This window comes from Ranitomeya variabilis, chromosome 1 (assembly GCF_051348905.1).
Source record: "Ranitomeya variabilis isolate aRanVar5 chromosome 1, aRanVar5.hap1, whole genome shotgun sequence".
NCBI lineage: Eukaryota > Metazoa > Chordata > Amphibia > Anura > Dendrobatidae > Ranitomeya > Ranitomeya variabilis.
The window spans coordinates 691,760,696-691,832,784 of record NC_135232.1 but is presented as its reverse complement, the minus strand read 5'-3'; the positions used below and the strand labels follow the sequence as shown (position 1 = coordinate 691,832,784).

Genomic DNA, 72,089 nt, shown 5'->3' with positions numbered 1-72,089 from the left:
AGGTCATTACTACATCGCCAGGCAATGCAAGTGAATGATGCTGAATAAAAAAAAAAAAAAATCCAGCTTGTTTAGACTCTGCGACTTGCTCATCGCAGTCAGTGTATCCTGGTGGCCACAAAGCGACCCGTTCACCCTCATTACACTGCGATGTTGTAGAGCGAGCCTGGGCCGCGTGACCTGTTTTGTAGCCCCAGCCTGACATTCTGGCATTGTTCCTGCCCATAGCGGAAGTAATTGGAATAGGAATTCATGTTTGAGACAACCCCCTTTTAACACCTCATAAAAGGGGTGATGTGAAACTGGGACATCCATCCATTACGTGATTTGCCTTCGATGTGAGGGGCTGACGTGTGGTCTCTAGAAGTAACTTATAGAAATGCAAATACTGTCTATACAAATGAAGGCTAGAGTTTGTAAAGAGTAACCCAACACCGTCATAGGACCGGGACCGGTCACACAACCATGTTTCGTGGCCGCAGTCCTCTCCAATGGCACCGCATGCACTGAGCAGGGGACGGGTGTAGTGGGCAACGATCAGACCAGTGCCTTTCTCTTTGTTCTTCCTCCCTTTCCATTCCATCCGGTTACCGAGGAGGAGAGGTCATTTATAAAATATATTATGATTTTGACTTCATAAGACACAAAAGGGCCTCTGTACAGAATATTGCCTGGGGCTGCGGGAGCGATGCGTTCAGCTGCACAGACAGTAGGTGATATGGAAGCCAGGATTTCCATGGCGCATATATCCCCACTGGGAGACTCTCTATTTAGCTACAGAGCTTTTCCCGAGTTGCCAAGCAATTTTCTAGCTTCTGCTGCTGCGACTTGAAATAGTGCGAGGACTTCAGGGAAATCTGTGCATGTAGTGATAGCATGTATATCAGCGGCCCTAACCCTCACTGGGGCCCAGCACCTATTTCTCATACACATGTGCATTCTGCCTCATCAGCAAATGACAATATTGCATGTATAATTGTGTATGCCTTATAATAAAGTCATAAAGGGCACCTGCCACCATTACTCTTAAAGGAGCAGAGGCGCACCATCCATGTACTGAGGTGGGGTCTTTGCTTCTAGTGGCAACTTTCCATCTTTGGGCTTTGGCTGAATTTTCACATTTCATCCGTGTTCTTTCCTGGAAATATTCTGGTCTATGCACGTTATTACTTGTCATTGGGGAATCTTACATGAATAGATATGTAAAGGGTGACAAGACAGCTAAATGAAAAAAAAAACGTTTTATAAAGTATAACTATTAAGTTTTATTAAAAAAAGAAAAACTTTAAATACCCACTATAAGGTGAAAGTGCAGTGACCAATATTGAATACAAAGATATTCCTATGGGCTAATATAACCAGAGGGTAGGCAATTACATATTGTGCCATAGCCGTCTGTTGTAAGCAGTACTATGTGTGATGGTGGGATATGGTATGTGGGGATCATTTTGTTTGTATTAATCTTTTACTGATGTTCATGGTGTTCTCTTGTAGGATGAGTTATTTGCTAATTGATGAATGGCTGTTGTTGCCATCTGACATCAGCCTCCACAGTACTGTACTGTTTGCTAATATGCTAATGACATGTTGACCTATCCTTTTGAAACAATGATCCCTTGTGACCTCCCCCCCCCCCCCCCCCCCCAACCTGTGAATGAGGAGAGGGACTTTTAAAATATCAGGGAGGTGAGACACAAGATCATAGTTCCACACAGGATCTGATGTGATCACAGCACCTAAGAGGTAGAAGAGTATATGGACTATGTTATCTTCTGTCTGCTGGATTGTTGGACTCTCATTTCTCAGAGCTTTTATCCTGTTATTGAACTGCATTCCGCTTCTGGACTATCTTATCCTTTGTGTGGTGGATTGTATATGGACCTTTCTTAATTCTGCCTAAATAAAGGTCTTGGGATTGTTCACGCTTCTCTTGCTCTATTGATTGTGTGATACTGGAGAAGGACCCCGTGACAACTGGTGGGATCAACAGAGCATAACTAAATGGAGAACCACACACAGAGTGCGTACAGAAATTGGACTGTATCAAGTTTAGAGGAGAGAGCCAGAGACCTGGGCCTGAACTACCAGGGACTGACTAAAGAGGCCTTAATTGATCTACTGGTTGGTGCTAGCCAGTCCACCTACTCCCATATGTCTGAAGGAGAAGTGCAGGAGACAAGGACCCCCTCCCCAAAAAGCCAGTCGGTGATGTGGTACGAAGAAGAGATGGCGGTTCTGGGCCAGGTGTCTCTCAGGAGTATAAGGAGGAGGCTGCTCGCCGAGCACAGCGGAGACAAGAAGCAATGGAGATCGAAAGAGGGAGTAATGTGATGTGGAGTGCAAACCCCACGATCCGGGAGCCTGTATGGATCACTCGGACAGACTTTAAGTCATTTGATAAGGCTTCTGGAGATTTGGAGGGGTTCTTCAAGGTTTTTGAGCTGCAGTGTGCTGTGATGGAGGTACCCCACTCTTGCTGGATGCGTGTATTAGTGGGACTCCTGAACGGAAGTGCAGCGGAGGCTTACCGAACCATTGACTCCCAGCGGAAATGGGATTATAACATTGTAAAGCGGAGTATCCTGGATTACCATGCTATCACCCCAGACTCGCATACGACACAGTTCCGAGACCTCTCATGCACCACAGGGGGATCATTTAGGGTGTATGCCCATGAGCTGTCCCAGGCATGTCGGAGATTGTTGGAAGCAAAATGCCTTTACTGTGGGGGATGTTATATGGGCGTTCCTTTATAGAACAATTTTTTGCCAAGTGCCCCGCAGAATTACGGGAATGGGTCCGGGACCGTGGACGAAGCTGCAGCCCTGGCCGATGAGACCCTTACTATTCAACCGCAATGGATGAGGCTTCTGGACAATAAACCACAGCCTGTACCCGCACCCTGAACTCCTAAAATTATATCTACCCAGCCACAGGCCAATGACAATCACGCCTCACAATCCTGGGCCCCAACATTTCCGACCACAACCTGGGGGTATCACCGAGAGGAGATGTTATTGGTGTGGGCAACCTGGGCATTTGCAATCCAGCTGTCCCTCAAGGATTTGGAGGGAGCCCCACACAGCCCCACCTCATCCAGTGCATCTTGTGCAGTCCATCCCGCCTGAGGAAGAGTTACCACAACCCCAACCCGAATAGACCACCAACCCAGGCACCATAGATACCCCTCCTGTAGTGTACGGACTTCGGCCTTTGTCCCTCAGAAATACAGAGCAACGACAACGCCACCTGCAGGCTGTCTTAATTGATGGATACAAAGTGTCGGGATTTAGAGACATGGGGCATTCCTATCGCTGCAAAACCCGTGTGGTTCAACTCAAGGCAATTCACCTGGGCCCAGGCATTCCGATTGTCCTGGTGGGGGGTATTCGCAAATGACATTGGGGAGTTAGTGTCATTTTGTGGGAGCAGTCACTCGACTACAGGCCCTTCAGCACCACGGCATCCGGACCTCACTGGGGAACAATCTGTTTGGCCAAAGGTCTCACTCTTCTGAAAGAACAATTGGAGGGAGATATCGCAGACATCGGAACGCCCATCATTCCCTATGTTCTAGAGTTCACAGACTCTCGCCCAGCTAGCTACTTTGGCTAATGAACATTAGCGAATGGCCCAGTCCAGTCAAAAAACCTGGTATGACCACAAAGCCAGGACCCGGGAATTTATGGAAGGACAACAAGTGCTCATGACTATTGCATAGTGGACCGGACAGGACCCATGACCCGGGAAGAGGGGGCGTGTTTAAGCTAGAAACAGAGCTGAAAGCGTGCAAAGCTTTAGGTAGTTTCCTGCCGTCGGGGAGAGTGGAGGAGGGTGAACAGTGTGCTCTGCACCCCGAGCAGCAGCACCGTGACTTACTGCGGCCGACATCTCCTGAGCACTCTAGTGGGACAGGGAGCATGGAGAGTGCTGTGCGCCCGGCTAAACGTAGGACCGTGCTCGTGTAGAGAAACGTGGGCTGCTACAGGATACTGAGTTGCGGTGCTCTGCTGGCCAGCGAGCATCAGCCCCCGCTTGGTACCGGGATTCTACAGCCCTCTTTACTTTGGCTGCAGGTGCTTATGGACTAAGGGCTCAATGGGCAAAATCGGAGACCGCCCACTGCCGCCAGAAGTTAGACCGTTAATTGTGGGACCCCATTGGAGGACACATCGGCCGTTGCCGGACTACAACCCCCAACGGATCACCTGCGTTTGAGGAACCTAAAGACACGATAAGTTTTTTATAACTGGACTATTGTTGTATTGTAATTTCTCTTCTCAAATTGGCTATCTCCCTGCTAAGAGTTCCTTTATTTTTCCAATTAAATTGTTATACTGTTAACCCTTGCTCTGACTCCCTTGCATCACTGCTTCTCATAACCTGCTTACACATGCACACAATAAACACAGCAACTGTTCTGCTCAACATAATGCGTAGAGTTTTTACACAGCAAATATAATGAAATTACCCCTGGGGTTGGACAAAATAATGGAGACGCCTAACGTTTTGGCATCATAATCTTTGAACATGTGATAAACATGCAAACCGTGACATATGGTAATGTTTTGTAGTTGATTGTGATGTGTATGTAAATTAATTGTTTGTTATGCATAATTGTAAGAACATTGATGAGAACCTGATACTAATGGCACACCTCTCAGATTTTCAAAGAGGCCAAATTGTTGGTGCTCGTATGGCAGGTGCTAGTGTAACAAAGTGCCCGAATGCTTGGCGTGTCAAGAGGTACTGTCTCCAAAGTAATGACTGCGTTTGAAAGAGAAGGAAAAACGTCCGCAGCAAAGCACAGGTCCGGCCGAAAGTCAAAGTTGACTGAGAGAGACCGTGAGAGACAAGCGAATTGTGACAGAGGATTGCAAGACCACGGCTCCGAAAATCACTGCTGAGCTCAATGAACACCTACAGAACCCAGTTTCCACGAAAACTGTTTCATCGGGAGCTGCACAAATCTGGATTCCACGAAAGAGCTGCAATTAGAAAACCGCTGCTCTCAATGACAAATGTTTCCAAGCGTTTAGAGTGGTGTAGAAACCTCCAGAATTGGTCCCTCGAGCAGTGGAAACGTGATATTCTCAGACGAATCATCGTTTACCCTATTTCTGACCTCCGGCCGAGTGTATGTTTGGAGACAGCCGAAAGAAGCATTCCACCCAGACTGCCTTCTCCCAACCGTAAAACATGGTGGAGGTTCTGTGATGATCTGGGGTGCTATTTCGTGGAGATCCGCCGGGCCAATGATATCCCTTCATGGAAGAATTAACAGCCTAGATTATTTAGGCATTTTGGGCGACCAAGTGCATCCAATGGTTCAAGCACTGTTTGCGGAGGGGGAACGCCATCTTTCAGGATAATGCACCAATTCATACAGCTAGAATCGTTAAAGCATGGCACGAGGAACATTCTAATGAAGTTGAGCATCTCATCTGGCCCCCACAATCCCCAGACCTCAACATTATTGAGCATTTATGGTCGGTTTTAGAGATTCAAGTTAGATGTCTATTTCCGCCGCCATCGTCGCTCACTGGAGGGTGTTTTAACTGCAGAATGGGCTAACATTCCTTTGGAAACAATTCACACCTTGTATGAATCCATACCTCAGAGAATAGAGGCTGTAATCGCCGAAGGGTGGACCTACGTATGTATGTACGTGTGTACACACACACACACACACACACACACACACACACACACACACACACACACACACACACACACACACACACACACACACACACACACACACACACACACACACACACACACTATATATATTAAAATCTACCAAGGCTCGTTACCTGGATTAGGCTATTTGATTACTATACATGTGAGAGCAATGTGATGCTCATGCACGTTTACCTTTCTAGCAGACTATTTATCTACCGTATGTTTTTTGTCTCTGCTTCTGTTATGGATATGGAGATATCTATCTATCTATCTTTTACATTTAATTCCATTTGTCTAACTAACAATGGCAAACTGCAAGTGTGAGCGTAGTTATGGGCATGTGCACACGGTTGGTTTTTACAGCAGAAAATTTACTGCAAATACTCAGATGTTGGCAGGGGAGAAGCTGCTTAAAATAGGCGCTTTTCACGTTTTTATTGTATTTTTACATTCATTTGAATGGGTGAAAAATGCTGAAGGAATGGATGTTCTATGATTTGAAAAACTCTTTGAAGGTTCAAATCTGCAAGGAAAAATTAAGCACAATGTGCATGAGGTTGTTTCCACAGGGCATATTGCTTAAGTTTTTGCTGCGGATTGGACGCTGTGCAGAGCCGCAGTGTCCAATCTGCAGCGTCCAGATGTTACAGCATAGTGGAGGGGATTTTATGAAATCCCATCTCCACTATGCACAGAAAGGCGCAGGTGGCAGACCTGCGTAACCGGACATGCGGTGCGTCTTTATAGACCGCAGCATGTCTATTTATCTTGCGGAAATGCTCTGTCTCCACAAAATAAATTGGAGTCTATGTATAGGATGCGGTGATTCTGGATGGTTCAATGAACACAAGCGGAATCACCTCGCATACAAAAGGCCAGCGCTTTGGGTGGAGCGGGTTATCCACTGCGTCCAAAGCGCTGCCTATATGCATATATTCACTTTGCTGGTACTGTAAAATGCTACTCGTTTATCTTCTCCAGGGGTAAAAAAAAAAATCATGTGTACAAGGCCTAAGATGGCCTAGTATGGTGCTGGATGTCATGGGGTATGTTTGATTTTTCGGCACGTCGGTGGATGCCCTGGTTGTGAATAAACATTTGAGCTTCCAGTTTCTTCTATCCAAAACTTTACTCGCGCTGCTGTAGTTTTACACTGATGGCAAGCGGAGATCTTGAAATGGGTCAGCAACGCATCCATACGAGTGGACTTTTATTTTAGCACATGGCACTGTTGTTCTATCATAGCATTGCCCTAAAGACCTAATCTGCTTTGTGTTACAGATTTCCATCTAGATGCCTCACTGGCCCAGTTTCAGGTATATTCAGGACTATTTACCTCCAAACTCTATGAAGGACAATGAAGAATGGCAGTGATGTCATTACTGGATGCAACGATAATGGAAATACCTTTTTACCTGTGCCATCTGTGTGCTCGGAGAAGGGACCTAGTGTATCACTAGATCTTCACAAAGACTGCAAGACTGATAAATTTTCACCCGAGGCCACAAATACTTGGGGAGACTTTGAGAGTTTTAATGAGTTCACACCTGGGTCTGACCAAATTATCTATGAAAATGGACCATTAGATGAGAACATACGTGATGGAGAAGGCTACCCTGACCCAACGGATGAAGAATCCCAATGGGATGCATTCAATCTAGGAAATGAGGTATGTGTCTGAGCAATCTGATGGCTGTGTTCAAATAAGTATCAGGTATTGGCTAAATATTACTTTTGTTAAAAACAGCACTCTTCTTTTGGAATCCTCAAGTCAAGTCTTGTTTAGGTATGCAGTGCTGCATCCTGACTATGTAATGTATGAACAGGTCAAGTGTAGTTTTACTACTTTTACTTCAGACTCTGCTGTGGTTTAGAAGTACCCTTCTTTTTTTTCCCAAACAATATGATGCAGTGCTGTTTTAGTGCCCAGATCATGCCTCTTTTAGAAGCTGCTTTCAACTACTGCTCGGGAAATATCAATACAGTCTGACACTTTCCCTCTTCGAACAGCTCTGCTTCCCAACCGCTTATTCAGACAGGGAAATGGGCAGTCTGTGGATTCTTTAAATACAAAGTACAGATCTATGCTGAGCAGCAGCTGGAAGCGGCTTCTAAAGGAGCCTGAACTGGCACAGAAACGCACTGCAGTGGAGGGTGAAACAAAACACACTAATAAAGTACATTAATCAAAGTCATAATTTTGTAATGGATGGAGGATAACGAATTTAAATAATTTACCATGGCTGACATTCATGGTCCAAGTATGAACTGGACATTGGTCTCTCAGCATAAACTCCTACAAGAGGCCTTCAAGTTCAGGTCAGGAGAACTGCGGCCAGACCATACATTAGTCTGTACTTGCACCATGAATATCGGATTTGTGAAGCCGACCTTTCTCTTTAATACAGGGGGCCAAAGCTGATGGGTTCTCATGAAAGGCCAGGGGAAATTTGCTACATTTTCAGCGCTTTTAGATGGCTCCTTTAGCTTAGACCTCATTCACACGCCCATGTTTAAGCACATAGGTGAAAAATGGTAGCTACCAGTGTCATCAATGCTTTGTGCTTCTTGTTGCCACCTGTTTTTTTTTTTTTCCATGGATGGGTAATGAAATAAATGATAAAGCTTCTTCTATATTTTGTAATATTAATCAGATGGACTAAGGCTACTTTCACATTTGCGTTAGAATCCGCAGCGTATCATGTGCAAAGGCATGCAAAAACGCATGCAAATGTCTGATAACGCAGCATTTTTTATCCACCTCAGCTTACGCATGATGGTAAAAAAATCGCAGCGTTTGCATGCGTTTTTACATGTGTTTGCGCTTTTTATGTGTATGCGTTTGATATTTCCAGGAGGGTGTGTCTTTAATGGGCATGCGTAGTCCGAAGTACGCAAGCGCATCAAACGCATGCGTACGCAAAGACATGTGTACGCATGCATTCCCATAGATAGTAATGCGTTTTTTTGCCGCATTCCTTGCGCTAACAACCACATACGTTTCTAGGCGGCAAATTGACGCCTCTAAAATTACTACATGTTGCGTTTACCGCGCCAAACTGCAGACGACGAAACGACGCATGCGTCGTCAAACGCGGCAAAACGCAGCCGATTGCAGACTCATGCGTCCCTAGTGTTAAATACAGGAAAACGCAACACATGCGGATAATTGCGGAAGAAACGCTGCGGACACAACTGCAAATGTGAAACCAGCCTTAGCTGTCATCCGTGTGCTGTACGTGGTTTTTCATGAACCATAGACTTGTATAGGCCCTTGTCATCCATACTACTGGAAAAAAATGAAATAACAAGCACTTCTCACCTATTGTGTCCCCCCATTTCCTTGTAGATTGTAAGCTTGCGAGCAGGGACCTCACGCCTAATGTCACTGTTTAAATTGTCTTAACTTGTATTGAATATATTGTCTGTACATGTCCCCGCTTAATTGTAAAGTGCTGCAGAATATGTTGGCGCTATATAAATAAAAATTATTATTATTATTAAAAATGACCTATCTCCGTGTGCTTTGCCCGGACATAAACTGACTGAGTGAAAACCATGAACCATACCATAGATTATTATAATGGGTACGTGTTGAATATGTGAAAAAATGGATACAACATGTACTGGAAACACGGACGTGTGAATGAGGCTTAAAAGGAATGAGAAAGTTACTAAAATATACATTTTCTGAAAAGTGTTGCAGAGACAGTAGTTAGGCTTGGTGAGTAAAGCCCCTCTGCCTAATAAAGCAGAATTATAAGTGTTCCATGGTAGGTGGGGGATGAGCTATAAGATGTTCTGTTGTGATCAGACATGGACCTGCGTGGAATATAACAATCAGCAGGATCTTTGACTGTCCCTGTGACTGTACACATGACTTGAATGTTTCTTTTGTTTGTCATCTTGGTGCAGAACAGACAGGAATGTGAGCGAATATTCAGGTTGAGCTTTCCAGCCGTTCCTGTAGAAGAAACAAGTGAAGATGTGAAAAGCCTGCAAGCCCTGCTGACGTCAGCCACTGAAGAAAACCTCTCCAAATTAATAAAGACACGACTATGGTACAACAATTCATGCAAGCTGTTTTACAGGGCTTAAGACATCGTAGGAACAGTCGAAGGATGGGTCATCAATATCGGATTGGTCTGGGTCCGACAACGGGCACCCCTGTGCTAAGCTGCTTTAATCTCTGGTGGTGGTTACATGTGAATAGAAGAGAACTGCAACACTCCTTACACAACTTCTAGGGCTCTGTTCACATCTCGCCAAAAAACAGCTGCGGTTTGCATCCCTGCTTTTTTAGGGCAGAGAAGGGCTAATACCAGTATCCATGGTAGGCTAAACCAAGGCTCCATAGTCTAAAGTAAAAAAAAAAAAAAAAAAAATTGTGACGTCTTAAAGGGAATCTATCAATACGTTTTTGCCATCTGATCTGAGAGCAGCATAATGTAGAGGTGGGGACCCAGATTCCAGCAATGTGTCAGTTACTGGGCTGCATGCTGTAGTTTCAATACAGTGTTTCATCAGCAGATTATCCTTGCAGGACTAGGTGTCATGTGCACAGCAGTCTGGCTTATCTGTGGACCCTGTCCCCATCCCTGATTGGCAGCTTCCTTTGTTGTACATTTTTAGCAAATGGCCAATCAATCAGTGGTGTGGGTGGGTTTAACAGGGCTCAGCATTCAAGAGCTCTGCTAGATCTGCAAAAGAGAAAGCTGTGATTCTAACAAAACTGCACCAAGCAGCCCAGTAAGTGACCCATGGCTGGAATTGGGGTTTCGGCTCCCACACCATGCTGCTTTCCGATTACGTAGAAAAAAACCTGGTGTTTTTAATCAGTGGCAGTCCACATGATGAAATCTGGGTGCAAAAAAGAAAATCAAAATTGACGGAGTAATTAATAAAGTAGCAGAAAAGTGAGTGTAGTAGCCCAATGTTGAGCTCCATTCCCATATCAGTTTCTATTTTTACATCCATTAAACGTCCGATTTTTCTAATTTCCATTGTTTTCTCATCATTTTTTTTTTTTTTTTTTTAAATGTGAAGGAGGAAAATAATCTGGACTTTTTCTTCAACTGAAACCTAGCAATTCATCTGCTAAAAACAGATTTAAGAGGAAAGAGGCAAAAAGCACAGAAGTTTAGCCGTTTTCATGTTTTTGATGAATCCCCATTTATTTCATTGGCAGGTTATCTATTCTGTTTATTTGTGCATCAGACTGAGTCTAAAAAAAAACCAAGCAAACCAAAAAACCCTGACATGAAGGTTTCCATTAAAGTAAATTGGTCAGTGGGCCGCGTACTTAAAAAACACTGCTGTAAAAACCCGTAGATGTAGTCTGAGGCCTCATTCAGACTGCCTTTTTGATTTTGCGCATTAGGATAAATTGTTCCCATTTTTTTTCAGCAGTGCCAAATCTGATTTTCATCCATTTTTGTTCTGTCAGATTTTACTCTGTTTGGCATTTTTTTCCGTATGCAAAAAATAACAAAAAAACTAAATTCCAAGCTTTTGCTGCCCATTAAGGCTATGTGCACACGTCAGGATTTCTTGCAGAAATTTCCTGCAGAAATTTCCTGAACAAAACCAGACATTTTCTGCAAGTAATCCGCATGCGGATTTTTTGCGTATCTCGCGTTTTTTGTGTTTTTTTTTTTTTTTTTTTTTTTGCAGATTTTTCCGGAGGTTCTGGGATGCAATAATATAGCGGAAAATGCGCAAAAAAAAGCAAAAAAATGAACATGCTGCGTTTTTTTTCGCGGAAAAAAACGCAACATATGCACAAAAATTGCATCTAAATGATGGGATGCATATGTATGCATATTTTAAGCGTTTTTATAGCGAAAAATCCGGAAGAAATCCTGACGTGTGCACATAGCCTAAAACAGTAAAAGCAGACAGGATTCTGTATGCCGTTTTTCTTTTATTTTTGGCATTGTAGTCACAGACCCATGACCTTTTGCACGATAAAAAAAATAAATAAATGTGAACAGCTCCATAAACTGTACAGCGCTTGTGTTGTATCCGTGAAAGCTACAGATGGAACAAGTTGCAGAAATGTCAATCATGTGAACGTTTGGGGTATTTTTGGGGCATGTGCAGGAAATTCCGCAGCAATGTTTCCTTCCAATGTGAATATTGCCTCAATTTGTCTTCCAGGCTGGAATGTGATCCATCGGGGCAAAGTATTGACGGCGCATGCACCAAATCTGGCTGCGAGTGGCCGAAATCTAAGGGATGCAGAGACCTCATGATGCTGCTTGGAGCGACGGCTGATAATGTAAGTCCTATCTGTGTATGTGTGTGAAAATATATATATATATATATATAGGAACAGCACAACTTTTCACTTATCTCTGGGTGCAGAGCCTCCAGGTAACCCGTAACTCTGCACAGTTGGAAAGAAAAAATGGAGTGCTGCCGCTGCCTTTTTTGAATATATATATATATATATATATATATATATATATATATATATATATATATATATATATATACACACACACACACACACACACACACACACACACACACACACACACACACACACACACACACACACACACACACACACACACACACACACACACAGTGTGTATATATATGTGTGTATATAATGTTATAATGTATAATATATAATTTTTATTTCTTTTTCTGTTCAGTCTTCTGTTGATGGAGAGAAAACCGAAACTACCTTTGCAGATACTGAACACTTACGAGTTAATGAAAGTGTGCCCCCTGCTGGCAATAAACGCTTAATACAGACCAAGGTAAGATACTGGTTAATTCCGTGTTCCATAAGGTTATGAATCCAGTTGTTACAGACAAGTAACAAAGTAACCAACTCTCAGCACAACAAATCGTATTAACACACTTCGAAAAAATATTTTAGTGCAAATTTTAAGCTACAGCATGCGATATGTTTATTTTTTTTCCCCAAAAAATTTTCACTGTGAATTTGTCCATTTCATAGGGTGAAATCTACACCCAAATCTGCAGGTATCACATGGAAAATTTTGCTAAGGTCCATTGCAAAATCTGTGATGTGTAAATCACACGTGGCCTAATTTGTGCAGCATCTAATATATAATTGCCTAGAATACTACTTCCTGCAATTTGTGCCAACTTCCGTGGCTTTGTCCGGAGCTAATGTCCGGAGCTAATGTCCGGAGATAAGTGACGTCACCAGTGTCCTACACCCAGGCAGAGCACAGGGGCCCCAGGCAGAGCACAGGGGCCCCAGGCAGAGCACAGGGGCCCCAGGCAGAGCACAGGGGCCCCAGGCAGAGCACAGGGGCCCCAGGCAGAGCACAGGGGCCCCAGGCAGCCTATGGGGCCCCAGGCAGAGCACAGTGGCCCCAGGCAGCATATGGGGCCCCAGGCAGAGCACAGGGGCCCCATGCAGCATATGGGGCCCCAGGCAGAGCAGAGTGGCCCCAGGCAGAGCAGAGTGGCCCCAGGCAGAGCACAGGGGCCCCAGGCAGAACATGGGGCCCCAGGCAGAGCACAGGGGCCCCAGGCAGCATATGGGGCCCCAGGCAGAGCACAGTGGCCCCAGGCAGAGCACAGTGGCCCCAGGCAGAGCACAGTGGCCCCAGGCAGAGCACAGGGGCCCCAGGCAGAGCACAGGGGCCCCAGGCAGCATATGGGGCCCCAGGCAGAGCACAGTGGCCCCAGGCAGCATATGGGGCCCCAGGCAGAGCACAGGGGCCCCAGGCAGCATATGGGGCCCCAGGCAGCATATGGGGCCCCAGGCAGAGCACAGTGGCCCCAGGCAGAGCACAGGGGCCCCAGGCAGAGCACAGGGGCCCCAGGCAGAGCACAGGGGCCCCAGGCAGAGCACAGGGGCCCCAGGCAGAGCACAGGGGCCCCAGGCAGAGCACAGGGGCCCCAGGCAGAGCACAGGGGCCCCAGGCAGCATATGGGGCCCCAGGCAGCATATGGGGCCCCAGGCAGAGCACAGCGATATTTTGGACCACTGTGCGGTGTTTCAGACCCCCTGTGTGATGTCTGGGGCCCTGTTCTTAAGTATATTAAAGATTAAAGTAACGTATATTAAAGTATATTATAGATCAAATTTGACACGTTTATGAGCACCATTGAGTGATATACTCAAGAATGACATAATTTTTCAACATTTTATGGTTTCAAACTGTAAACACTCAGAGTTTTTTTTACTTCAACCAGAAAACCTTAACGGTTCATAAAAAACTTGACTGTTCAGGATATGATAAAAGTCATAGTATTCTGAATCTTTAACTTATAAAGATACCTTTACATGGGGTGATTATTGGTTCCAGAGAGGCTTTCGGCCGATAATCGTACACATGGCTGGTGACAGGACAATACAATATAAACGTTCAAAGGTAAACACTGATAACATTAAAATCTAATATATAATTGCCTAGAATACTACTTCCGGCAATTTGTGCCAACTTCCGTGGCTTTGTCCGGAGATAATGTCCGGAGATAAGTGACGTCACCAGCGTCCTACACCCGCTCAGGGTGGACAAAGATATATGCCTTCGTGGTGCGCGGCACTTTTCTGATTGGTTGCCGCCTGCCGCGAGCGACCAATCAGAAATGTGCCGTACTGTCAAGAATTGTCAAGAGCTGGTGAGTGCAGCCATTTTTTGTTCTTTCTTACTATTATTTATTAATTGTATTATTCTTACATTTGAATAAATAAAGTATATATGGATTCTAGACTCCCGATTCTTTAGAATCGGGCTGCCATCTAGTATGTGATAAATGACAGGTGATGTAGTGAAGTTTGATCTTCCACTAGTGTTTCAGGCCTGAATGTTGTGCAGATTCCCACCCAGAAAAAAATAACAGTTCATACTCTGCATTTTGAAAATGTTAAATAAAAGTTAGAAACAAACTTACCTCTGGGTTAAAGTCATAAAGCAGATATTGCTGCCTACAGCCTTGGTGCCGAGCTTGAATTAGTCAAATTAAAGGGAACCTGTCAAGCGACTCATGCTGCCCTAACCATGATTGCAGCCAGGCAACTTTTTAGAGAAAATATACCTTGAAGATCCAGTGGAAGACCTTAGTCAGAGATGAGATTTTTCAGACTCTGCCCTGGCTCTGTTAGAGGTGATTTGACAGGTCCCTATGGAGAGACATGTATGTTCACTTCATGGAAGGCGTATACAGTGTGCATGATGCCCATACACCAAAGATGCCGATCCAGTGGGTGGCACGGAGAAGCTTATTTAAAAAAATGGTGCAACAACTCGCTGCCCCAGAAACTGTACCTCTAATGGAAAATATAGGTCACGTGCACACTCCTTTTTGGACTTTCATAATCTAATAACACAATGGAGGAAACTTACTAAAATCAGTATGCCAGAATTTCCGCTTAAATTTAGGGCAATTAAACAGACTATAGGTGTGTCAAATTTAGAGTGGTAAATGCCATTTGAGAAGAATGAGATGAAACCTCATTTTTAGATTTTTAGATAATATTTAGTAATTCTGCCTGATAACTTAAGTCTGAAATATGTGGAAGAACAGTGGCCCTTGTGACCATATATTTCTGCTACATTTCAAGGGGTGTTTATGGACCCCCATTACCATCCCTTTAGCATTCATGATGTATTGCTGTTTGTCAGATACTTACAAATCCACTAGCTTTCTCAAGATGAAATTAACATATTTCTGTTTTCAGTTGGATGTTGCGCCGGGTTCCAAGAGTGGACACATTTTTTCCTATCAACTGGTCTTGAAGAAGTCTCAGAGTGAACTTTCTTTGCCTTTTCTCGCTTTTACGGGGAAAAAGAGTTTTTTCAGCGCAAGCCATTTGCGCTTTAATTTTTAACACTTATATGAAGTTCTTTATTTAAAGTTGATTTTGTTTTTAGCTTTTTTTTGGATAAGAATATATTTATACTACTGACATTTTAAGCAAATGTCTAACTTATTGCACTGTATATTCTGCCTACTCACCGAAGATATTTCTGAATACACTGATGTGAGAACTGTCAGAAAGGCAATTATTCACTGTAGGCATTACCTTTATTGGAAAAGGCAGAGCGGGAGGGTAAGTAATGATGCCTTAAAGAGAACCTGTCAGAAGTGTTCAGTTTTTTGCTTTATTCCTGCCCATACCAGAGGTTGTTTTTTTGTTTTGTTTTTTAAATTAACCATATGGTTCCAGGGACATGGACAATTTTTGTGGTCTTTACAAGGAAGCACAGGTTACAGGGTAGCAATGCAAAGCCGCTTAGACACACCCCAGAGGATCTTCAGAGCAGCTAAGGGGAAAAAAAATGGCTACTTTTACCTAGTGATGGCATTAAAGAGGACCTATATTCCCTTTTTTTTAATTTTTTTTTATTTTTAAACCTTCACAAATTACACGTTTTTTCACATGAAAATCCCTAATTAAAGCAACTTCTACCAGGAGCCGCATCGATGAAGTGACAGGCATTTTTGAAATTTGAAGGGGAGAAAAACTGCTCAGTTGAAAAGCAGACATGATTAATCTTGAACTGAATAGAAAGTCTTTTCAATGCTACAGTATGTTTTTGTTTTTTTTAGCGGATGGGGGTGAGGGGTAGAGTGGAATTATATCAGGAAAACATCTGCCCGCACGTAGCCTTATCTTTTCCATACTTTTTAAAGTTTTGATTTGTTTTTCAAGATATTTAAAAAGCTGCTGATATGCCCCAAATAGTTACAGTAAATAATGTATACTTATACCATTTACTCCCTGCTGTTCCCCTATCCTTTTGTTTACCTGGCCCGCAGTGGTTGATGTCCTGTATACTACTCATGACCGCCGCAGCCAATCTATGCCCTCAGTGGTCTTGACATAGACCACTGAGGCTAGTAATTTTGCTGCAGCAATCTCATGGGATATAACCGTTTCAGCCAATGTATGTGGGGCTTGCAAAGCTGAGTAGTTCATGGATAACTTTTTTTTTCTTATCTTGGCAATACACCCTCCCCCCCCCCCCCCCCCAAAAAAAAAAAAAACAAAAAACAAAAAAACAAAAAAAAACAAAAACAAACAAAACAAATTTAACCCTTTGCATGTAAAAGATTAAAGTTAAAGTTTCCAGTGTAGCTTATGCATTGATTCTTGACTTTTTAAACTTTTTTCAGATCTCAGCTTGTCCTCCTTCAGTGTTTACCCCCTGGGAGCAGAAATCAACTCTTCTGCCTGCACAGGGACAGGTTACACACCCGTATGGATGACAGAATAAACAAACTCTTATTTTATGACCGCAAGCAGAGATCTAAACGACCATGGAAAAAAAAGTTGCTCAGAAAGGGCTCTAGAAAAAAAAAAAAAAAGTTGCTGAAACTAGAACACTCCTGTAACTCCGTTTTTGTATATATTCAGTCAGGTGCTAAACATGCCTGATTATAACTTCTCTTTTTCCTTATGACGTAGCTTGTTTATTCTGCACAATGTTCAGATGGAAACTGTAAACTCACTGTAAAGCGTCACACAAACCTTAATGAATTGATGCCGGAGGAATCTTTCTAATGGTTTATCTATGCATGTGTTATAAAGGTTTACAATCGCTTGAGATGAACTGCACTTTTTTTTTTTTTTTTTTTTTTAAGATGTGAGGATGTTCTCTTCTGTATTATCCGTACGATTAAATTAATCAGGAGTCGTGAAGACTAGACTTAAAACAAACTTCCATCAGTGTGCAATGATTACAAGGGCTTTATACGATAGTAGCTATGGCTTTTGTTTGTTTTTTGTTTTTCATAGTTGGTTTTTGTCCTCTGCCCCTCCAGAGCATTAATAATGCACTGTTATCCGGTGTCTCGCCTCTTCTTCCACATGGCACGGGATTGTGTAATCGTGGTCTGGAGAGGCGGAGAACAAAATACATCCCTGCACTCCCTACTAACTTATTTGTATTTCCTGGCATAACATTTTTTTTAACCTTAATGTTTATATGCTTTTGATGATCAATGACTTTTGCACAATGTTATATACAGATTTTTATTTATTAAACATCAAATAAATGATTTTATAATGCTTTACCGGAATAAACTGTGTAAGATAATATATCCCACTTTGTACATTTTGTGTCAGGTCCGCGAAGGCTGGGGAGGCTCATCTCAACACTGCCGTCAGTAAAAGTCTGATAATTCCCTGAACATTTAAAAGCAGAGGTATCCCCAAAAACTAATTTGTATAATTTCAAGAGTGGAAGAAAGCTGACTAACGCCACATGCACACATTGAGTATTTTACATCAGTAGTTAGAAGCCAAAACCAGGAGTGGAACAATCATAGAAACAAGTCACCAATTCTGTATTTATCATCCATAAATGTTTGCCAGTCCCCTCCTCATCTAGGACAACTGACCTTTTCTATGGCAAAACATGTAAAATTAGTGAGGTCACCTTTATGGCTAATTTTATTTTTTTTTGTTTTGTTTCTATCCATAAAGGTGACCTCACTAATTTTACATGTTTCGCCATAGAAAAGGTCAGTTGTCCTAGATGAGGAGGGGACTGGCAAACATTTATTGATGAGGGAATCTTATTGGATATTGGCGCCTTGATACGAAATTCCCCAAGGGAATGAATTATAAAAACGATTTGTTCTATAGCTGTTGATTCTATTAACCATTCAATGTCCAGTCATTTGTTTTGTTACAGCTGCTGCATTTCACTAATTATTTTTCTTTGCTCTGATTGGTGCTTGTTCCTTATTTATCTGTCTGTATGTTTACTATATCCTTTGACAAAGGGTGCACTGTTGTGCCAGAAACACGTGAGGTTGCTCTTATTTTATACGAGCTGAAGAGCCCGGCGTTGCCCGGGCATAGTAACTAACTGTGGTTAGTTATAGCACCTCACTCCTCATTTTCCCCCTCACACCTGTCATTTTGACCTCATGCCTGTCATTTTTCCCTATATATACTGTATACCTGTATGTCATCTACTGTATATAGTATATACCTGTATGTCATCTCCTCCTGTATATAGTATATACGTGTGTCATCTTCTCCTGTATTAGACCTCGTTCATGTTATTTGGTCAGTATTTTTACCTCAGTATTTGTAAGCTAAAACTGTGAGAAAAACAATTGGAAGAAAAGTATATTAGAAACGCGTCGCCACTTATGTATTTTTCTCCCACTTTTGGTTTTGGCTTATAAATACTGAGGTCAAATACTGAATGTGTCCTTATACACAGCCTCTCTATTCATGAGGCTCCTCCCTTTCCATTGACGTTATACCTTGTAGGATGCTAGCAGGTGCGCAGGATGCAGTGACACACAGGAAGCAGAGCAAGGGTTAACAGGTTCTTGATGTATAACAGTAATGGTACAAGCGGGGGGTAAGGGATGTGATTGGAGAATGGGAAAAAGTCAAAATGCGCAAGAATGTAACAGGTTAACTTATCAGTCTCTGGTGGCTGGAAGATCCCTCGGCGGCTCGAGAAGTCTCCCATCCGGTTCCGCAGATGAGCGATGCACTTTCTCCTTGTGGCGACGAATCCTCTGGGTTCTTCAGCACGCGATCTCCTGATCCGTGCGCACGGTAGGGCAGAAGTGATAGTTGGTGGCACAGAAGAAGCAGAAAGTTCAGTGAGCAAGGCTGCAGTGTTATGGAAATATCAGGGTTGGATAAATCTATCCCTGTGTGTGCTGTGGCCGCTCCCAATTAGACTGAGTATTTTGAGCGCTCATCAAGAATGGACTGTACACAACTGTGACAGAACAACATTCCATCAATACCGATACTTTATTGTACATACATAGTTTTATATTTTCACATAGAAAGGAGTGGTTAGGGGTTGTCAGGGGTGGTTAGTTAATTACCATATTGTCTAGCTCCTCTGTCATTGGTTATCTAAACATATATGGAATATTGTGACTAATGCTCATATGACAGCGGATTAAGCAACTAAACTTGAGTTCTGTGTCTAGGACAAAGTGGAGACATCTGATCAGCAGTCACCAAACATCTGACACTCTTCTGCTTTTTGGGATGGAAAATCCCATATGATCTGTCTGGGTTATATTAGTTCGTGTCAACCATTTTAAACCATTTATTATAATGTATATATTAGCTGTGAGTATAAGAGTATATATGATTATAGAGGAGTATACATGCAAGTGAGATCTACATGATATATATATTTCTATCACAAGCCCCCCTTAGATATCACTTGCCCTAATCCTAGCCTCCTGTCCCAAAGCGCTGCAACTCTTTTGTGCTGTCGGCGAACTGACACAAGCCTAACGCCGGTGCCCCACTCCGTACAGACTTTTCGCAAATGGGCGGTCAGGAGATCTGTCCCTAAAGGGGGTTCGTTGCAATCAGTCTCTTAGTCAATAGCATGTGTAGTGAGCGATGTATAGTCTTTATCAGGTAGGTCATCTGTTCGGTCAGGCCGCAACATCATTCTGGCTTGGGTGTCATCTTCTGGTAGGGGAGCTTTCTTGCGATGCGATGAGTGGATCCAAGCGGGTCTTCCCTCCAGTTTCGCAGAGTTTGGTGTCATCAGCAGCACTTGAACAGGACCATCAAATCTGGGATCGAGTGGTGTTCTCCTTACAAACTTTTTTCCACCAACTCCCAGTCTCCTGGCTTCTAGGAGTGCATACCGGACACTGAATCTGGATCTGGCAATGAAGAAAAAAACTCGAGAATGGATGTTAGCAAGTTTCTTGGTGAGTTCAATTACATAAGCAGACAAAGTATCATATCGCATAGTCAGCTGCTGAGGGAAAGGATACCCCTAACCTGGGACTAGACCCAAACAAAATTTCATATAATGACAGCTTTTCTGGGCCTCTGGGAGTGTGCCTAACACTGAGTAGTGTGATTGGGAGTGTGTAGGCCTAAGTCTGACCCTACTGCTGACTAGATCTCTCGTGTTAGGTTTGCTGTGAATGCGGGTCCCTGGTCACTCTCTATCACTTCTGGGACCCCATAGCTGCATATCTCGTCTCTGAGAGTAGCTTCTTTACAGTAGTCTTTGCTGACTGATTCTTCACTGGGAGAGCTTCTGGCTGTCATCCTGAGAACATGTCCACGACAACAAGGGCATATTCGAATCCTCCACTTGGCAGAATTTGGATGTGGTCTATCTGGATCCTCTGGGAGGGGTACGGTGGTCTGGCAAGATGATGTATGGGAACTTTCTACATTCTTCCAGGGTTGCATTGGCCACAGGTCAGACAGCTGTTTATGAACTTGGCTGTTAGGGTGGAGATTTCTGGGGCGAACCAGTAAGCACCAATCGGATCATTCATCTGTGCCTTTAATCTGTGTGTGGGTGCATGCTTCGGGGTAAACAGGGTTTGTAGTCCATTGAGTATACCCTTCATTCTTCATGTGCTGCTCTCTTCTGCATCCAGCATTCCTTCTTGTCCTTTGGGGCTTGCTCTTGCAGCTTTTTTGAGCAGATCACAGGATGTCATCTTGTCAGATTTCCTGTCTTCAGTCGTCATGTAGTAGCCGTCTGGCTCTGCGACCTCTTGCACTTTTCCATATTGTCTTCCCTTGACTGCTTCTTTGGCTGCCATATCCGCCATGTTGTTGCCTCGTGCCCCTACTGTGTTTAGTTTTCCATGCGCTTTGACTTTTAGTACTGCCACCACTTTTGAAAGTTGAAGTGTGTTCAGCAGGTCCTTAATGGCTCCATGATGCTTCACGGTTGTTCCACTTGCTGTGATGAAGTCCCTTGCAGCCCAGATGGGTCTGAAGTCGTGTGCTATGCCATGCAAGCACCTTGAATCGGTATACATTTTCTCAGTCTTGTCTTCTGCCATCTGGTAGGCCTTCATCAGCGCTATCAGTTCTGCTTCCTGGGCTGACAGACTGGGCGGCAGACTTCTGGACCACAGGATCTCTTGATTGCTGGTCACTGCACATCTTCCTTCATCATCTGCGAATCTGGAGCCATCCACATAGAGGATCAACTCTGGGTTGGTCAGTGGCCCTTCTGCCACCTTGGGTAGTCCTGCTGTTTCCTGTTGCATGATGCTGAAGCAATCATGGTCATCCGTCCGGAGCAAATTCAGATCCCTGCAGAAGGTATCATGCCGATTTTGATCAGACTTTTTATCTGAGGGTCTATATCTGTATCCCCCCTTGGGAGTGGGAGTAGAGTGGACGGGTTGAGGACTGTGCATCTGGAGATGGTGACATTGTTGGGCAGGAGTAGAGAGCACTGGAGGCGAAGATGCCTGGCGGTGGAGAGTTGTTTTAGCTGGGTTTGGTTGAGGATTGCTGAGATGTCATGCAGAGCCAGGATTTCCAATGATTTTTCCACTGATGTCAGTAGTCCTGTCCAGGAGGGCGTGTGCTGCAACTGCTGCTCTCATGCGGGAGGAAGAGGCTCCCCTTGCAACTGGATCCAGGCAAGCTGAAAAGTAGTCCGAAAGTCTCCGCTTTCCCCCCTGAAGCTGCGTCAGGACTCCAGTAGCAAGGCCTTCTTTTCTCATCAAGTAGAGACGGAATGGCTTCTCGTAGGCGGATAGGCCTAGTGCTGGCAGAGACTACAGAACCTTTTAACTTCTTGAACGAACTGAAGGCCACATCTGTCTGGAGGAACGGGGTCACACTGACTTATTCACACAGAGGCTGCATTAGGACGGAAGCATCAGGGATCCAGGCTCTGCAATTACGAAACTAGACCAAGGAAGGACTGTAGCACCTTTTGAGTTGTTGGAGGAACCATCTTCTCTACTGTGGTCTTCCGGTCATCTGTCAGGTATTTCACCTGGTGAGCAATACAGTGTCTCTGGAACGTAACTTGCTTCAGACACCACTGGACTTTGTTCTTTGAGATCTTGCAGTGCTGCTCCGCCAGGTAGAGTAGGAGATACAAGGAATGGGCTTTACACATGTCAAAGTCAACTGCACAAAGGAGTAGATTGTCCATGTATTGTAGCAGGGTTACTTCTGCTTGTTCTGTGACCCAGTTGGTGAGGACTGTGGACATGGCTTTGGTGAACTGTGGAGGGCTGTTCTGGGCCCACTGTGGCATCACTGTCCATGTGTGGTGTCCCCCCTGGTGCATTAAGGCAAACAGGAACTGGTCTTCCGGATGAAGGGGAACACTGGAGAAAACATTAGCCAGGTTGTTCACTGTGAACACTTTTGCTGTGGCAGGCACATTTGAGAGCAGAGTGTGCGGATTCGGCATAATTTCAGTTTCAAACACCGTGGCGTCATTCACAGCTCTCAGGTCATATACCATTCTGAACTTGGCTGGCTCTCCTTTTACAGTCTTTTTCTTGACGGGGAAAAGCGGGGTATTGCAAGGCGATGTGCGAGGAACAATGATTCCTATTTCCAGGTAGACCTTCAGTTGGTCAGAGGCAGCTTGACTCTAGGCCTGGCCTGGGCCTTACGAGGGTACGAGGTACATGGCTTGAGTGACACCCGTACTGGGGCAACTTGAGGTTTTCTCACGTGCTGGGGTCCCTTAGACCATAGACTTTCTGGTACTACATTCAGTACCTCCTTGGGTAGGCCTCATCGATTGTTTAATGTTCTTGTAGGGCCGCCAGCATGACTCTTCTCGGGTCAGGGATGAAGAAAGTGTCACTGTCCCATCTTCCTGGAACACTGTGGTTGCCTTCAGCTTCTGCAGTAGGTTTGCTCCCAGCAAGTTGAGTGGCAGGTCCTTTACACCACAAACTGGGACAGGATAGAGTGTCCTGGCTGAGTGCACACGCTCAGTGGCTTTGTAAGCTGAGAATGTCTGACTTGACCATCAATGCCCATGCGAGACACAGAGGATTCTGATAGGCAGGTGGGATCAGTGAGTTCCACAGGTGTCATCACACTTCTGGCTACACCACGTTGGATCTGACAATGCCATCCATTTTAAGGGTAATTTGAGGTAGTGGTCTTGCAGATGAAGTTTTACATGTCAGGAGCATAGTGTCTTGCGGGCCTGGCTTGCTTGCCTCTGTCCTATGGACGGGGTACTTCACTGCTTTCTGCACTTCCTCCTTGACCTGTTTCTCTGGACCAACTCTTGGATTGCATGGGTCCAGTCTCTTCGGGGGCGTGGGTGCTTTGCACTGGTTCTGGAAATGGCCAAACTTGCCACAGATGTAACACTTGGCACTTCTTCTGTCTTTGTAGGGTGGTTGGGCTTCCAGGTCAGTGGTCACCATGAGAGGGGCTGTCTTCTGCACCCCTGGTTGGGACTCAATCCCTTTGGCTACTATGGACAACGGCATGATGGGTACTGCAGCGGCAGCGGGGTCCGGCCTGCTGATTGAAGCTGCGGTGGTAAGACGGGGCCTGCAGGTGCATTCGTGGCGAGGCCCGGGGGTGCCATAAGACCGGCGGCTGCATCCAACCCAAGGTCTTGGGGCATTACAGGGGCTGTGGCTGCATCTGCCATGACTTCTTCCCCCTGCTCCAACATAGCTTCTCCCCTTTGCTAACCTTATTGAGGTCGGTGTCTCCTCTCTGGAGTCTGCAGCGGTTCTTCCGGTGTGTTGATCGGCACTTTGCAGCGTCTTCACCTCTGGCTTCCCTTCCGGCGTTCTCAGCAGCACGGCACCCGTTTCCTTCTTCGTGCTCTTTGTGGTGCTATAATGGTGGCAGTTTTGGCAACAATTAGCAATAAACAGTCTCCTAGGCGCACATAAAACATTTTGCTGTGTCAGTCCACTGCTATTGACCTGTTCTCAGGCCTAGCCACTATCAGTGGTTTCCTGATTGGCTGTCTCAGTCCATGCACAAAGGCCTGTGCCAACATTTGCCTGTGTATCTGGTCATGAATGGTGAAGCCCAAGTCTCGGAATACTTGCATTACTCTGCCATGAAACTTCTTTACAGACTCTGTCTTATCTTGGCTCATGTCACGGCTTGTCCTGCCAATCTGCCTTTGGCCCACTCTCTGAGCTGTTATATTAGCTGTGGCCCTGACTCCCAAGCGTGTACGTCTGATTCTGCTGGAAGTTTGAATTGTTCCTTCATGATTGGCCAGAGTGCATCACCTGCTTCTATTTTCATTCATGGCCCAGAGATCATTCCAGCTGGCTGCATATGTTTGCTGCTTCTGCTACTTTCTTCGGTAAAATGGCATGGGATGCATCCCTGGGTCTGGAAGATTGTCACCTGACTTGAAGTGCAGTGCACATAGTGTAATGGTGGTGCCTCTATCTGCCCTTGCATTCTTGGTGCCTGTGGGTTTCTTTTCTAGTACTGGACAGCATGTATGATGTTCCCTCTTCATCAGAGGAATAGTTGTGATAGCTTGTACTGGGGTCATACACTGACTGATATTGGACTTAGAAGTTGCTTTTTTATGTGAGGATGTCTCCCCCCTTGATGAAGCTGTGATGGATTAGGCTTATAGTTCTATGTTGGTGTGAATGTAGGCAGCTCTGACCGGTGCTGAAGTTGTACATTATCAATACATGGTGATATCAAAGTTCATGTAAAACCTTAAGGGTTACAATATTGTTGACTGTGAAATGAGGTAACGGAGGATCTGTCAGTGAGCTCGTTCTGATATCATTCCTCCCCCCTCTGCACCCAGGGCTGAGTTGTCTGCTGCCTGATACGTCTGGGGGTTGCCTACTGCACTGTGTGTAGTGGGACTTTCACTTTCTTTCCCCGATATCACAACTGGCAATGGCTGGTTTGTGCCAGGGGCATAGAGGGAAACCTTGTGCTGTAAGCACCATATTGTTTGAATTGGGCGTTGGCCAAGCCGGCAACAAAGAGGAAAAAAGATGAAGAAGAAGAAGGAGGAGGGGTTGAGGAGTGAGACAAAGGAATAGTAGGAGGGGAGAGAGAGGGAGGAGAAGATGGGAGGTGTGTAAAGGCCCCGTCTCACTAAGCGATTTACCAACGATCACGACCAGCGATACGACCTGGCCGTGATCGTTGGTAAGTCGCTGTGTGGTCGCTGGGGAGCTGTCACACAGACCGCTCTCCAGCGACCAACGATCAGGGGAACGACTTCGGCATCGTTGAAACTGTCTTCAACGATGCCGAAGTCCCCCTGCAGCACCCGGGTAACCAGGGTAAACATCGGGTTACTAAGCGCAGGGCCGCGCTTAGTAACCCGATGTTTACCCTGGTTACCAAAAAAACAAACACTACATACTCGCCTTTCGGTGTCCAGGTCCCTTGCCGTCTGCTTCCTGCTCTGACTGAGATCCGGCCGTACAGTGAGAGCAGATCACAGCGGTGACGTCACTGCTGCGCTCTCACTTCTCACTGTACGGCCGGCAGTCAGTGAGAGCAGGAAGCAGACGGCAAGGGACCTGGACACCGAAAGGCGAGTATGTACTGTTTGTTTTTTTTGGTAACCAGGGTAAACATCGGGTTACTAAGCGCGGCCCTGCGCTTAGTAACCCGATGTTTACCCTGGTTACCAGTGAAGACATCGCTGGATCGGTGTCACACACACCGATTCAGCGATGTCAGCGGGGCCTCAACGACCAAAAAAAGGTCCAGGCCATTCCGACACGACCAGCGATCTCGCAGCAGGGGCCTGATCGCTGGTACGTGTCACACATAGCGAGATCGCTATGGAGGTCGCTGTTGCGTCACAAAACTTGTGACTCAGCAGCGATCTCGCTAGCGATCTCGCTATGTGAGACGGGGCCTTAAGAGAGAGAGGAGAAGAGAGGGTGAGGAGAGATGGGTGTGGAGAAGGAGGGAGGAGAAGATGAAGGGTGTGGAGAAGGAGGGAGGAGAAGATGAAGGGTATGGAGGAGAGAGATGAGGAGGAGAATAGAGGAGTGGAGAGAGAGAAAAGCGGGAGAGAAGAATGAGGAGAAAAAGAGTGACAGAGGAAAAAAAAGGAGGATAGAGGAGAACAACAAGAATAATAGAGAGGAGCAATTATGCCTTCTCCCTGTAGGGAGAGACGGGGCGCGCCACATACTGTGCAAAAAATAACTACCTACTGCCCAGATTCTCCTGTCTCATACCCACAAAAATCACTTCCTGGTTTGCTCACATAACTTTCTGTACCACCTAAACGATGTAAGCTCTGCCACTTCATACCATGTATTGGCATTCAGCAATCTAACATCAGCTAACTTCCCTTATTTTCCTTTCTACGTCATGCCACTCCGCAGCTTGAAATCTGCCATTCTAATGAATTTCACGTACTTTATACCTTCCAAAAATCTTCACATACTTGCCACTATCTAGGGGCTGTTTTCTCATCAGGATGTAAAAAGACTTTCCTGTTGCTCGGCCACTTTATTCCCCATGGCAAAAGCAAAAAAATGAAAAACACACAAAAATGAAAAAAGTGCTAAATAATAAAAAAAAAACTTCTAAAAATGAGTATATAAAACTCTAAGAAAAACCCAAAACGATAAGAAAAACCGTCAAAAACTTAGTTCACAACCAAAAACTCAAAACTTTGATACAACAGAAAAATTTTTTTTTCAAAAATAAATAAATAAAAAAAATAAAAAGGTAAAGAGATTGAAGATTGAGGAAAACTTAATTAAAAATTTTAAAATGCCGCAAAAAGAAAAAGACCTTTTAAGAGAGTAAAAAAAAATTAAAAATTAAAACGGCTTTTCTTTTTTTTTTTTTTTCCTTTTAGAATCTCTGCTCTAAAATGCAGTCAGAGACACACTTCCTCCTTTTATTCCGTATGCTATTGCAATAATATCAAATGTCACTAAAATCACATATCTGAAAACATGTATGTCACATCAAAAATGATAGATACAATTTAAATTTCACTTCTTCACAAATATATGCTACACCATAGCCAGATTGCAAAAGAAAAAGAAAAACAGATGTGACAGTGTGATTTACAATGCATATATCTGCTACAGCAGAAAAAAGAGGAAGTTCGGAGAAGAGAGAGAAAAGAAAAAACTTTCTTTTACAGTTATATGCCCTTAAAGCGGCAATAGTACATGACACAAACAGAAACAGAATTTAAAAGGGAATCTCCCGGATTGTCTGTGACACGTGCAGGTTGCGCTGGGAACAGACTACTGCCAATCGCACTGGACGCACCTGCGCCCGGGCCGCCTGCGTGCCTGAGTGAGAAGCACAACAAGCGGAAAATCTACCACCCCGGTCCGGACGTCCTAACTGGATCGCCGGCACTACGGGAATCTGCAGTAGCCCTCTAAGTTATCACTACCCGTGCCTGGAACATGGGACTACCTGCCCCGGAACTCTACCTGTTCCTCCTATGCACGGGAATCCTGCAATAACTTATCGAGCGATTTGACCTCCTGCGGTCTGTTACCCAGCAACCAAAAGCAAAAGTCACTTTTCCTTCCTTCTCCCGGATCTTACACAAACATAGAACATATACACGGCTCACAGCAGACACCTCCCAGGGTGGATTCGTGGCTACGGATTTTTTACACTACCTGGGAATTTGTGACCAGACCACACCTGACCGGCAAGAGGTATAGACAAGGACTGGGCACAGGGGACTTTCAGGTAAGATGATAACATTTTCTTACCTTACTTATGGAGCTGCGCAGTCTCCTGCCCCTGTGCCAAGGCCACGGCTACAACTTCCGTATCTCCGGTTAGAAGGATCCCGTGCGTTTTATCCGTGCCTCGCTGTTGGGGGCCATTAATGTTATGGAAATATCAGGGTTGGATAAATCTATCCCTGTGTGTGCTGTGGCCGCTCCCAATTAGACTGAGTATTTTGAGCGCTCATCAAGAATGGACTGTACACAACTGTGACAGAACAACATTCCATCAATACTGATACTTTATTGTACATACATAGTTTTATATTTTCACATAGAAAGGAGTGGTTAGGGGTTGTCAGGGGTGGTTAGTTAATTACCATATTGTCTAGCTCCTCTGTCATTGGTTATCTAAACATATATGGAATATTGTGACTAATGCTCATATGACAGCGGATTAAGCAACTAAACTTGAGTTCTGTGTCTAGGACAAAGTGGAGACATCTGATCAGCAGTCACCAAACATCTGACACTCTTCTGCTTTTTGGGATGGAAAATCCCATATGATCTGTCTGGGTTATATTAGTTCGTGTCAACCATTTTAAACCATTTATTATAATGTATATATTAGCTGTGAGTATAAGAGTATATATGATTATAGAGGAGTATACATGCAAGTGAGATCTACATGATATATATTTCTATCACAGCAGTACGAGCACATAGTTCAGCGGACACAGGCATGGGCCGCTCCTCAGCAGGCACCGCAAGGATGGGACTAAGCGGTGCCTCCACGGTGGTGACAGAAACAAAGGTCCGTACACTATCCTGGTCACTACCCGGTGAGGAAGTCTCTCTAGGCTGAGGGTAGGACGTGTTGACAGTCTGGCTAGCTGGGGGTATAGGCACAGCTAGCGGGTGTGGGTCCATGAAGAGGGAGTATACAAAAACCAAGAGAAAAAGATATGCATAACACTGGGATCAACCAAAAAAGACAGCACATGGCTGATAAGCTACATGCAACCCCCCAGACGGTTGGAAATAAATGCCATTAAGCACTAAACAATGTGGAATGTGTCAATAGCAAGGAAATACGTGTACACATATTTAAACATGTACACTAATATATACTTGTCTGCTACCAGCTATACTCTATAAGCATCAAGCAATATCTAAGAGGAAAATACAAAAGTTAGGCTTGGATTGATCCGCTTCCCAGACCTATTAATTCTTGTAGAAACAATCACAATACATAAAATACTGCCTAAGAACCTGGGAATAAGAGAACCACATATTTAGTCAAGGTATGCCCCACAGAAAAAGTCACCAAGTTACGAAGAGAAATATCACCTAAGAACCGGGAGCGAGGCAGATGATAAACTCCAAGAAGCCTAAAGTGCAAGAGTGCCAAGTAGAGATGCGATAGCTAAATATAAGGTGCTAGTGCTGGGGGGGGGGAACTTGAGCCCCACGCGTATCGATGCTACAAGAGCATCTTTCTCAGGGGAACTGTAGGGTAAGCAGTCTATGCTCACTTTAATATAGCCAAATAATAAAGTATGATAAACATCACCTGTGAGTATGCAGTGGCGTGCGGTTCTCTGGTGGCATATGCAAACCGGCATACACTTCCGGTTCAACAGATTAACCCCACCGCGCTTGTGCAGTAGGTTACTGCCGCTGTGTTGCCAAAGCTATAAAGTAGTACACACGGTCCCGGCTTAAAGGTTGCCATAGGTGCAGTGACGCCGGATTAGTCAGAGGAAGCGCCTGCGCAGGTGAAGCAGGCAAAAGGGAGACTCCCAGAAGTCAGGACTCGAGGCCAATCTATGAACGCCTGCGCAGTGCAGTAAGCTTGCTGCGTGAATATATAATTCAATACAAGGGCGCATATACTCTAGGTAAAAGACCGCAGAAGGATGAGACTAAGAAACAGGCGCCAATACAGCGCTATTTACCAGCTAGAAGAACACACACACAGGGCGATATACTTGAAATATGGACAAGAGTTATTCCTGCTGTAATCCCTAGCTTGCGAGTGAGAGACGCAGTCCCGGCTTAAGGAATGCCATAGATATAACCCCAAATAAATCAGAGGTTGCGCCTGCGCAAGTGCACCAAGCAGTAAGAAACAGTTCCCCCCCAGCACTAGCACCTTATATTTAGCTATCGCATCTCTACTTGGCACTCTTGCACTTTAGGCTTCTTGGAGTTTATCATCTGCCTCGCTCCCGGTTCTTAGGTGATATTTCTCTTCGTAACTTGGTGACTTTTTCTGTGGGGCATACCTTGACTAAATATGTGGTTCTCTTATTCCCAGGTTCTTAGGCAGTATTATATGTATTGTGATTGTTTCTACAAGAATTAATAGGTCTGGGAAGCGGATCAATCCAAGCCTAACTTTTGTATTTTCCTCTTAGATATTGCTTGATGCTTATAGAGTATAGCTGGTAGCAGACAAGTATATATTAGTGTACATGTTTAAATATGTATACATGTATTTCCTTGTTATTGACACATTCCACATTGTTTAGTGCTTAATGGCATTTATGTCCAACCGTCTGGGGGGTTGCATGTAGCTTATCAGCCATGTGCTGTCTTTTTTGGTCTTTTAAATGTTTTTAAATGTATGTCTTGCTTTGATGTGCCTTTTTGTATAAATAAAGTTGTAATCCTTTGAAGGTTGATCCCAGTGTTATGCATATCTTTTTCTCTTGGTGTTCCAGGAAGAGGGAGTTAACCATCTTACTACTCACAAGCTCGGTCCCCGCCAAATGAGCCCAATTCCCGCTCAAACTGCTATTTGTCGGAGCCGCCCCCTTCAGTCAGGTGCCCTGAACTGCTCCGGGCCACAATCTCTTCCCCCTGAATCACTGGTGACAGCCCCGATGGTTCCGGCCCAGATACGCAGGAGAGCCCATTTGCTTGGCTCTCCACCCTACACTCCCCCGCTCTTTTTCCTCACCATTCCACGAGCGAGACTCTTTGAGAAGTTTGTGACAGTCTTCTCTTTTTCTGGGTGAATTGTTGCCAGATGAAATTCTCTTGGTCATAGCGATTGGGGGGCTTGCCAGCTTTTGTTTGCTCGGAGCGTCTCGGTTTAGAAAAAGTAGTGGAGTCCTCTTGTGGGGCTGAATCCGGCTGTGGGGGGCAGAGCCATGGGAGAGCTTGCATCCTCTGGTTTTAACCTCTCAGAGCTTAATCCTTCACCCCCCTTCTTTGTCCTTCGCTTCTACCAGCATATGGACCATCTCAGGAGCCTCGGGCTCCTCTTGTACTCGTACAGGGTTCCTAGACAAGCAGGGTCGGAGCATATTCCGATGAAGAATTCGAGTGGAGGCATCTTCTTTTTCTTCAGGTTGAACTTCGTAGACAGGTCCCTCTGGACTAACTCTTCTCTTCACCCGATACGGGTCTTTCTCCCACTGATTTTTCCAGCTTGTCTTGAGGGCGTTTCTCCCGTACTAAAACACGGTCGCCAGCTCAAAACTCTGTTGCTCCGGATGAGGTCCTCTCTGCATGTTCTAACTCCTGTAACCTGGTCTAGACCAACCGGTGTAAGGTCTGCAGGCGGTGTCGATGTTCTCGAACCCAGGAGGACACCCCCATCCGTGGGTAGTCCACTTCTGGGTCCAACGCCAACTCGGTGATTCCTTTTCCGTCTCGGCTGAACAGAATGGAGTAAAGCTACTTTCACACTGGTCCGTCGGTACAGGCCGTCGCAATGTGTCGGGCCGACGGACGCTGTGAAATATCTGCAAGACGTGGGCAGTGGATGCAGTTTTACAACGCATCCGCTGCCCATTCTGCAGTCCGCGGAGCGGAGTTTCGTCCGCGACGCACACAAAAAATTACATGGAACGTTTTTTTCTGCCGACGGTCCGCCAAAACACGATGCATCAGTCGCACGACGGATGTGACGTGTGGCAATGCGTCGCTAATGCAAGTCTATGGAGAAAAAACGCATCCTGCGGGCAACTTTGCAGGATGCGTTTTTTCTCCAAAACGACGCATTGCGACGTCCGTCACACAACGCAAGTGTGAAAGTAGCCCAAGGTGTATATCCTGTGGTTCGGTGTATTTGATTATTATACACCCACACCAGTTCAGAAACGTACTCTGGCCACCGGGCCTTCCGATCTTCCTCCAGAGTCCTTAACATCTGAGTCAGTGTATGGTTGAATCGTTCACATGCACCATTACCTTGAGGGTGGTACGGTGCGGGATATGTCAATCCGGTACAGAAGGTACAATTCATCCATTACTTTTCCCAAGAATCAAGCTCCATGATCGGAGTGAATTCTCTTCGGACACCCATAGGGTTGAATGAAGTTCTTATATATTGCATACGCAGCAGACTTTGCAGTCTGATGCCATGTCAGAGTCACCATGGCGAATTTCGTAAAATGATCCACCATTACCAGGCAATGTTCGTAGCCTGGTGGGCCGGGCCGATGGTTAGATATTCTATTGTCAAGAGTTCCAGAGGAGCGGAAGTTATAATGAACTGAATGGGAGCCTTCTGTTCTGGTGGCTTAGCTAGCTCACATGTCCGTCACTTTGTACAGGCCTCGTCCACTTTCGCCTTCAACTGAGGATGGAAGTTGAACCGTTGTTTCCATTGGAATGTCTTCGCTGAACCAAATTGGGCTCCTTGCTCGTGTGCAGCGAAAGCAATTTCAGATAACGTTGGAACGAGGACTTGCCAGGTCACATTCGGCTCAGTACGCAGTTGCGCTTTTCGATATAGTAAACAGTTCTTCATCCGTAGTTGTTCCCACTGTCGTAGGATCCGCAACACCCCCGGGGACAAGGTCCCACTTTCTGACGAGCTTGGTAGTCTCTTAGAAGCCACACATCGTCTTAACAAAGCCAGTTCGCCATCTTCCTAGGAAAGCTGAACCCACTCATCTTGAGTTCGTCCCAGTGTGTCGTCTTGGACTGGGGTATGTATCTGTCCCTGTGTTGTCACCACCATCCTGGTGGACCTCCAGAATCTAGGGACCTCTTCATCCTCTAGCTCAGGGCTCCCCAACTCCGGTCCTCAAGAGCCACCAACAGGTCATGTTTTCATTATTTCCTTAGTATTGCACAGGTGCTAATTGCATCACCTGTGCAACACTAAGGAAATCCTGAAAACGACCTGTTGGTGGCTCTTGAGTACCGGAGTTGGGGAACACTGCTCTAGCTCTTCATCTCTGTCCCGCTCGGGTCTGGTACTCTTCCTCTGGGACAGGGCATCGGCGTGGGTATTTTCTGCCCCCCTTCTGTAGGCGATTTTATAAAGGAATTTCACCATTCTGGCTACCCACCGCTGTTCTAAGGCCCCCAGTCTCGCATTTTCCAGGTGCGCAAGCGGGTTGTTATCACTACGCACCAACACTTCAGAGCTGGACAGATATTCCGCGAATTCTCAGTCATAGCCCACGCCACCGCTAACAGCTCCAACTTGAAAGCATTGTAATTGTCCGGATTGAGTTCAGAATCATGAAGGGACCAACTTGCATAAGCAATCACCATCTCTCTTCCGTCCTGCATCTATGACAACACAGCCCCAAGTCCCAGCAGACTCCCGTCAGTGTGGAGAATGAACGGTTGAGAGAAATCCATGTAGGCCAGGATAGGAGCTTCGGTGAGGACCCTTTTTAGATCTTGAAAGGCTTCTTCATAGGGCTCCTGCCAACAGATTTTCCAGTTCTTGTCACCAGAGGGTACCTTTTTCCAACAGTTCCTGTAAGGGCTCTGCCCGTTGAGCGAAATTCTTCATAAACCGCTTGTAATAACCAGTCAGTCCCAGGAACGCCCACACATCTTTCACGGTCTCTGGAGTGGGCCAGTCTTGAATCATGGCGACCTTCTCTCTGGAGGGTTCTACCCCTTCGGCAGAAACGACATGACCCAGGTATTCAATCTGTGTGCGGAACAAATGGCACTTCTGGGGCTTCACCTTTAGACCATGCTTCTGAAGGTGGGCCAACACTTGTTCCAGGCATTGCAGATGTTCATCAGATGAAGCTGCAAAGACTATAATGTCGTCCAGATAGAGGAGACTCGACTTAAAGTTCATGTCCCCTAGACATCTCTCCATGAGACGTTGGAAGGTTGCGGGAGCATTGGCTAGGCCGAACGGCATGCGGTTGAATTCATACAGACCGGCCAGGCTAGTAGCCGCTGGCGAGGTCCAGTGTAGAAAAGAACCTGGCTTTCCCCAGAGCAGACAGGGACTCCTCAATCTGGGGTAGCGGGTACGAGTCCCTCACAGGCGTTAAGTTTTCAGTAATCCACCCAAAATCGCAAGGTGCCATCTTTCCTTCGCACCAACACAATCGGGGCAGCCCACGGACTCTGGCTCTCCCGGATCACACTGGCCTGCAACATCTAATTCAACATGTTTTTCACAACTGTGGGGGAATTTGCCGATAACGCTCTTGTATGGGCACGGTGCTTCCAATTGGTATTTCGTGTGCAAAGGCTGTGGTGCAGCCAAAATTATCTTCGTGGAGAGCGAAGACTTCCTTATACTTTCCCAGCAGTGCTTCTACCTGTTGCACTTGAGCGGGTTCGAGTTCGGCCAATTCAGCCCGCATTTGTTCCAATATGGGTCAGCCCTCCTTGATGTAACAAGGTTCTGACACTGACCTGGATTTCACTGACAGTCCAGGGGTCTCTGGGTTGTACCTTCAATTGCACTGCTTGAGGGGGCATTACTTCTTCAGGTAGGTTCATGATTCGGGCCACCACACTTCTGGGAACGACACTAATAACAGTAATGTCCTGATCTCCTAAGTTAATGCACCGCACCGGAACAGTTCCTTCCCTTTCAATGGCCAATATATGCGCCACTAGGAGTCCTGTGGGTAGTTCTGTAGAGGATGGTTCGATTTGGACCTCAACTCCCTCCAGGGGGACAGAAGCACGAACGGGCAGAGACAGAACTGTTTGTTCTGGTGGAAGTACAATTTTGGTTGGAGGCCGGAACAATTACTTTTCCTAACACTCCTCCCTCACAGTTAGACTCCTGTACTTGTGCCACTCGTGCCAAATTCTCTGTGGTGTGTGTGGGCCCCATTGTTTCAGAGTCTCATTAGAGGGTCTCTGAGGAGAAGGCTTCCAAACTCCTTCAGCACATTCATCCCCAAGGTCACAACGGGTCCATAACTCACCTCTCCCACAGATGGACAAATAATACAAAACCCAGCACTCAACTTTGTAGTGAGAGGAAACGAAAAATGTATTATATCCCAAGACAGTAAACATTTCGGTCACACAGAGGGACCTTCATCAGTAACGTATACTGGGATAACGGATAGATACAAGTGGCTATATGGCCTGCCAAAAGTATTTCTCCAATATCACATTGGATACCGGAGGGAGAAGAAGGACTACAACCTATAGGGTAGCTGTCATCGCGGCGTCCACCGCTGAATAATGGTCACTTGCATCCATAACACCCCTGCGACTGGGATGGGTAGTTGGTTGACCACCATTAACTTTATCTCAGAGCGCCATTCGGGCCAGTATGCCTGGGAGAAATGTTGCCGTAATAAGCCTCTGGCATCGTTGTCACCTGCGAGCCCATGTCCACCAGGTATCGTACTGCAAGTCTGCCCATATCAGGGGGCATGTTGACACTTAACTTGCAAGACTTCCACTACTCTTTCTCACCTGTTCTGCCTCCGGGCAGCGTCCCCCCTGCTCAGAGCCCTCTAGTTTAACGGATGACAAAACGTCACTCTTCTGCGGCGAGTGCACTCCCGTGCAATGTGTCCGCTCTCTCCGCAGTTATAACACGTGATAAGCCTCGGCCGGTGAAATATTCTGGAGTCACGATAGGGCTCCTGACCTACCTTGCCCTCTGGAAAGTTACAGGTAGCCTCAGTTTTTCTTTTGATGTCAGCCAGTTCTACTTTCACACTCAGAAGTTCTCTCCTCAGTTCTTCCACCCATTGGGGTTCAGCAATAACATTTACAGACACTCCCATGCTCTGGACCTTCCACACTAGGACTGTCACCCCCTGCTTCTGTTCATGCATGCATCCCTCACTCCCTACTTCAGGGAAAGTCATTTGGGGGTTCACCCGTACACATTCTCGCAGGACTTGTTTTGTCAGCATATCTCTCAAGCCTGTCACTAGGAGGTCTTGTAACATTATGTCTGTGGGTTTTACTCCCCTGCCATCTTTCTGAATAATTGAGGTGTGTAGCTCTTGCAAGGCATTCATATATTGAGTCACGGTCTCCCCCTTCTTCTGCATCCTACTAAAAAGTCATGTTCTCAGTTTCCCTATGTCTGTGGGGTCCCCGTGGGTCTCCTTCAAGATCTGTAGCACCTTATTAAAGGTATCGCGTTCTCGTGGGGTCCGTAGCATTACTGAATCCCTGGCTTCTCCATCCAGGGCCATAATGGCCACTTCAGCCTCCAGCGCAGGGGTCAAGGGGTGCATTCTCATCATGCCTCTAAGGCGCTCAGTCCAGCTCCAAAGCATAGTGTTGCTCCTTGTGAACTTGGGCAAATTACTCCGCATGGCCCCCAAGGAAAGGCTAGTACTGGGGCCACCCCCAGGTCTGCTGCCTGCATGTTATTGGACTGCATCCTGACGACTATGCCCCTTGTAGGATGCTAGCAGGTGCGTAGGATGCAGTGACACAGGAGGCAGAGCAAGGGTTAACAGGTTCTTTATGTATAAGAACAGTAATGGTACAAGTATGGGGGTAAGGGATGTGATTGGAGAATGGGGAAAAAGTCAAAATGCACAAGAATATAACAGGTTACTTATCAGTTTCTGAAGGAAGGTGGCTGGAAGATCCCTCGGTGGCGCAAGAAGTCTCCCATCCGGTCCCGCAGATGAGTGATGCTCTTTCTCCTTGCGGCGACGAATCCTTCACGTTCTTCGGCACGCAATCTCCTGTTTTGTGTGCACGTTAGGGCAGAGGTGATGGTCGGCGGCACAGAAGAAGAAGCAGAAAGTTCAGTGAGTAAGGCCGCAATCAGAGCACACAGTCCACAGGCACAGGCTGGTCCTCAGCAGGCACAACAAGGATGGGACTAAGTGGTGCCTCCTCGATGGTAAGCTGAGCAAAGGTCCATACTCTACTCTATCCTGGTCACTACCCGGTAAGGAGTCTCTATGGGCTGAGGGCAGGACGCATCGACAGTCTGGCTAGCTGGAGGTATAGTGCATAGGGAGTTAACTGTCTTACTACTCACAAGCTTGGTCCCTGCCAAATGAGCCATCTTCCCGCTCAAACTGCTATTTATGTTGGAGCCGCCCCCTTCAGTCAGGTGCCCTGAACTGCTTCAGTCCACAATCTCTTCCCCCTGAAACACTGGTGACAGCCCCGATGGTTCTAGCCCAGACACACAGGAGAGACAGGTAGCTTGGCTCTCCACCCTACCTCACAGGAGCAACTCCATTCTAAACATGACAGAGCTAGATGTGGCCTGTGCCTGCTATGTGGAGTGGGCGTGGCTTGAGCTCTCCATGGATTCCAGCGGGATACCATTCACGTGGAAACTGCCTGTCCCTCTTCCCTGCCTAGACGTAAGAGCTGTACACTTGACAGATGTTACAAACGAACGCAGTGTGAAAACATTAGGTTCTGTCTCCTCTACCCAGAGCAAATACAAGTTCTCTTGATCCAATGTGCCAAAAGGGTGTCCTCTTTTTAAAATACATTAACCAATTTGCATAGTTATTATGGTAAGTTCATAAACAAGAAAAAGGCTTAGAGGTATAATCATTAGTGATGAGCAAATATACTCATTACTCGAGATTTCCCGAGCATGCTCGGGTGTCCAAGTACTTTTTAGTGCTCGGAGATTTAGTTTTCATCGCCGCAGCTGAATGATTTACATCTGCTAGCCAGCATAAGTACATGTGAGGGTTGCCTGGTTGCTAGGGAATCCCCACATGTAATCAAGCTGGCTAACAGATGTAAATCATTCAGAAGTGAATGGGGATCTGTTATGACCTGGTGGTTAAACTAGAAAACAGGACAAGCTCAGGGGAGTGGGATCTCTGCTGACCGCAAACTCTAATCCTATCGCACACACTAGAAATAGCCGTGGAGCGTACCTAACTCTCCCTAGACGCCTCTTCACAGCCTAAGAGCTAACTACCCCTAAAGATAGAAATAGAAACCCAACCTTGCCTCAGAGAAATTGCCCAAAGGAAAAGGCAGCCCCCGACAAATATTAACTGTGAGTTAAGAGGAAAGTCACAAACACAGGAATGAAACAGGTTTTCAGCAAAGGAGGCCAGACTTACTAAATAGACTGAGGATAGGAAAGGAATCTATGCGGTCAGCACAAAAAAAAAACTACAAAAAGCCACGCAGAGTGTGCAAAAAGACTCACGGTGCGGAGGTGCCACTCTGCACCCCAGAGCTTCCAGCTAGCAAGGCAATATCATGTTAGCAAGCTGGACTAGAACTTAGCAAGTACTAATAAATATATTCAGTACACAATGAACAAATGAACTAGCAGGGACTTAGCTTCTGCTGGAGTAGACAGGTCATCAGAAAGATCCGAGAGAGATCTGAACCAGTACCGATACATTGACAGCTGGCATGAAGTAACAATCTGAGTGGAGTTAAATAGAAAAGCCAGCCTAGCCGCAAACGAGGGCAGCTGAGGAAACAACCTCAGAACCAGCAGTTCCACTCACAGCCACCAGAGGGAGTCCACGGACAGAACTCACCGAAGTACCATTCATGACCACAGGAGGGAGTTTGAGAACGGAATTCACAACAGTACCCCCCCCTTGAGGAGGGGTCACCAAACCCTCACCAGGGCCCCCAGGCCGAGCCAAATGAAAGGCACGAACTAAAATCGGCAGCATGGACATCGGAGGCAACAACCCAGGAATTATCCTCCTGACCATAGCCCTTCCACTTAACCAGGTACTGGAGCTTCCGTCTCGAAATACGAGAATCCAAAATTTTTTCCACCACATACTCCAACTCCCCCTCAACCAACACCGGAGCAGGAGGATCAACGGAGGGAACCATAGGCGCCACATACCTCCGCAACAACGACCTATGGAACACATTATGGATGGCAAAGGAAGCTGGAAGGACCAAACGAAATGACACAGGGTTGAGAATTTCAGAAATCTTATAAGGACCAATGAAACGAGGCTTAAACTTAGGAGAAGAAACCTTCATAGGAACATAACGAGAAGATAACCAAACCAAATCCCCAACACGAAGTCGAGGACCAACACAACGACGGTGGTTGGCGAAACGTTGAGCCTTCTCCTGGGACAATGTCAAATTGTCCACTACATGAGTCCAAATTTGCTGCAACCTGTCCACCACAGAATCTACACCAGGACAGTCCGAAGGCTCAACCTGCCCTGAAGAAAAACGAGGATGAAAACCAGAATTACAAAAAAAAGGCGAAACCAAAGTAGCCGAACTGGCCCGATTATTAAGGGCGAACTCAGCCAATGGCAAGAAGGTCACCCAATCATCCTGATCAGCAGAAACAAAGCATCTCAGATAGGTCTCCAAAGTCTGATTAGTTCGTTCGGTTTGGCCATTTGTCTGAGGATGGAAAGCCGAAGAAAAAGACAAATCAATGCCCATCTTAGCACAAAAGGACCGCCAAAACCTTGAAACAAACTGGGAACCTCTGTCCGACACGATGTTCTCCGGAATGCCATGCAAACGAACCACATGCTGGAAAAATAATGGAACCAAATCAGAGGAGGAGGGCAATTTAGGCAAGGGTACCAAATGGACCATCTTAGAGAAGCGATCACAAACCACCCAGATGACCGACATCCTTTGAGAGACAGGGAGATCTGAAATAAAATCCATGAAAACATGCGTCCAAGGCCTCTTCGGGACTGGCAAGGGCAAAAGTAACCCACTGGCATGAGAACAGCAGGGCTTGGCCCGAGCACAAGTCCCACAGGACTGCACAAAAGAACGCACATCCCGTGACAAGGAAGGCCACCAAAAGGACCTAGCCACCAAATCTCTGGTACCAAAAATCCCAGGATGACCAGCCAACACCGAACAATGAACCTCAGAGATAACTCTACTAGTCCATCTATCAGGGACAAACAGTTTCTCCGCTGGACAACGGTCAGGTCTATCAGCCTGAAACTCCTGCAGCGCCCGCCGCAAATCAGGTGAGATGGCAGACAGAATTACCCCCTCTTTGAGAATACCTGCCGGCTCAGAAACTCCCGGAGAATCAGGCACAAAACTCCTTGAAAGGGCATCGGCCTTCACATTCTTAGAACCCGGAAGGTATGAAACCACAAAATTGAAACGGGAGAAAAACAGCGACCATCGAGCCTGTCTAGGATTCAACCGTTTGGCAGACTCGAGATAAGTCAGATTCTTGTGATCCGTTAAAACCACCACGCGATGCTTGGCTCCCTCAAGCCAATGTCGCCACTCCTCGAATGCCCACTTCATAGCCAACAACTCCCGATTGCCAACATCATAATTACGCTCAGCAGGCGAAAACTTTCTAGAAAAGAAAGCACATGGCTTCATCACAGAGCCATCAGAACTTCTTTGAGACAAAACAGCCCCTGCTCCAATCTCAGAAGCATCAACCTCGACCTGAAAAGGGAGCGAAACATCTGGCTGACGCAACACAGGGGCCGAAGAAAAACGACGTTTCAACTCCCGAAAAGCCTCAACGGCCGCAGAGGACCAATTCACCACATCAGCACCTTTCTTAGTCAAATCAGTCAACGGTTTAACACTAGAAAAATTAGCGATGAAGCGACGGTAAAAATTAGCAAAGCCCAGGAATTTCTGAAGGCTCTTCACAGATGTAGGCTGAGTCCAATCAAAAATGGCCTGAACTTTAACAGGATCCATCTCGATAGTAGAAGGGGAAAAAATGAAGCCCAAAAAGGAAACCTTCTGAACTCCGAAGAGACATTCAGACCCCTTCACAAACAAAGAATTAGCATGAAGGACCTGGAACACCATTCTGACCTGCTTTACATGAGACTCCCAATAATCCGAAAAGACCAAAATATCATCCAAATATACAATCATGATTCTATCCAGGTACTTTCGGAAGATGTCATGCATAAAGGACTGAAACACAGATGGAGCATTAGAAAGCCCGAATGGCATCACCAGGTACTCAAAATGGCCCTCGGGCGTATTAAATGCTGTTTTCCATTCATCGCCCTGTTTAATACGCACAAGATTATACGCCCCTCGAAGATCTATCTTGGTGAACCAACTAGCCCCCTTAATCCAAGCAAACAAATCAGACAGTAGAGGCAAAGGGTACTGAAATTTGACCGTGATTTTATTAAGAAGGCGGTAATCTATACAAGGTCTCAGAGAACCATCCTTCTTGGCCACAAAAAAGAACCCTGCACCCAACGGTGACGACGACGGGCGAATATGCCCTTTCTCCAAGGACTCCTTTATATAACTCCGCATAGCGGCGTGTTCCGGCACAGATAAATTGAAAACTCGTCCCTTAGGAAATTTACTACCAGGGATCAAATTAATAGCACAATCACAATCCCTATGAGGAGGTAGGGCACTGGATTTGGGCTCATCAAATACATCTCGGTAATCCGACAAAAACTCAGGGACTTCAGAAGGAGTAGAGGAAGAAATTGACAACAACGGAACATCACCATGTACCCCTTGACAACCCCAACTGGACACCGAAATTGATTTCCAATCCAATACTGGATTATGGACCTGTAGCCATGGCAAACCCAACACGACCACATCATGCAAATTATGCAACACCAAAAAGCGAATATCTTCCTGATGTGCAGGAGCCATGCACATGGTCAACTGAGTCCAATACTGAGGTTTATTCTTGGCCAAAGGCGTAGCATCAATTCCCCTTAATGGAATAGGATACTGCAAGGGCTCCAAGAAAAAACCACAGCGCCTGGCAAACTCTAAGTCCATCAAATTCAGGGCAGCGCCTGAATCCACAAATGCCATAACAGAATAGGATGACAAAGAGCAAATCAGAGTAACGGACAAAAGAAATTTAGGCTGTACAGTACCAATGGTGACAGACCTAGCGAACCGCTTAGTGCGCTTAGGACAATCAGAGATAGCATGAGTGGAGTCACCACAGTAAAAACACAGCCCATTCTGACGTCTGTTCTTGCCGTTCAGCTCTGGTCAAAGTCCTATCACATTGCATAGGCTCAGGCCTCTGCTCAGAGGATACCGCCAAATGGTGCACAACTTTGCGCTCACGCAAGCGCCGATCGATCTGAATGGCCAAGGACATTGATTCATTAAGACCAGCAGGCGTGGGGAACCCCACCATAACATCCTTAAGGGCTTCATCATAAAGCAATCCAAGCGCCAGAAAAAAACGCATCTACATTAAGCAATGCAGGATCTCCTGGCGCAAGGGAAAATGCCCAGTCTTGAGGGTCGCCACGTAACAAAGAAATAATGATTTCCACTTGCTGAATGGGGTCACCAGAGGAGCGAGGTTTCAAAGCAAGAAACAGTCTACAATTATTTTTGAAATTCAGAAATTTAGATCTATCCCCAGAAAACAAATCAGGAATTGGAATTCTAGGCTCTAACATCAGATTCTGAACTACATAATCTTGAATGCTTTGTACCCTTGCAGTGAGTTGATCAACACAAGAGGACAGACCTTGAATGTCCATATCTACACCTGAGTCCTGAACCACCCAGAGGTTAAGGGGAAAAGAAAGACAAAACACACTGCAGAGAAAAAAAAAAAGGTCTCAGAACTTCTCTTATCCCTCTATTGAGATGCATTAACACTTTGTGGGCCAGTTGTACTGTTATGACCTGGTGGTTAGGAGCACCTGGAATGACCTGATGGTTAAACTAGAAAACAGGACAAGCTCAGGGGAGGGGGATCTCTGCTGACCGCAAACTCTAATCCTATCGCACACACTAGAAATAGCCGTGGAGCGTACCTAACTCTCCCTAGACGCCTCTTCACAGCCTAAGAGCTAACTACCCCTAAAGATAGAAAATAAAGCCTTACCTTGCCTCAGAGAAATTCCCCAAAGGAAAAGGCAGCCCCCCACAAATATTAACTGTGAGTTAAGAGGAAAGTCACAAACACAGGAATGAAACAGGTTTTCAGCAAAGGAGGCCAGACTTACTAAATAGACTGAGGATAGGAAAGGAATCTATGCGGTCAGCACAAAAAACTACAAAAAGCCACGCAGAATGTGCAAAAAGACCCCCGCACCAACTCACGGTGCGGAGGTGCCACTCTGCACCCCAGAGCTTCCAGCTAGCAAGGCAATATCATGTTAGCAAGCTGGACTAGAACTTAGCAAGTACTAATAAATATATTCAGTACACAATGAACAAATGAACTAGCAGGGACTTAGCTTCTGCTGGAGTAGACAGGTCATCAGAAAGATCCGAGAGAGATCTGAACCAGTACCGATACATTGACAGCTGGCATGAAGTAACAATCTGAGTGAAGTTAAATAGAAAAGCCAGCCTAGCCGCAAACGAGGGCAGCTGAGGAAACAACCTCAGAACCAGCAGTTCCACTCACAGCCACCAGAGGGAGTCCACGGACAGAACTCGCCGAAGTACCATTCATGACCACAGGAGGCAGTTCGAGAACGGAATTCACAACAGGGATCACATTATGACCTGTAAGTTACCCCCACACAAGCAAATCCCCCCCCCAAAAAAAAAAAAAAAAAAAAAATTCAACTGGTGTTCCCCTTGTGTGACTTACGAATCACAACTCCCTGTGACCCAGCAGTGACATACAATGATTAACCCTTTCATGACATGCGCTGTACTATTACTGCGCATGTCGTGTCTCCCCCTTTGATGTGGGCTCCAGCGGGCACATCAAAGTCGCGACATGTCAGCTGTTTTGTACAGCTGACATGTGCGCGCAATAGCGGCGGGTGAAATCGCGATTCACCCGCCGCTATTAACCTGTTAAATGCCGCTGTCAAACGCAGACAGCGGCATTTAACCGGCGCTTCCGGCCAGGCGGACGGAAATGACATCATCGCCGACCCCTGTTACATGATCGGGGGTCGGCGATGCATCAGGATGGTAACCATAGAGGTCCTTGAGACCTCTATGGTTACTAATGCCGGCCTGCTGTGAGCACCCCCCTGTGGTCGGCGCTCACAGCACATCCGCATTTCTGCTACATAGCAGCAAACATCAGATCGCTGCTATGTAGCAGAGCCGATCGAGTGGTGCCAGCTTCTAGCCTCCCATGGAGGCTATTGAAGCATGGTAAAAGTAAAAAAAAAAAAATGTTTTTAAAAATATGAAAAAAATAAAAAAAAAAATATGAAAGTTTAAATCACCCCCCTTTCGCCCCATCCAAAATAAAAAAAAATAAAAAAATCAAATCTACACATATTTGGCAGCCGCGTTCAGAATCGCCCGATAAATTTAAAAAAAAAAGCATTAAACTGATCGATAAACGGCGTAGCGAGAAAAAAATTTGAAACGCCAGAATTACGTTTTTTTGGTCGCCGCGGCATTGCATTAAAATGCAATAACGGGCGATCAAAAGAACGTATCTGCACAAATGTGGTATCATTAAAAACGTCAGTTTGGCACACAAAAAATAAGCCCTCACACGACCCCAGATCACGAAAAATGGAGACGCTATGGGTATCAGAAAATGGCGCTTTTTTTTAGCAAAGTTTTTTTTTCACCACTTAGATAAAAAATAACCTAGACATGTTTGGTGTCTATGAACTCGTAATGACCTGGAGAATCATAATATCAGGTCAGTTTTAGCATTTAGTGAACCTAGCAAAAAAGCCAAACAAACAACAAGTGTGGGATTGCACTTTTTTTTGCAATTTCACCACACTTGGATTTTTTTTCCCCATTTTCTAGTACAAGACATGGCAACACCAATGATGACTTTCAAAAGTACAACTCGTCCCGCAAAAAACAAGCCCTCACATGGCCAAATTGACGGAAAAATAAAAAAGTTATGGCTCTGGGAAGGAGGGGAGCGAAAAACGAAAACACAAAAACGAAAAAGGGCCACGGCATGAAGGGGTTAACTGACAGTCCTTTGCGCTGGGCAAAGTCAAGATGTACCCCAGCCTTATACTGTTCTCCATATATGCTCACCTCTACCAGTGGGTTGCCATCAGTAAAAACGAAGGATTATAATTGAGTATGTCCATGAAGACAGATGTGAGAACACCCTCATTAGAATGAAATACTTGGCCAATCCAACAGTAGGCAAACATTCCTTCAACGTCTATGGCACCTTAAAAGGTATGTGCACAAGTTGCAGATTTCGCTCTCCGGATCCTCAGCAGTTTTCCATGCGGCGTATAGTACCATGTAAGCCTTTGGAAAACCAAATCCGCACATATTCCATTATAGGAATCCGCAGGTGTAAAAATGCAGGCGAAATCCGCAGGTAAAACATACCCTAAGGGTGAGTCCACATGATGTGGCCAAAACTCCCACCACTAAACGAGTGGCCAACAGTTGCACAATTTGTCTCAATCTTGTGGTTTAACAAGATGATCTGGAATAGATTGCCATTCTTCTCGGCAACGCAGGACAATGACTTTTCCTACAGCAAAACTAGCACTTCAAGGAATAATCGTGCAGTGTAAATGTACCCTTACATTGTAGGCTTCACAAAATCTACAGAATGGTCAGACTTTAGATGGGTTAATAATCGGCAGAAAAAAAAAAACCTCATTCCTAAATCCTCAGCTGGTGCAGATCAGCCAACAAATGAGCTAAATTTTAGTTCATTGGCTAATTGCAGGTCAGTAAATCATTGCTGTTGGCAGCACATTACCCCATGTAAATGGGATATGCTGCTGACAGTACATTAAGTATGTGAGCAGAATGATGGCACACGCCCTTATGTTACAGGACTGGGTGCTGTAATGTCCCATTGCATTCCATGTGGTGCTTTATCCCAGTGTTCTCTAAACCTATACTACATCTGGAGGAGGCAAAAGGGACAGTAAGTCACAGGATTGTGTATGACCTGCATAAACCAAGACACGGCTCCATCAGATTGAATCATATAACTTTATTGAATTAACAGTCAGCAACAATCTGTTGTAATTCTGTCCTTTAGCAGCATATTTCCATAGGAAACCTGTGATTTACAAATGTCATTGCCAGCGCATACATAGAAATGTTCCAGAATTTTGCACAAAAGAGAAAGTCATAACCTAAATTTTCTGCTGAAGTTGCCATCTAAATACTAAGAACAAAAGCAAATCTGTACAAAGCTATCGCATTAGGTAGGTTATATATATGGTATATATAGTTAGTGGGGGATGCACCTAGAGGCCCCCAGAGGTTTGGGCTGCCTTCCTTATTTTGGACTGTGCAGGCGAGCACACCATGGGTGAGAAGAGATTTTACAAAACTGTACAGAGTAGTGCAGAGAGAACACGGGGATCTTAGCAAATTCCCAACACTGGTAGTAGTTAGCATTATATGAAATTCCTGCATTGTACTTTTGTTTTTTCCTTCCACACATACACAGGTATAGGAAGTATAGCAGCAATGGCTTATAGGCAGGAGGTGACTTCCCAGCATTTACATGTCACATACACAATGGAGGCATCACAACCACGATTCAGTTGGAGGCTGCATTTATCAAGCAACACTGTTTAATTGCCTGTTTAGAAGGGTGACTGTACCGACTAAGTGCACACAGATCTGTGCTACTCCTAGATAGTTGTGCACGTAGGCTGCCATTGTCCTCGGCGTCACAGGTCCGGTTTACAAGATGGACGATGCGCTGCTGAGTGATGATTTTTAAATGGTGATAAGCGAACGTGCTCAGATAAGGCGTTATCGGTTATGCTGAGTGACTTTGGCGTGTTCGAGAAATAGGTTTTGAGTCCCCATGGCTGCATGTCTCGTGGTTGTTCCACAGCCTCAACACAAGCAAGGATTACCTGTTAGACGATCCGTGCACGTGTTGCAGCTGTGAAACAGCCACGGGACGTGCAGCCATGGGGACTCAATTTAAGCACGCCGAATACACTGTTGGCACGCGATCATGTGTGGAAAACACCTCATCAGAACACGTTCACTCATCACTAATTTTTAAGGGTAGCTTTAAAAATCATTTCACCCAAAAGCAGCATTTTGCTTGTTTCTTCAGGTGACCAGCAGCCTGTTTACTCTGCACGATTATCAGGAAGCAAGCGTTCCTAGCAACAGTCATTGGCCAGTGTAAATGCACCCTATGGATGGGTCTACACAGTGATCTAAAGATGTCTAGACACATAAAAGGTGGTCAAAGGACTATTCTGGAGGGATTGGATCCCATGCCAGGAAACGTACTGTGCCATGTGGAACCAAAGTTGTAGCCAATCTGTAATAGGTGCTCTTAAATGGGGCCGGTTTACCAAATTACATATGCCAGAACTCTGCTGAATACATTTTTTTTTCCAAAATCTATGTTTTAGACACAAGTGGCCTATTGAGAAGTGGCCAGAAAAGGGTACGGCCTAAATTGAGCCACAATTAGACATAACATAGTGCATAAAAAAAAAACCACAAACCAAGAAGTGGTACAGCTTAAGGCCCCATACAAATCAGATGCTGTCAGCCAAGTAATTGTTTGGCCAACAACTTTCTGCCCTGACCCCCACACTCCCCATACACAGGAGTACTCGGCCCGGCCATGTGTTGTCGCCACTGAACAAAAGATTTGTCCTACAAACTCCAACCTCTATCTGTTGGAGGAGAAGTCAGGAGACCCCCCCATACATATTAGTTGGCACATCCTGCAGAAATCGGTGGGTTTGGCCGACTTGTCTAATGTGCCTGGGCAGCTTTAGACCAATCGTAAAATGCCCCTGAAATGCTTGATGAGGATGATCAGTTTGGTGCATCTCTGAACAATCTAGTCTAAAGTTCTTGATTTTTGGCCCAAGGAAGAATGTTATCAAATAATCAGGAGCACAATGATCGTTCCTTGATTTCTGACCTCAAATACAAGTTATCGAAAGCACATTTGCAAGTATAAACAGGACGATAACATATACTGTTTGCTGGGACAGATCAACCATATTTGTGATTCTTTTGCCTGGATAAGCTCCAAATGGCTTGAATATAGTCAATACGTGCCCATTGCTGGCTAGAAACCAGACAGAAGTTTGAACTATAAAAAGTTAGTAAATCAGCCCCAGTGTAGAGTTACAATCTAACCTGGACTCCAAAAAACGCAACTAGACAGTGGCAAGGTGGAGCTCGGTTATGGCCGTTAACCATGTTTTAAACACTAGTTGTGGGCGCACGGTCCCCATCAATATGATAAGCCAAGCTTCACAATTACTAACCCTTTCTACATACTTTGAGGCTTTTTAGGGTCCTTTTCATGCTAAAAAGCTGCGTTTCTCAGCTTACTAATCTACTTGTCCTAACGCTTGTTTTCTCCGGGAAAGAGTAATTGAGCTTTAATTAGCCAGAAGAAAAACAAATAATAACCTGCCTCTATAGGGTGTAGGTGAGCCAACATGCAGAAGAAGATATTGCCCTATGGAAAAAAAAAAAAATAAAATTATATATATATATATATATATATATATATATATATATATATATATATATATATATATATATATATATATATATATATATATATATATATATAAAGCTGAATGTGTGTATGTGTGTGCATGTGTGTGTGTGCATGTGTGCGTGTGTGTGTATATGTACCGGATTGGCATCTGAACCGTCGCAGCTACAGCCGCAAGATTTTGCACAGTCACACGTCTGGACCCTGAGCGTCAAAGCTATGTTGTGAGGTGAAATTTTAACCCCGCGCTTTCCAATTCACCAAACAATTTTGCCCCTATCTACATAATGGGGAAAAAATGAAAGGAAAAGTGTTGGAGGCAAATTAACAGCTGCCAGATGTGAACAAGGGGGACTTAAAGAATGACAGCGATGGCGCCAAAGAGTATATACTGTACAGTTGCTAAGGTGGGGCCCCAACATGGGATAATCACCACACCACCACGGGGATATGAACACACACACACACAAAATGCGCCACACACTACCACGTGCTCGAACACATATACCACCCTCAGCCCACATTTTACCACACATACACCAACCTCGCCACATAAAAGTAGAAACACAAAAGTCGCCGCTCAAAACTCGCCACGCGCAAAACTCACCTCATGGAAAACTCGCAAAACTTGCACACGCAGAAAAATTGCCACACGCAGAAAAATTGCCACATGCACAAAAGTTGCAACACATGCAAAAGTTGCCTCACACAAAACTTGCACATACTCAAAAGGCACCACACATAAAACTCGCCACGCGCAAAACTCGCCATGCACAAAACTTGCTGCACACAACTTGCTACACTAACCTGTCACATGCAACTCGACACACAAAAAGTTGCTACACGCATGTCGCCACACAAAACTCATCTCACAAAAGTCCCTACATGCATGTCGCCACACGCAACTCAACACACACAACTTGACACACGAAACTCGCCCTAAAACACACACAAGTCTGGTATTATCCTCCAAAAATAAAAATCTGATTAATAAGCAGACAAACTACAAGAGCAACAAATGTACCATATAGGAATCTGGCAGCTGTCAGTCACATGACCAGTCTATTATGTGTATGTGTGAGCTAATATATACTGCCAGGGGGTGGGCTTACTGTTGGCTGGGGATTTATCAGGCTGCCATTTTAGCTTACAAATACTGAGGTAAAAATACTGACCAAATAACGTGTGAACGAGGGCTAATACAGGAGATGACATACAGCTATATACTATATACAGGAGGAGATGACACACAGGTATATACTATATACAGGAGATGACACACGTATATACTATATAGAGGAGATGACATACAGGTACATACTACATACAGGAGGAGATGACACACGTATATACTATATACAGGAGCAGATTACCTACAGGTATATAGTATATACAGGAGGAGATGACACAGATATATACTATATACAGGAGATTACATACAGGTAGATCTAATATATAAAGCTGAATGTGTGTATGTATGTATGTATGTGTGTATGTGTGTATGTCCGGGATTGGCATCTGCACCGTCGCAGCTACAGCCACAAAATTTTGCACAGTCACGTCTGGACCCCGAGAGCGTCATAGGCTATGTTGTGAGGTGAAATTTTAACCCCGCGCGTTCCAATTCACCAAACAATTTTGCCCCTATCTACATAATGGGGAAAAAGTAAAGGGGAAAAAGTGAAGGGAAAAGTGTTGGAGGAAAACTGACAGCTGCCAGATGTGAACAATGAGGACTTAAAGAATGAGAGCGATGGCGACAAAGAGTATATACCGTACAGTTGCTAAGGTGGGGCCCCGACATGGGATACTCACCACAAACACAAAATGCGCCACACACTACCACGTGCTTGAACACATATACCACCCTCAGCACACATTTCACCACACACACACCAACCTCGCCACATAAAAGTCGAAACACAAAAGTCACCACTCAAAACTCACAACGTGCAAAACTCGCCATATGCAAAACTCGCCATATGCAAAACTAGGCTCACGCAAAACTCGCCACACGTGCAAAACTCACCTCATGGAAAACTCACCTCATGCAAAACTTGCACACACAGAAAAATTACCACATGTACAAAAGTTGCACCACATGCAAAAGTTGCCTCACACAAAACTTGCACATACTCAAAACGCACCACACATAAAACTCGCCACGCGCAAAACTCGCCATGCACAAATCTTGCTGCACACAACTTGCTACACTAACCTGTCACATGCAACTCGACACACAAAATGTTGCTACACGCATGTCGCCACACAAAACTCAACACACACAACTTGACACATGAAACTCGCCCTAAAACACACACAAGTCTGGTATTGTCCTTCAAAAATAAAAATCTGATTAATAAGCAGACAAACTACAAGAGAAACAAATGTACCATATAGGAAATACGGCAGCTGTCAGTCACATGACCTGTCTATTATGTGTATGTGTGAGCTAATATATACTGCCAGGGGGGGAGGGCTTCCTGTTGGCTGGGGATTTATCAGGCTGCCAATAGCAACCAATCACAGCTCAGCTTCTATTTTGCTACAGTTAATTAACCTGAGCTCTGATTGGTTAATATAGGCAACAAAGACATTCTCAGTATAACAAAGCTAATATATGTTGTGAAATGCTTCTATTAGCTTAGAAATGTAATTATTAAAAGGCAAAAACTATCTATTTGTTTTGTGGTTTTTGTGTGCAGAATAAATTTTTGTTAACACATTCTATTTTGCTAACAGCAGTCATTAACCCGGGCGAAGCCGGGTAGTACAGCTAGCTAATATATATATATATAGAATCAAAACTGATGAAAAGAAGAAATGCTAGTAAATTGTCCATCACAATTGGGCAGATGTACAATATAGGTGCTATAGGTTATGAATCTTCTCCTTTGCACCCGTTTTGATAACTCTCCTCCTATGATGGTTACTACTGCAACACCATCATAAGCTAGTGAGAATGATCATATAAAACAGTACAATATATAAAAGACATTTACAACTAATTGTTTCTATAGGAGAAAAAAAAAAAAGTCTACCACGACACATCAAAAGCAAAGACGCAAATATAAAGAACATGTACAGCGGCTTCATGTCATAAACACAGAGGGAAAAAATGTAGACATTCATTTATATATAAAGAAAACCTGCACAACATTCACAGAGTTACTAAATAGCTGAAAATTACATTGGGGATGTTAAAGAGCAATACCAGTCATTACTGATAATATTACACTAAATATAGCTGATTAAAATAGGAAAAACATTGGGGGAAAAAAAAAAAAAAAATTTTAAGACGCAAATTTGTAACTTCCGAGTTTCACTCCCATAGTGGAGGGGCAGAGAACAAAAACCACTCTTTGCCATTGGGCTGATTTCTCTTGTGCCAAATGCCAACCCCTGCTGGGCAATGTACTTTTAAATCATCAGTGGTTACCCACTAAGGGTATGTTCAAAGTTTAACGTGGATTTTTCTAGCCAAAAGAAAAAAATACATAAAAAAAAAAAATACATTTTTGGTGCATTTCTTTTTTTATATAAGCAGCATTTTTCTGCTTTTTATCATTTAATGGTGAAAATTTTTTTTCCAGCCAGAAAGACCCCTTATTTATTAAGACTAGCGTTTTGCACACAAGGTGAAGAGCTTGGAGTTAGGCCGGGGTCACACTTGCAAGTGCAATGCGAGAAACTCGCACGAGTCTCTCGCATCAGTACCCGGCACTGCATGTGCGGCTGCATGCATTTCTATGCAGCGGAACGCTCCATTCCCGCCGGTATTTATGCGAGAGACTCGTGAGAGTTTCTCACATTGCACTCGCAAGTGTGACACCGGCCTTAGGCCATGTGCCCACGATCCAGAATGAGCAGAGCACGTTTACTGCATCCAAAGTGCTGCCTTCTATTGAATGCAGGTAAATACACATGGGTTCACCACGTTCAATCCATTCTAATGATTACATTTCTGTTGCGGAGATAAGAGTCTCCCTAAGATAAATAGACATGCTGCGGTACTGAAAGATGCGACGCATGTCTGTCCCCGAAGGTGATCCGCAGGCGTCTGTGGGGCATAATGGTCATGGGCTTTCTAGAAATCCCATCCACTATGCTATAACATCTGGCTGCTGCGGGTTTGACTCTGCATAAACGCAGCATCAAAACCGCAGCAATTCCTGAATGTGGAAACGTACCCCGACATGCGCGACTCATGATCATGGTGCATCTTTTTGCGGTCGTTTGCCAATGCAAGAAACATACTCTAGTAGGGAACTGAAATACACGTCCGTCATAAATTCTGATGATTGCCTGTATATATAGTGAAAAAAAAAGGGGAACAGCAATTATCTGTAGTAGTGCCGTCAGTCAAGACATCAATTCAAGTTAAGGGAAAAACTTTTGGCATAGACTGGATGACTTGCAAAAGATAAAAGAAAAAGTATTATAAACCCATATGAAGAAGTTAACATAAGCAGCATCCATCTACTATAGGCATACAGATTGTACTCCTGTCTACTTGCACAATACAGATAACCTTGATAAAGGAAAATATCGGCCGAAACATTGGGTTCTGTTATGTTCTTCATGTTTATAATACACGTTTTCTGTAAATTCTGATGAGTTTGTTTGCCATACCATGCCACAACCCTCTCACTAAAGTAAGTGTGTGTGTTTGCTTTTTTTTAGCAGTCTGTGGGGAGAGATGTAAAAAAGGAGGGAGACGTATGAGAGTTTGGTCCAGCTGGTGAACGAAACTGACATTTCATTGAGCGTTTTTGCGGCGTGAACAGGCAGTACATGGCCTAAAGCAAAAAAAAAAAAAAAAAAAAAGTGGCAATGTATTACATTTCATCACACCAAACTTTTTTTTTTTTTTCAAAAGCATGCTCAATTTTTTTTTCTAAATCACCATTTTTGCTTCCAATTTCAATTCAAGCAATACGCAGAAACACGTGTGCTATTTTTTTTTTTTTTTTTTAAAGAAACAAAACCTAGGAACTTCACCTGCGGTTGTTTCTTTAAGGCCGGATTCACAAGAGTATTTCACAGCCCTTATGTGGACTACAATGGTGAGTCTAACCCTCAAAAAATGTCATATGAATAGCAAATGGATTGATTGTAGAACTGGATAAAATTTGATTATAAAGTCTCTTCGAAGAGGACTCAAAAAACTGTATGTGAACATGGCCTTTTTGCCGTTGTGCATCCATCTTGGACCAGGGTGTACAGAGTCGGTGGTAATCTCACATACCGATAATACAGTGCAGATAGATAAAACCAGCAGACAGCTTTTTCCGCATAGAAAGTAGCAGCTGGCGCACGATGAAGGATGACGTGTATTACTCTCCCTGGAACGTTACAAGAAGCCATCAGGCACTGACTCAGCATCTAGTGTCGAGCTTTATTCCCAAGAAAATGCATTTCAGATGCCTGAGTGCATCCATTAGAGGACGGACAGGAAAAAAACAAAATGATTTAAAAGGCACAGCCATTTGCAATTTCAGTGTAAGTCCTCTACTGAACATTTTTCTTTGGCTTTTAAGAAATCTGAAGACGGAAACTAAGATCCGGGTAAGTGGGAACTGTTCTGATCCAGAGAAAATTCCTGACATACAAACCCTCCTTAAACGCGATCAATCATTAGCAAGACTTTAATATGGAGATATGAAGTGTGATTTAAAAAAACAAACAAATGAAAAAAAAACACAGAAAGGAATATTGCTGTAGACAGGAGTCACGTGCCCAATTTATGCATAGAAACCTCCAAACCGTACAGGGACATAATGACGCATCCTTGTGTACCTCTACCTAGATTTTTTTTTTTCTTTTTGATTCAATGGAAATCCACAGGCGCAACTATACTTCTATGTACTAAGATGTGCGGTATTACGTGCTACTATACAGTGCCATATGGTGCATTCTTCCAGGGTCATTGCATAACTTTGGAACTCAGGTGTAACATACATTTTCCTAAATTGATTTTATGGCAGGTATAAAAGACGGCGTAAATTCAGAAGCTAATATAAAGAGGGTAAATATTAAATCGCACCTTTAAAAAAATCCAGAAAACAAGTCAGTGGTATAATGAGAGTTACAACAACATGTATATAAGAAAGCCTCATCCTTTGCACATTTCTCAGTTGCTTATTACAAAGTATCCGATTCTTACAAGTTTAGAAATAATTTTCAATAGAAAGATGAACATCAAGAAATAAGTGCTTTCCAAAGAGCATTAAAAAAACAAAACAAAAAAAAAAACTGCACTACTTGCGTAGACATGCTCACAGCACATTTGGGACATCTACAAATGCATAGCTCGGAAGAAAGTAGTAAAAAGAACAAGAAATATATACAAGAAAATAAAAAAATCTGCAGGCCGCTTCTTCTAGACCAAAAATCGGACGGTTAGAAAAATTGCCACAAAACAAACAAATCTGAGGTAGAAATGAAGTGATCAGATCTAAGGAGGGAAGCCAAGGACAGCCTCGGAAGTAAAGTGCCAGCATGCTAAGAACAGGTACCTGCAGGCTATGCTCAGTTTATGTTTGGGGTGACCTTTGGGGTAGTCATAGCTCAGCATTACTGGGAACCAGTGACTTAACTTGGGCCTAAAGGGGTTGTCCACTACTCAACAGCCCCTTTTGTATGGCTCAGATGAAATCTAAGGGCTACAGGCAACCAGCGTCATACGATGCCCCCACCAAATGTTGCTGCTAGGACACAATGCAGAGTACAGAGGAGCAGCAGAAATTGAGAAGGCGGGTATTTTATTTTATTTTTTGGACCTTGGGCCAAACAGAAGTGATGGCAAGCGGTGGACAACCCCTTTAAAAAGGGGATTAGTCACGAAAAAAAAAAATTATATACATTTTCTATTTGCCGAAAACCACACCACTTATCCATAGGCCGTATCTGGTACTGCAGCTCATTCACATTCAACTGAACGGCGCTGAACTACAAACCTAGGCACAGCCCATGGACAAGAGTGGCGCAATGTCCTTTCTTTTAATCCCAGACAGCGCCAATAATGCCTCATTGGCGTCAAAAGTTCCCAGTGATTTTATGTAGACGTATTGATCACCACCTAAAACATGGCTCGCACGCCGAGCAGACTGCGGTAGAACAAACTAATAAAATCTGATTACAGTTCATAAATTAAACACAAAATAACCTGAAAATGCCGACACCAAGAGATTGAAAGAACAAAAAAACATCAAAACATAAAAAAAAAAGCACACAAGAAGGTTTTTGCACTTCATCTTAAAGAGGTAGTGTCCACTATATACAAGAAGTGACATCCCGCGTTGGCTCTTGTAGGTTATTCTACTATCTGAAAAAGGTTTATAAATATTGTCATAACTAGAAAAATATTGGGTTTCTTCTGATCGTTCACGCTATGGTGTTTTTGTTTTTTAATTCAGATCTCCGGTAAGAAGAATATGCATAATACTGAATGACCGTACCTAGGCAATTTTGGATTTCATAGGCCTATATGTCTCCATACAAGTACAACCTGATTGTTTGTGCATCTGTAAAGTAAAAATTGCCCTTTTCAGGTTTTCCAGATTTACTATAAAATACATTTCCCCTTTAAGACCACATGGTCTGGCTTTCATAACTAGTATGATGTCAGGACCCTACTAGAATCTCCATGATGTGGTCCAGATCATTCAAATCCGTCCTGCAGGGCTGCAAGTTACTGTTTGAGGTGTTATTGCACATGGTATAGAGCTTGAGGGGTTCCTCTATCGCCGGCTGCAATCTTGGAGACATCAAAGAGGAAAAGCTGAAATCTGAGTCGTACATAGAAGTGTCAATGTCGTCAAAAATGTCATCCACCGACAGGTCCTTTAAGTAACTGGTGGAACTGGTCAGTTCGAAAGAACCAAAAACGCATTCTGTTCCCTTAACATCCAGCTTTTCACCTTTGCATCCACTTTCCATGGGCTTTGATGGCTCATCAGCAGCAGGACCCTGGTTTGGAGATGGGCTGATGTCCTCAACAAAGTCGAGATCCTTAAGAATTGATGAAATAGCAGAAGACATGTCATCATCTGTGACCTCCATCAGACTGTCCAACGGGTTCTCATTAGGCCAGGGATCTCTTGTTAAGTCAGTATTAATTACAAAGGGTACGTTTAGCGAGGAGTCTAAGGAATCACTTCCTGGGTACATTAGGTTGGAGGGGATGTCACCCCCCATGACGCCTGGCAGCTGGCTTGTCTCCTGCCTCGTTTCCTCCTGAATCTGACGGACTGTATTGGCTATGAGAACAGATCGGTGCAGGTTGGGTTCCGCCAGCATTTTATAGCTTTGCAGTTTGTTGAGGCACATGTTGAGCACCAGTTGCCTTTGATGACTGTATGGCATGGCTCGGTTGCAATCGTAGGCACAAGGAAAGTCACTCATGGTCTCTTCACAATCATTTACTTTGCGTTTAAGTCCTCTACCAAGCATGGGTCTGTGAAAAGAAAATAGGGGCACGTTTGTTATATTCAACGGTATCTCAAAGTCAATGGGGCAGCAAAAGGGATCAGTCTGACAAATAATAAAACAATACACTAAAGAGCAATAAGCAAACCCATAGCACTGAAGCTGCCTGGGTTGTGGTGTTCATAGTCCCATAGACCTTAAGTCAGAGTCATGGTGCCAATGGCCGGCACAGAAAACTAAGGCTCAGTAGTATCTCCACTGGAGACCTCCCACTGTGGATATCATTATGAGAGGACCCTGCACATTTCACCTCTTGAATTATAAAGGGTGAAATTCACATCTACATCCACATTAGGAGCCGACATGTTGTCGATCTCAACTCCTATAGGATTTATGCAGCAGATATATTTCGCAGCATTACATTTCTTAAGATTTCATGCACTATGCAGTCACTGTAAAAGTGCAGCACATTCTCTGCAAGTGAATATACAGAGGAAAATCCACTGTTTTCACCCCCATGGGAATGTAGATTAAAGTCCGACGTACATGTTAGGCTGACAGCCATATTGCCGGGCTCTACCATATACAGGAGTGCACTCATGGCCTCTATGAGAGCGTTGTCACCATTGGGGTTTACAACAGGATTTGTCTCAATGCTTGACCCTTTCGTTGCTCAAAAGATAAGTTTCAAACCGCTTGACCCTCTTCTCCACCGACATCAGATGTCTGGCGGTCCTGTGGGTTCAGCCATCTTTAGTCTAATGTGTATACAAGAAAAGTGAGGATCTACTGGATCCAATATTTGCTTCCAGAATGTACAGGTAATCTCCCCCATGCAAACTTGACAACAAAGACAAAACCATCTTAGGAGAGACTTGTCCACCTCCACACCCAGAGATGAGCACCGCCAGAAGTTACACCCTCAGATAACTGCCAGAGAGTGGGCACCATGGGCAGAAGTGTGCGGTGCCGGAGAACTACGGGCTATGGGAATCCATTTCAAGGTACTTGGCCATGAAGAATATACCTACAGATAAAGTTTCACAAATACAAAACTAGTTTTCTATGAGGAAGGCTTACCTTGTCTCAGAGGACGGGATCTGATCAGGTCTTTGGATATAGAACTTTTGGCCGTGGGTACAGAGCTCTAAGGCTTATAAAAAGGTTAATAGACTGATGGAGGGTCTGACAATTAGCAGCCCCCCACGATCAGCTGTTATTAGCTACAGTAGCGGCTGGATCGAAACATTGACTGGAGCAGCGCTGCTAATCAGCTCCTATTTAAGGTCTCTTTCACATTTGTCGGTACGGGCCCGTCGCAATGCGTCAGGCCGACGTACCGATGGACGTTGAGAATTTTTTGCACGACATGGGCAGCGGATGCAGTTTTTCGATGCATCCGTTGCCCATTCTGCAGTCCAGGGAGGAGTTTTGGCTGCGTATGCGTGGTCGAAAATGGCGGACGCGACGCACAAAAAAAAAAAAAAGTTACATTGAACGTTTTTTTGTGCCGATGGTCCGCCAAAACACGACGGATCCGTCGCTAATACAAGTTTATGGGCAAAAAACGCATCCTGCGAGCACATTTGCAGGATCCGTTTTTTCCCCTAAACGACAGATTGCGACGGATTCATAAAGACAGAAGTGTGAAAGAGGCCTAAGAGGTGTTGGACGCCCACCGATCGATGTAACATCAGACCACCACATTCTGCATACAAGCAAAGTGTCCCTCTTTAGATCATACACATATCTTAATGATTTCCTACGTAAATTAGACTGAGCTTCAGACGGACTTAAAGGTAATGTACAAGTGTTTCTCACGAAATTAGAATATCAAAAGTTAAGTTCAGTTCAATACAAAAAGTGAAACTCAATATATAGAGTCATTACAAACAGAGTGATCTATTTCTAGTGTTTATTACTGTTAATGATGATTAGGACTTACAGCGAATGAAAACCCAAAAGTCATTACCTCAGCAAATTAGAATACTTTATAACACCAGCTTGAAAAATTATTTTAAAATCAGTAAATGTACTCACTACTTGGTCTGGGCTCCTTTTGCATCAATGCGGAGTGACATGGAGGCGATCAGCCTATGGCACTGCTGAGGTGTTATGGAAGCCCAGGTTGCTTTGATAGCAGCCTTCAGCTCGTCTGCATTGTTGGGTCAGGAGTCTCCTCTTACTCTTGACAATACCTCAGATTCTCTATGGGGTAAAGGTCAGGCGAGTGTGCTGGTCAATCAAGTACAGTGATACTGTTAGTAAACCAGGTATTGGTACTTTTGGCAGTGTGGACAGGTGCAAAGTCCTGCTGGAGAATGAAATTTCCATCTCCAAAAAGCTTGTCGGCAGAGGGAAGCATGAAGTGCTCTAAAATTTCCCGGTAGACTGCTGCACTGACTTTGGTCTTGATAAAACACAGTGGACCTACACCAGCAGATGACATGGCTCCCCAAACCATTGTTGATTGTGGATACTTCACACTACACCTTATGAAAAAGCAGCAACACGGCACTCGTACTAATAATCAGTATAGGTGCTCAAGTAGGGTATCCAGCCCAGGAATCCAAAATCAGAAAAAATTTGGCACTCAAGAAGAATTTTGGTGTAAAGAAGAAGATCCTTTAACCCCTTAGTGACAGAGCCAATTTGGTACTTAATGACCGAGCCAATTTTTACAATTCTGACCAGTGTCACTTTAAGAGGTTATAACTCTGGAACGCTTTATCGGATCCCGCTGATTCTGAGATTGTTTTTTCGTGACATGTTGTACTTCAAGTTAGTGGTAACATTTCTTCGTTATTACTTGCAATTATTTATGAAAAAAATGGAAATATGGCGAAAATTTTTAAAATTTTGCAATTTTCAAACTTTGTATTTTTATGCCCTTAAATCAGAGAGATATGTCACAAAAAATAGTTAATAAATAACATTTCTCACATGTCTACTTTACATCAGCACAATTTTGGAAACAATTTTTTTTTTTTTGTTAGGGAGTTATAAGGGTTAAAAGTTGACCAGCAATTTCTCATTTTTACAACACCATGTTTTTTTTTAGGGACCACATCACCTTTGAAGTGATTTTGAGGGGTCTATATGATAGAAAATAACCAAGTGTGACACCATTCTAAAAACTGCACCCCTCAAGCTGCTCAAAACCACATTCAAGAAGTTTATTAACCCTTTACGTACTTCACAGGAACTAAAACAATGTGGAAGAAAAAAAATGAACATTTAACTTTTTTTTGCAAACATTTTACTTCAGAACCATTTTTTTTTAATTTTCACAAGTGTAAAAACAGAAATTTAACCACAAGTTTTGTTGTGCAATTTTTCCTGAGTACGCCGATACCCCATATGTGGAGGTAAACCACTGTTTGGGCGCACCGCAGAGCTTGGAAGTGAAGGAGCACCGTTTGACTTTTTCAATGCAGAATTGGCTGGAATTGAGATCGGATGCCATGTCGTGTTTGGAGAGTCCCTGATGTGCCTAAACAGTGGAAACCCCCCACAAGTGATACCATTTTGGAAACTAGACCCCTTAAGGAACTTATCTAGATGGGGGTTCAAAGTGCTCACCACACAAGTGCTTCACAGAAGTTTATAACGTAGAGCCGTGAAAATAAAAAATCTCATTTTTTCTACAAAAATGATCTTTTTGCCCCCAAATTTTTATTTTCACAAGGGTAACAGGAGAAATTAGACCACAAAAGTTGTTGTGCAATTTCTCCTGAGTACGTCGATACCCCATATATGGGGGTAAACCACTGTTTGGGCGCACCGCAGAGCTTGGAAGAGAAGGAGTGTCGTTTTACTTTTTCAATGTAGAATTGGCTGGAATTGAGATCAGACGCCATGTCACGTTTGGAGAGCCGCTGATGTGCCTAAACAGTAGAGACCCCCCACATATGACACCATTTTGGAAACTAGACCCCTTAAGGAACTTATCTAGATGTGTGGTGAGCACTTTAATCCCCCAGGTGCTTCACAGAAGTTTATAACGTAGAGCCGTGAAAATAAAAAAAAAAAAAATCACATTTTTTCTACAAAAATGATCTTTTTGCCTCCAAATTTTTATTTTACCAAGGGTAACAGGAGAAAATGGACCCCAGAAGTTGTTGTACAATTTGTCTTGAGTACGCCGACACCCCATATGTGGGGGTAAACCACTGTTTGGGCGCATGGCTGAGCTCGGAAGCAAAGGAGCGCCATTTGACTTTTCAATGCAAAATTGACTGGAATTGAGATCGGACGCCATGTCGCGTTTGGAGAGCCCCTGATGTGCCTAAACAGTAGAAACCCCCCAAAAGTGACCCCATTTTGGAAACTAGACCCCCCATGGAACTTATCTAGATGTGTAGTGAGAACTTTGAATGCCCAAGTGCATCACAGAAGTTTATAATGCAGAGTCGTGAAAATAAAAAATATATATTTTTTAACAATAAAGATTTTTTAGCCCCCAAGTTTTTATTTTCACAAAGGTAACAAGAGAAATTGGATGCCAATATTTGTTCTCCAATTTGTCCTGAGTATTCTGGTACTCCATATGTGGGGGTAAACCACTGTTTTGGCACACGGCAGAGCTTGGAAGAGAAGGAGCGCCATTTTGGAATTCAGACTGATAGAATTGTCTGTGGGTGTTATGTTGCGTTTGCAGAGCCCCTGATGTACCTAAACAGTAGAAACCCCCACAAGTGACCAAATTTTGGAAACTAGACCCCCTAAGGAACTTATCTAGATATGTGGTGAGAACTTTGAAAGCTCAAGTGCTTCACAGAAGTTTATAATGCAGAGTAGTGAAAATAAAATAATATTTTTTTTTCCAACAAAAAAGATTTTTAGCCCCCAAGTTTTTATTTTCACAAGGGTAACAGGAGAAATTGGACCCCAAAAGTTGTTGTCCAATTTATCCCGAGTACGCTGATGCCCCATATGTGGGGGTAAACCACTGTTTGGGCGCACGGCAGAGCTCAGAAGGGAGGGAGTACCATTTGACTTTTTTAGCGCAAAATTGGCTGTCGTGTTTGGAGACCCCCTGATGTACCTAAACAGTGGAAACCCCCAAATTATAACTCCAACCCTAACTCCAACACACCCCTAACCCTAATCTCAACCCGATCCATAATCCTAATCACAACCCTAACCCCAAAACAGCCCTAATCTCAACCCTAACCCTAATCAAAACCCTAAATCCAACACACCCCTAACCCTAATCCCAACCCTAACCCTAATCCCAACCCTAATCCCAAACGTAACACTAATCCCAACCCTAATCCAAACCCTAACCCTAATCCCAACTCCAACTCTAACTTTAGCCCCAACCCTAACTTTAGCCCCAACCCTAACCATAACTTTAGCCCCCGTCGTCACAAAAAAAGTTCAATGTAACCTTTTTTTTGTACGTCGCGTCCGCCATTTCCGCGCATGCGTGGCCATAACTCTGCCCCCTCCTCCCCAGGACATAGACTGGGCAGCGGATGCGTTGAAAAACTGCATCCGCTGCCCACATTGTGCACAATTTTCACAACGTGCGTCGATACGTCGGGCCGACGCATTGCGACCGCCCCGTACCGACGCAAGTGTGAAAGAAGCCTAAGGCTACTTTCACACTAGCGTCGTACTCGGCCCATCGCAGTGTGTCGGGCCGACGTACCGACGCTAGCGTAAGCGCCGCACAACAGGTGCAGCGGATGCTGTTTTTTCAACGCATCCGCTGCCCCATTGTGAGGTGCGGGGAGGCGGGGGCGGAGTTCCGGCCACGCATGCGCGGTCGGAAATGGCGGACACGTCGCACAAAAAAGTTACATGTATTTTTTTTTGTGTCGACGGTCCGCCAAAGCACGACGCATCCGTCGCACGACGGATGCGACATGTGGCAATCCGTCGCAATGCGTCGCTAATGCAAGCCAATGGAGAAAAAACGCATCCTGCAAGCACTTTTGCAGGATGCGTTTTTTCTCCAACGACGCATTGCGACGGAAGCCAAAAAACGCTAGTGTGAAAGTAGCCTAACCCTAACCCTAACCCTAAATTTAGCCCCAACCCTAACCCTAATTTTAGTCCCAACTCGTCTTCTCCTGCCAGCCGGCAGATGGCAGCAGATGGCGGGCGCACTGCGCATGCGCCCGCCATGATGAAAAAGCCGGCTGGCAGGAGAAGACAGAAGAGGACCCAGGGAGACCGGGTGAGTATGTTAGGGTCCCCGAATCCCCCTATTTCTCTGTCCTCTGATGTGCGATCACATCAGAGGACAGAGAAATAATTGATCGGTTTTTTTTGTTTGTTTTTTTGCGGTCGCCGGTAAACTGTTAATTACCGGCAATCGCAAAGCAGGGGTCGGTGCAAACCGACCCCGATCATGTTCTTTGGGGTCTCGGCTATCCCCGGCAGCCGAGACCCCAAAGATCTTCCGGGTGCCGGGCGTACTGCGCGTGTGCCCGCCATTTTTTCCCGGAAAAAAGATGGCGGCGCCCATCGGGAGCCACGAGGCGCACCGGGGGAGGTAGGTAAGTATCGGGGACCACATTTCTCTGTCCTCCGATGTGCGATCACATCGGAGGACAGAGAAATTAAACGGCAAATCGCGTTTTTGTTTTTTTTTTTGTTGCGACCGCCGGTAAACTGCTAATTACCGGCGATCGCAACTCGGGGGTCGGTAAAAACCCCCCGAATCATGTTCTCTGGGGTCTCGGCTACCCTCGGCAACCGAGACCCCAGAGAAAATCCGACTCTGGGGGGCGCTATTCACTTTTTCCACAGCGCCGTTAATTAACGGCGCTGTGGTTTAAGTACCCTTAGCGGCCGCCGTTAAAAGGCGTATTGGCGGTCGTTAAGGGGTTAATGTGCATCCACAAAGATATAAGTGAACGTTTTCGGTCCACATCCGGACCTTCATCAGAACAATTTTACTGGTATAGTAGGTAAAGCGTGTATGCGGTCAGTGTTGGTTCCAACTGGATTATTCAACTGGCCTGGATGCAATGGGAGATCCTGTGGATGTATTGAAGAACTGATAATATTCCAATTTAGTGAGAAGCACATGTACATAGAGAACCCTTGTGTGATTTTGTGGACCATCAATGACCAATAGTAGATGCTCAGTCACAATGCAATGGACACAAAAATATGCAGATAATTACACCGACTGTGACCAGATAAATGCGGGTCCACACAAGTCTGTGGAAAGATAAGGAAAGAAATCTTTCATGTGCGGCACATTATCCCACAGAATCACATGGCACAAATGCGTAGCACCAAAGCCGTCCTCACACGTAGAGCCGGAGCCACCAGTCTACCAAGGTTTCAATAGACGTCATCTGGCATACATGCACGTGGGATGTGCCACACAGATACGACGTGAATGCACCAGCCTCTAACAGCAGGGACTGGTGCCAGCTCAGATCACTGCTGTTTCACCTGTTAAATGCCACTCAATCATGGTGACATTTGGAAGGTTAGAAATGGGGGGAGGTGTTTTATCAGACACCCATCGATGGCATGGGAAGCTGGGGGTCCACTAGAGGCACTTGTGTCAGTCATGTTTGTACAACTATAAAGCCCAGATTGTGGTCTTTTTACAATATTCTAGTATTGGACCACAATAAAGTCTAAGAAAAAAAATAATAATTTGCTAATCGCTAAGTGCGTAGATATGCAAACTAAAGAAACTGATCAAGAGATGAGAAATCTTTAATGATAAATACTAGTTTTTATGGCAAAAAAAAAAAACAAGCTTGGAAATAAGTCTACCCACTGAAGGAAAAGGAAAACGGGTAAGTGAAGAGGAGCCCCCTGAATACAGCATGTGCTGCAGACACCATGCAGATGACTGTCGGGGGTCCACATTGTGACAGATGATTTCACAAAACAAGTGGCAAAGAAAAACACTGCTTGGCACTTGAAGGGCGATAAATCCACCTGTGTAAAAACGCACCATAAATACGTCATAGGTGCCCCCATGTATAAAGAAGACTGGGGTCTGACAATACAGGATAAGACACAGGAAAATGCTGATACTTCAGGCCTTCAAGGGTTTTCCAGCCAAGTTATGTGGTACAATCACATGGCATGGAATTAAGTACACCATGGGGGCTGCTATTGTAGCATTTTTAGCAATCCCCTTCACACATCCATGTAAAACAGGTACCGGTGTCAGTGTTTTTCCAGTATGGCAAAAGAGAAAAATTAAAGCTTCTCCTATACGTTGCAAAGATAACCACGAACAGCACACAGATGACACATGGACTGTACACTGATGCCATCCATGGTTTTCATGGACCCATAGACTCATTGTCCCTTTGTCATGATATGTACTTTTACCCTGTCCTGTATTTGAATAATATGCCATTTGATGTATGTAACTGTTCTCTGGTTTCTATTAGCTGTAATTTATGTATTTTCTTGTGCTGGGAGTTTACCTGTAACAATGTCTCCTTCCCCCAATACTTGCAGCCCTAAGCTATAATGTAATTAAGCTTTGTCAACTAGTGAAGGAATAGCCATTCTTCCTCACAGCAGGTGGCTAGTCAAATGTACATACTACATAGACTTAAGGCCCCGTCTCACATAGCGAGATCGCTAGCGAGATCGCTGCTGAGTCACAAGTTTTGTGACGCAACAGCGACCTCCATAGCGATCTCGCTATGTGTGACACGTACCAGCGATCAGGCCCCTGCTGCGAGATCGCTGGTCGTGTCGGAATCGCCTGGACCTTTTTTTGGTCGTTGAGGCCCCGCTGACAGCGCTGAATCGGTGTGTGTGACACCGATCCAGCGATGTCTTCACTGGTAACCAGGGTAAACATCGGGTTACTAAGCGCAGGGCCGCGCTTAGTAACCCGATGTTTACCCTGGTTTCCAGCGTAAATGTAAAAAAAAAAAAAACAATACATACTCGCCTTCTGATGTCCGTCAGGTCCCTTGCCGTCTGCTTCCTGCTCTGACTGACTGCCGGCCGTACAGTGAGAAGTGAGAGCACAGCAGTGACGTCACCGCTGCGCTCTGCTCTCACTGTACGGCGGCACTCAGTGAGAGCAGGAAGCAGACGGCAAGGGACCTGGACACCGAAAGGCGAGTATGTACTGTTTGTTTTTTTTGGTAACCAGGGTAAACATCGGGTTACTAAGCGCGGCCCTGCGCTTAGTAACCCGATGTTTACCCTGGTTACCCGGGTGCTGCAGGGGGACTTCGGCATCGTTGAAGACAGTTTCAACGATGCCGAAGTCGTTCCCCTGATCGTTGGTCGCTGGAGAGAGCGGTCTGTGTGACAGCTCTCCAGCGACCACACAGCGACTTACCAACGATCACGGCCAGGTCATATCGCTGGTCGTGATCGTTGGTAAATCGCTTAGTGAGACGGGGCCTTAAGCGGAGCCAACCAGTGTAGAATCTTCTGATGGACCCAACCATTGAATAGAAGGTGTGACCCCTACCCCCCTTCATGGGTGGATCCCAGGAGCTCAGACAATCCATTCTTATTTTGAGATCAGATGTAAGTTGATCCTAAAAGGAGAAGGAGTGGGGATTCTTAGCTGAGGCAAGACCCCACGTCCATCTGTGACTGCGGAAGCGAACGGGGCGAGACTTGAGCTGAGGACATATCTCGTCATTCGTGAGATTGTTTTGGGATCCCTTGGACTCGTGTGGACTATTGCTTTGTTAGCTGGCACAAGGATTATCGGGAGGTGCCCCCGAACCTGTTCCGTTGGACCAATTGTGGACTCTGTAGATCTACCTGCGTGTGTTGTTCCAGCGTTCTTGATAATAAATCTGTGGAATCATCCCTTGGCCTGTTGTCCCTTCCTGCTCTGCCATACACCCCGTCACACCCTTGTCATCCACACTGCCTGTAAAACACATACATGTGTGCAGCTCCATACATTACAATGGGTACGTGCGGTATCTGTGAAAAAAATGGAAGCCACGCGTACCTGAAACATGGACATGTAAAGGAGGCCTCAGAAAAAGTCACTTTAGTTGAGGGGTCTGCTCACCCCTGTAATACCCTGGAGGACCCCTTTAACCCAGAGTCAAGAAAAGATTTGCAGGAGCCCGACCCAGTTAAGAACCACCTGCGATGATGTCATCATATCGGGGCACAAGGGATGCTGCAGATAGGAGATGGCTCTGGTCCAGCAGCCACAGACTGATGTCCAGGCTGCTGCACATCTTTTTTTGCTGGACTCTACTTTAACCCCTTCCTGACGTCAGGCATTAATAAGTTGGGTGCAGGCAGGGCCAGACTGGCCATCAGGCAAATGCCACAAGGGCCTGTGTCATGGGCCACCTTGACTGCTACGTTGTTAACAGAATTGGTGTTCTCAAGACACCCATACTGACAAGCGTTGTGATGGAGCACAAAGTCACTGACTCCATCACTTACCCCAGCAGGCCACCGGTATTATAATAAAACAATGTGTGTGTGTGTGTGTGTGTGTGTGTGTGTGTGTGTGTGTGTGTGTGTGTGTGTGTGTGTGTGTGTGTGTGTGTGTGTGTGTGTGTGTGTGTGTGTGTGTACAGTCGCAGCTACAGCCACAAAAGTTTGCACAGTCACGTCTGGACCCCGAGAGCGTCATAGGCTATGTTGTGAGGCGAAATTTTAACCCTGCGCGTTCCAATTCACCAAACAATTTTGCCCCTATCTACATAATGGGGAAAAAGTGAAAGAAAAGTGTTGGAGGCAAATTGACATCTGCCAGATGTGAACAAGGAGGACTTAAAGAATGAGAGCGATGGCGCCAAAGAGTATATACTGTACAGTTGCTAAGGTGGGGCCCTGACATGGGATACTCACCACACACGGGGATATGAACACACACACAAAATGCACCACACACTACCACATGCTTGGACACATATACCACCCTCAGCACACATACACCAACCTCGCCACATAAAAGTCGAAACACAAAAGTCGCCGCTCAAAACTCTCCATGCGCAAAACTCACCTCATGGAAAACTAGGCTCACGCAAAACTCGCCACACGTGCAAAACTCACCACACGCAAAACTTGCACACGCGGAAAAATTGCCACATGCACAAAAGTTGCAACACATGCAAAAGTTGCCTCACACAAAACTTGTACATACTCAAAACGCATCACGCATAAAACTCGCCACGCGCAGAACTCGCTGCACACAACTTGCTACACTAACCTGTCACATGCAACTCGACACACAAAAAGTTGCTACACGCATGTCGCCACACAAAACTCAACACACACAACTTGACACATGAAACTCGCCCTAAGGCTACTTTCAGACATCAGGTTTTCAGTGTCAGGCTAAATCCGGCGTGTGTTGGAAAAACTGGATCCGGAGCAGATTGTGAAAAACTGATGCGACGGCTCCGTTTTTTTGACAGATCCGGCTAGCGTATCTAGATTATTGGATAAAAAAAATAAAAATTTGTAGCATGCTCAGTTTAAAAAACTGGATCAGACCGCCGGATCCGCCTTTTTTTGTATCCGGCACCTTCCGGCTCCCATAGGCTTTCATTGTAGCAAACAGCTGGAAGCACCGGATCCGGCGCTTCAGGCTTTTTCGGCAGAGACAAAAAAATGTTGTAGTAGACGTTTTTTTCAGAAGCCGGAATCGGAATTTTAGCCGGATCCGGAAAAAAACGGAAGGAACGCTGGGCCATGCGGCGCTAATACAAGTCAATGGGGGAAAAACCGGTTCCGGTTTTTATTTTTTCTGGTTCCGGTTTTTCTCTAAAGAGCCGGATTTAGCCTGAAACAAAAAACCTGATGTGTGAAAGCAGCCTTAAACACACACAAGTCTGGTATTATCCTTCAAAAATAAAAATCTGATTAATAAGCAAACTACAAAAGCAACAAATGTACCATATAGGAAATACGGCAGCTGTCAGTCACATACCTGTCTATTATGTGTATGTGTGAGCTAATATATACTGCCAGGGGGGAGGGCTTCCTGTTGGCTGGGGATTTATCAGGCTGCCAATTTAGCTTACAAATACTGAGGTAAAAATACTGACCAAATAATGTGTGAACGAGGTCTAATACAGGAGGAGATGACACACAGGTATATACTATATACAGGGGAGATGACATACAGGTACATACTATATACAGGTGACCGCGACATCATCACATGTCCTGCGCGAGAAGGACCTGCCATGACGTCACGGTCATGTGACCACGACGCAACGTCATCACAGGTCCTGCGCTCACAGTCATACCAACCCTGGGACCGGAAGCTGCCTCGTGCATCGTACACAGGAGCCAGGACTAAGGTGAGTATATGTTTATTTTATGTCACTGGCCAATATACTACGTGGCTGACCAATATACTACATGGCTGTGCAATATGGGGCATGCATATTCTAGAACAGGGGTGTCAAACTGCATTCCTCGAGGGCCTCAAACCATGCGTGTTTTCAAGATTTCCTTCTCATTGCACAAGGTGCTGGAATCATTCTGTGCAGGTGATTAAATGATCACCTGTGCAATACAAGGAAATCCTGAAAACATGACCTGTTTGCAGCCCTTGAAGAATGCAGTTTGACACCCCTGTTCTAGAATACCCGATGCGTGTGCGTATGTGTATATATGTGTGTGTGTGTGTGTGTGTGTGTGTGTGTGTGTGTGTGTGTGTGTGTGTGTGTGTGTGTGTGTGTGTGTGTGTGTATATATATATATCTATATATCTATCTATATATTTGTCTAAGGGGTACTTCTGTCTTTCTGTCAGCAACTTCCATCACGGAAAATCCCGCGTCGCTGATTGGTCTCGCCAGCTGCCTGTCATGGCTGCCGCGACCAATCAGCGACGGACACAGTCCGATTAGTCCCTCCCTACTCCCCTGCAGTCAGTGCCCGGCGCCCGCTCCATAATCCCCTCCAGTCACCGCTCACACAGGATTAATGCCAGCGGTAACGGACTGCGTTATGCCGCGGCTAACACACTCCGTTACCGCTGCTATTAATCCTGTGTGTCCCCAACTTTTTACTATTGATGCTGCCTATGCAGCATCAATAGTAAAAAGATGTAATGTTAAAAATAATAATAAAAAAAAACCCAAAAACCTGCTATTCTCACCTTCCATCGTCCGATGATGCGCTTGCGCCGGCCGCCATCTGCCGTTCCCAGAGACGCATTGCGAAATTACCCAGAAGACTTAGCGGTCTCGCGAGACCGCTAAGTCATCTGGGTAATTTCGCAATGCATCCTGGGAACGGAAGATGGTGGCAGCCGCGTGCGCATCACCAGAGCTTTGCTGGATCCCGGCGGGTGAGTATATCACTATTTTTTATTTTAATTATTATTATTATTTATTTTTTTTTAACAGGGATATGGTGCCCACACTGCTAAATACTGCATGGGCTGTGTTATATACCGCGTGGCTGCTATATACTACATGGGCAGTGTTATATACTGCGTGGCCTGTGTTAACGTACGTACGTATGTATGTATGTATCACATAGTATATAGCACAGGCCACGTAGTATTTGTCTGCTATATACCACATGGCTCCTATACACTACGTGGCCTGTGCTATATACTATGTGGCTGCTATATACATACATACATATTCTAGAATACCAGATGCGTTAGAATCGGGCCACCATCTAGTATACTATATAGGAGATGACATACAGGTGTATACTATATATAAGGGAGATGACAAACATGTATATACTGAGGGGAAAATGAGGGGTGTGAGGTGAAAATGAGAGGCGTGATGGGAAGATAAGAGAAGTGAGGTGCTATAACTAACCACAGATATTTACTATGCCCAGGCAACGCCGGGCTTTTCAGCTAGTATTAGTAATATATCCCATGGGGACAGCATGGGTCTGCATGATTTCAGATGCCAGGGCTGAAACCAGTCCGTACCTGGGTGCAGGTGTATAGAGCGGGAACAGAGGCAAACACATACTGGCAGATGCCGACCGGGTCCCACAGCCGGCATCACCTGGCTCTGATCGCTCCTGACAGCGGCATTGTCCGATTAAGCCTCAATCACTTGGGTAGTCCTCCCACCACGACAAGATTGCGGGGAGTCGGTGGCCTGCCATGGAAGCTGCCACCATCTTGGTACTCCCCAAGTTTAAAGCAGGAAAATCATATTAAAGTCACCGGCCTTAAAAAAAAAAAAAAAAAAAAAGGGTGACAAACAGAAGTATAACGGTACTGACCCCGAGAATCGCCTTTAGGGGGTCATCACCTACAAGGAACAAGTGCCGGAGATACAACCCCGAAACCAATGGCGGAATTGCATTTATTTCACCTTTTCATCGCACCAGGATTTTTCCTCCCGCATGTAGTAAGTTATATGGTAAAACACCCGGCGTCATACTAAAACTGACCGCGAACAACAAGCGCAAGTACCGTCTCGTCCACGGGAAAATAATAAAAAAGTAAAGAAAGAAAAAGGCCCGGTTATGTGAGGGTTAAGGCCGGCGGCAGTGATGTCACTGGGTGACGTCAGACCTTACAAGAGGCGCCCGGTGGCGTCTCCTCAGCAGCGGGGCAGAGAGCACTCACCTGACACACGGCGGCTGCGGACACTTCCTCCCCGGTCTCCCGTCTGTGACTGCGCCGCTGCCCGCCTCCTCCGCCTTGACGACGTCTTCGAGTCACCTTAATCATGAGGCGACAGGTTCTAGAACCGAGGGCACCGGCTCCGGTCACGTCCTACGTGCTCCCCGCAGCCGCCGGGCTCACGGCATGCTGCTCCCCTCCAGTGTGAGCAGCACCCGCCGCCAACACCAGGCATAGAAAGTGCGTGAAGGATACCCAGCTGATTGACGGCCCTTGTCAGGTGCGTCGCCTCTGATTGGCTTACGGCGGCTAGGGCTGCACAGCAACCATTTTCTGATTGGTCACAGGGGAGGAGACAAGGTGATAATCGGATTGCGCAACTCGGATAACCAATGAGAACGAAGGGCGGGTGAGGTGACGTCACGATGACATCAGAGGCGCTCTATAAGAGCTGACAGCGCATGCTGGTAGCGCAGAACCGTCGGGGTGTGCGGAATGAGAAGAGCGAGAGGGTTATAATATGTTTCCTTACAGGTTTCAGGA

The 72,089-nt window shown here is 45.1% G+C and overlaps 2 protein-coding genes across 3 annotated transcripts in view; one reads left to right on the top strand and one right to left on the bottom strand.

Moving 5' to 3' along the window:
• CLBA1 (clathrin binding box of aftiphilin containing 1) overlaps window positions 1-17,263 on the top strand; it is a 21,431-nt gene extending 4,168 nt beyond the window's left edge. Inside the window, exons 2-7 of one of the 2 annotated variants that reach the window (XR_013215891.1) lie at window positions 6,967-7,354; window positions 9,601-9,746; window positions 11,845-11,965; window positions 12,348-12,455; window positions 15,362-15,733; window positions 16,801-17,263. Coding sequence is in view for 1 of the 2 variants with exons in the window: in XM_077266324.1 (XP_077122439.1) it covers window positions 7,043-7,354; window positions 9,601-9,746; window positions 11,845-11,965; window positions 12,348-12,455; window positions 15,362-15,511 (837 nt within the window). In the remaining variant the exon portion in view is untranslated. Of the gene's footprint in view, window positions 1-6,966; window positions 7,355-9,600; window positions 9,747-11,844; window positions 11,966-12,347; window positions 12,456-15,361 lie in introns of both variants that reach the window. The other variant, XM_077266324.1, reaches the window with a different exon arrangement.
• Window positions 17,264-53,507: 36,244 nt separating this feature from the next.
• LOC143776663 (SERTA domain-containing protein 2-like) lies at window positions 53,508-71,880 on the bottom strand. The gene is made up of 2 exons (XM_077266311.1): window positions 71,550-71,880; window positions 53,508-57,068 (listed from the first exon to the last, which is right to left on the bottom strand). Exon 2 carries the CDS (start codon window positions 57,062-57,064, stop codon window positions 56,237-56,239), a length of 828 nt encoding a protein of 275 aa, XP_077122426.1. The 5' UTR covers window positions 57,065-57,068; window positions 71,550-71,880; the 3' UTR covers window positions 53,508-56,236.
• Between the last annotated feature and the right edge of the window lie 209 nt (window positions 71,881-72,089).

Coding starts and splice junctions, on each gene's coding strand:
- LOC143776663 (XM_077266311.1), bottom strand. CDS start 57,064: ATGCTTGGTAGAGGACTTAAACGCAAAGTAAATGATTGTGAAGAGACC.